This window comes from Miscanthus floridulus, chromosome 2 (assembly GCF_019320115.1).
Source record: "Miscanthus floridulus cultivar M001 chromosome 2, ASM1932011v1, whole genome shotgun sequence".
Taxonomy (NCBI): domain Eukaryota; kingdom Viridiplantae; phylum Streptophyta; class Magnoliopsida; order Poales; family Poaceae; genus Miscanthus; species Miscanthus floridulus.
In genome coordinates, this window is record NC_089581.1 from 121,646,072 (window position 1) to 121,709,023 (window position 62,952).

The 62,952-nt window shown below is 43.9% G+C and overlaps 1 protein-coding gene and 2 long non-coding RNA genes across 6 annotated transcripts; all 3 read right to left on the reverse strand.

Annotated features, from left to right (window-relative positions):
- Positions 1–37,371: 37,371 nt before the first annotated feature.
- Positions 37,372–42,057, reverse strand: LOC136528842 (membrane-anchored ubiquitin-fold protein 1). 3 transcript variants are annotated; one of them, XM_066521859.1, is made up of 5 exons: positions 41,666–42,057; positions 41,370–41,550; positions 38,460–38,627; positions 38,285–38,376; positions 37,372–37,714 (listed from the first exon to the last, which is right to left on the reverse strand). In XM_066521859.1, the coding sequence occupies exons 2-4, from the start codon at positions 41,500–41,502 to the stop codon at positions 38,321–38,323; spliced, it is 357 nt and encodes a 118-aa protein (XP_066377956.1). In that variant the 5' UTR covers positions 41,503–41,550; positions 41,666–42,057; the 3' UTR covers positions 37,372–37,714; positions 38,285–38,320. The 3 variants fall into 3 exon arrangements, with proteins under 3 accessions (XP_066377956.1, XP_066377947.1, XP_066377938.1); XM_066521850.1 differs by lacking the exon at positions 37,372–37,714 and having other exon boundaries at positions 38,069–38,376; positions 41,370–41,546; XM_066521841.1 differs by lacking the exon at positions 37,372–37,714 and having other exon boundaries at positions 38,069–38,376; positions 41,666–42,056.
- A 6,395-nt stretch (positions 42,058–48,452) lies between these two features.
- On the reverse strand, positions 48,453–49,509 carry LOC136539522 (uncharacterized). The gene is made up of 4 exons (XR_010779703.1): positions 49,260–49,509; positions 49,117–49,160; positions 48,801–48,867; positions 48,453–48,720 (listed from the first exon to the last, which is right to left on the reverse strand). It is a non-coding gene; the product is annotated as an uncharacterized lncRNA (long non-coding RNA).
- Positions 49,510–51,216: 1,707 nt separating this feature from the next.
- LOC136539523 (uncharacterized) lies at positions 51,217–52,279 on the reverse strand. Of its 2 annotated transcripts, XR_010779705.1 has the most exons (4): positions 52,187–52,279; positions 51,989–52,089; positions 51,754–51,851; positions 51,217–51,321 (listed from the first exon to the last, which is right to left on the reverse strand). It is a non-coding gene; the product is annotated as an uncharacterized lncRNA (long non-coding RNA). The 2 variants fall into 2 exon arrangements; XR_010779704.1 differs by lacking the exon at positions 51,217–51,321 and having other exon boundaries at positions 51,349–51,851.
- Between the last annotated feature and the right edge of the window lie 10,673 nt (positions 52,280–62,952).

Here is a 62,952-nt window from a genome sequence, read left to right on the forward strand (position 1 = left end):
TATTGGGGAAGATCAATGCACATGAGATGTACATGCACATCACTCCACAAGATGGCTCTCCTTCCACCGAGACAAAAGATTTGGCATTTAAGGCTAGCCAAGAGAAGAGGGGCAAAGCAAGAGTTGGTCATGATAGCTCAAGTGATGATGAGATTGATGATGCAAGTCTTGCTCTCATGGTGAGAATAACCGCCAAGATGCTCAAAACGCTAAACAAGAATGGTGTCAAGTTTGATGGCAAGAAGAAGAAATTCTTCACTAGCAATAGAAGGAAGCCCACCTCTAAAATGGATTGCTATAATTATGGAGAACTTGATCATCTAGCTCATCAATGCTCCAAACCCAAGAAAGACAAGTACAAGAAGAAGTACAAGGGCAAGAAAGATGACTCAAGTGATGAAGATGATGATGAGAAGAAGAAGAACAAGCCATACAAGAAGAAGGATGTCAAGAAGAAAGAATTTCACAAGAAGAAGAATGGCAAGGCATACATTGTTGGTGATTGGCTCACAGACATTGAATTATCAAGTGGCTTATCCGATGATGAAAGTGAGAATGAGAAGGAGAAGGTGGCCGCTCTTGTGATTGATTCTTCACTATTTTCACCAACACTGCTGCCATCATCCTCTACACACCTATGCCTTATGGCCAAGGGTGAACGAAAGGTACAAAATGATGATGATAGTAGTGGTGATGATAATGCTAGCAATGATGAGAGTGGTAGTGATAGTGATGAAGAATTTGAATCACCTTCTTATGATGATCTTGTCAAGTTGCTAAACCAATACACTAAAATCATTAAAAAGACAAGAGCAAAAAAATGAAAAGCTTGAACTTGAGAAGGACTCACTCTTAGCAAAGTATGACATAGTCGAAAAAGCTAGTATTGAGCTTAGAGAAGAAAATAAAATTGTGTCATCCAAACTCAAGGAGCTCAAAACCTCTAAAAAGGAGCTTTGAGAAAAACATGATAAACTTGAGGAGATACATAATGAGCTAACCACTAGTTACAATTTGCTAAAAGAAGAGTACACTAATCTCAAGATTAATCATGACAATCTTGTTCTTTCTCATGAGTCATTATCCAATGAGCCACATGATGCTACTAACAATGTTGTTAAGATTGATATAGCTACATCATATGATGACTTGATTGTTGAGAGCATTGTGCAAGGTTCTAGTAGCAAAGGCAAGAAAGTGGTTGAGTCCGACAACTATGATGATTATGTCAAGCTCAAGAATGAGAATGAAGAGCTCAAGAAGGATCTTGAAAAGCTATCAACCACCAACACAATTGTGATAGAGAATCTTGACAATGATTATGATATAGCTCTTGAGAATGAGATGCTTAAAGAAGATAACAAGAGACTCAAGATGGAGAAAAATCATGATGAACTTAGAGAAGAAAACAAGAAGCTCAAGTTAGAGAAAGAACATCTCAAGACCAATTTGAGAAAGTTCACAAGAGACCAATATCTTCAAAGTGAGCTACTCATGAACACCATGATGAAGATGGATAGAAGTGGTATTAGGTACTTGTCAAATCAAGAGAAGAAAGCTCAAGCTCAACATCAACATCAACAACAATACAAGTCAAAGCCTAAGCCAAAAAGATGTTTTGAATATGGACAAGAAGGTCACTTTGCTTATGAGTGTCAAACTCCACCACCACAACCCTTGCCCAAGCATGCTAGACCATTTGCCTTCAATGCTCATTATATACTTAGAAAGGATTCTAGTGGAAAGATGAAAGTCATGTTCTTAGGTCCACCCATCAAGAATAGGCCTAAGCAAATTTGGGTTGCAAAGTCACTAGTTGAGAAAGTCAAGGGTCCCCATCAAGTTTGGGTCCCTAAACAACAAGCTTGATCTCTTGTGTGTAGGTGAACTACAAGACCGGTGAAAGTCATTGGGTTATTGATAGTGGTTGCACTCAACATATGACCGGTGATCCTCGTATGTTCACCTCACTAGATGAAGAAGTAGATGGTCAAGAAAGGATTATATTTGGTGATAATTTGAAGGGCAAAGTTCAAGGATTGGGCAAAGTTGCAATATCAAATGATCATTCAATATCTAATGTGCTATATGTTGCTTCATTGAGTTTTAACTTGCTATCCGTTGGTCAATTGTGTGATCTTGGATATCAATGTTTGTTCACCGAGATGGAAGTGGTTGTGTCAAAGAAAGATGATGATCAAGTTATATTCAAGGGTTTTAGATATCAATGTTTGCTCACTCAAGAAGCTAATGAAGAATGAATTGGTGAGAGGTTTGAAGGATGTGAAATTTGAGAAGGACAAGCTTTGTAGTGCATGTCAAGCCGGCAAGCAAGTTGCAAACACTCATCCAACCAAAGCTTACATGTCAACAACAAGAGTACTAGAGCTTCTCCACATGGATCTATTTGGACCTACAACTTACAAGAGTTTGGAAGGCAATCTCTATTGTCTTGTGATAGTTGATAACTACTCTAGATACACTTGGGTGTTCTTCCTTTATGACAAGACCGAAGTGGCCACATGTTTCAAGAAGTTTGCCAAGAGAGCATAAAATGAATTTGAAGTGAAGCTCAAGAAGATAAGAAGTGACAATGGAAAAGAATTTGACAACACAAACATTGAAGCATATTGTGATGAAGTTCGGATCAAGCATGAAGTATCCGCAACATACACTCCTCAACAAAATGGTGTAGTAGAGAGAAAGAACCGAGCACTTATCACCCTTGTAGGAACAATGCTTGATGAGTATAATACACCCGAAGGTCTATGGCGGAAGCTATCAACACTGCATGTTATGTATCCAACCTCCTATTTTCTTCAAAAGTTTCTTTGCAAGACCCCTTATGAGTTACTAAATGAGAAGAAGCCAGACATCTTATTTTTCCAGGTGTTTGGCTACAAATGCTACATCTACAAGAAGCAGCAACACCTAGAGAAGTTCCAAAGATATTGTGATACTGGTTTTCTTGTTGGTTACTCATCAAAGTCTAAAACATATCAAGTATTTAATCATGCCACTAGCTTAGTTGAAGAAACATATGATGTGGAATTTGATGAATCTAACGGCTCCCAAGGAGCACATGAGAATCTTGATGATTTAGGTGATGAACCATTGAGGGAGGCCATAAAGAACATTCTGGTTGGAGACATCAAGCCCAAAGATGATGGAGATGATGTATAAGTGATTGATCCACCCTCTTCATCAAATATGTCACAAGATAATGATAAAGATGGGAGAGTGGAAAATGAAGATACTCATGTCTCCCATGATCAAATGGGGGCACAAGCTCAAGATGTTGATGCTCCACAACCTCCCCTCAAGTGATTGATAGAAGAAATTCACCCCTACTATAAGCACATCCACAAGATCTTATCATAGGGAGTCCTTCAAAGGGAGTAATGATTCGCTCTCAAAAACTTGCTTCATTTATTGAACATCACTTGTTTGTTTCTTGCATTGAGCCTAAAAATGTAGAAGAAGCTCTTCAAGATCCAGAATGGATAAATGCCATGCATGAAGAGTTGAATAACTTCACCCGAAATGAGGTTTGGACACTTGAAGAGAAACCACAAGATGCAAGAGTCATTGGAACAAAATGGGTGTTCCACAACAAACAAGATGATCAAGGCATCGTTGTGAGGAACAAGGCAAGGCTAGTTACAAAGGGGTTCTCCCAAGTTGAAGGATTGGATTTTGGAGAGACCTTTGCACTGGTTGCAAGACTTGAAGCCATTTGTATCCTCCTTGCATATGCATCCCATCATGAAATGAAATTATATCAAATGAATGTTAAAAATATATTTTTAAATGGTTTCATAAATGAACTAGTCTATTTTGATCAACCTCCTAGGTTTGAAGACCCTAGATATCCTAATCATGTCTATAGGTTGTCTAAGGCACTATATGGGCTTAAGCAAGCCCCAAGAGCTTGGTATGAGCGCCCTCAAGATTTCCTCATTGAGAAGGGCTTCACCATTGGGAAGGTCGATACCACACTATTCATCAAGAAGCTTAATGGATCTTTATTTGTCAAGTATATGTTGATGATATCATATTTGGCTCATCAAATGAAGACTATTGCAAAGAGTTTGGTGAATTGATGTCAAAGAAGTTTGAGATGTCTTTGATTAGAGAGCTTATATTCTTTCTTGGTTTTCAAGTCAAACAAATGAGAGAGGGGATCTTCATCTCTCAAGAAAAATATACCAAGGACCTTCTCAAGAGGTTCAAAATGGATGAATATAACCCAATCAAGACACCAATGCCATCTAATGGACATCTCAACCTAGATGAGGAAGGTAAATCGGTTGATCAAACTCTCTACCATTCTATGATTAGGAGTTTATTATATTTGACTGCATCTAGGCTCGACATCATGTTTAGTGTGTGTATGTGCGCTAGATTTCTGCTAATCCTAAGGAGGCTCACATAATTGCCGTTAAAAGAATCCTTAGGTACCTTAAGCACACACCAAGCATTAGTCTTTGGTATCCTAAAGAAGCTAATTCCAACTAGTTGGCTATTCTGATTCGGATTATGCCGGTTGCAAAATTGATAGAAAAAGCACATCCGGAGGGTGCCATTTGCTTGGTAGATCACTAGTGTCTTGAACCTCTAAGAAGCAAAATAGTGTGGCATTGTCCACCGCTGAGGTGGAGTACATTGCCGCGGGTGCTCGTTGTGGACAAATTCTTTACATGAAGCAAACTCTTCTAGACTATGGTGTAGTTCTAGAAAAGGTACCTCTCTTGTGTGACAATGAGAGCGCGGTAAAGCTTGCTAATAACCCAATTCAACACTCTCGCACCAAGCACATAGATATCCGCCATCATTTTCTTAGAGATCATGTTGCTAAAATGATATATCACTTGAAGGTGTAAGCACCAAGGATCAATTGGTAGATATCTTCATTAAACCGCTAGATGATGCTACTTTTTGTTGGTTGAGAAATGAGCTAAATGTGCTTAACTTTAGTAACTTCACTAAAAATGAGCTTGTGTTGTCCCTTGCATTACTTTGTAATATAAACATGTTTAATTTTTAGTAATGCACTTAGGGCTTGTCTAACATGGTTCAGATAACTACCAAAAAGCGTGTGAAGAAGCTTAACCTTGGATCAAACTTGACAAGCAACTAGACTTACTTTTAAGTATTGCATTGCATGTGCATGTGTGTTGCTTTGTCATTTCTTTTTGGTAATCTTTTGAGCACTCGCTGTGTTTGTCCACAAATAGGAAGAGCATTTGAAGCTTCTATTAATTCTAAACCCTATTGTGTGGCCACATGTTGCTCCTCGCCCCTTTTATTGCATATTTTCTTAAAAAGAATTATAGCCTAAGGCAAAATACTTTGAAAATTTTGAGGGCTTGAGAGAGGTCTCTCACATCAATCACAATTGGTGTTTATTTGTGTCTTATTGAAGTTGGGACTTGAATGGGAAAAGGCAGCGCGAAGTAACTTTGAAGATTTACTGAAAAATGGTGACCGGACGCTAAACAGTGTTCCTCCAACATCCGGTGTGAAGATAGCCCTACGTCCGGTCAAACAAAGAAGAAGATGTCAGGATCGACTGGACTCTATTGTGCGTCCAATCATGAGGCACCAGACGCGTCTGGTCATGACTTGAGGGGTTTTGGACCTCTCTGTTGTCAACCGGACTCCGGGTGGCAGCGTCCGGTCGTTGCCACTGGTGCGTACGGTCAGTTGAATCCGAGTGGATCTAAAATTCCTTTTCTTTCCTTGTCTGTCATGGGGGGCCACCATATATACCGTTCTTCCTCCATACACCGCACCGTTGCCCTAACCACCGCCTGCATCGCGCCGCCGTGGTCCCGTCGTCGAGCAACCTGCGCACCCGTGCAGCTTGCATCTCTACCGCTGCGCCCGCGCCTAGGCCTCCACCACCGCATCCGCGCCGCCCTCGCATCACCACCATGCCGTCATGTCTCCTCAGCCATCGCATCACTTCACGATGCCAAACCCTAGCCCTAAGGGTAAGCCATCTCCATTGCCTATCATGTGCTCAACGAATCGTCTCAACCGGCCTGATTGGCATCACTCGCCAAACCCTCAATAGGGTGCCGCACAACCAACACAAGATGAGGATCACACAAGCCACAAGCAATTTACTAGAGTACCTTTTGGCGCTCCGCCGAGGAAAGGTCAAGAACCCTTCACAATCACCATGATCAGAGTCGGAGACAATTACCTCCTCCACTCAACGATCCTTGCTGCTCCAAGCCATCTAGGTGGCGGCAACCACCAAGAGTAACAAGAGAAATCCGCAGCGAAACACAATCACCAAGTGCCTCTAGATGCAATCACTTAAGCAATGCACTTGGATTCACTCCCAATCTCACTATGATGATGAATCAATGATCTAGATGAGTGGGAGGGCTTTGGTTAAGCTCACAAGTATGCTATGTCAATAGAAATGGCCAAGAGTGTAAGCTTGAGCCAGCCATGGGGCTATAAATAGAGCCCCAACCAAATAGAGCCGTTATACCTCTTCACTGGGCAAAACACGTTCTGACCGGACGCTCCGGTCAGACTGATCGGACGCTGGCCCTCAGCGTCCGGTCGCTCGATGTTAGCCACGTGTCCAGACTCAATGGTCATCAGCCTCGACCAGACGCTGCTCCTTCGAACTGACCGAACGCTGAAGCCCCTGTGTCCGGTCGTTTACAGTAAGCTCCCGAGCATGACTGGACGTGTCCGATAAAACTGACCGGACGCAGAAGCCCCAGCGTCTGGTCGTTTCCAGTAAGCTCCCCGAGGCATGTTTTTTCGACCGAATGCGTCCGGTCCACCTTGACCGGACGCAGACCAGCGTCCGGTGCTCAACCCTACCCGCTGTGCCGTCTGACAGCTCGACCGGACGCAGCCTTTCAGCGTCCGGTCGCTGAGTGATCCAGTGTCCGGTCAGTAGACCGACGCCAGCATCATTTCGATCAACTCCATTTCAACTCTAACTTCTTCACCCTTGCTCAAGTGTGCCAACCACCAAGAATTTTGCATCCAGCGCAATAGAAAATAGACATTTCATTTTCCCGAAAGCGCCGAATCCCGCCTCGCAAGCTCGGGTTAAAACTGACCGGACGCTGGAACCTCAGCGTCCGGTCGAGTATAGTAAGGGTCAAAACCTGGTTTTCCTCGACCGGACGCGTCCGGTTAAAACTGACCAGATGCTAGAACCTCAGCGTCCGGTCGAGTATAGTAAGGGTTAAAACCTAGTTTTCCTCGACCGGACGTGTCCGGTCCACCTCGACCGGACACAGCCCAGCGTCCGGTGGTAAACCCTAGCCACTGTACCGACAGTCAACGTGACCGGACGCAGGCAGTCAGCGTCCGGTGCTTCTGGATTCAGCGTCCGGTCACTGGACCGACGCTGGCATCAGCTCTGTTCTCACTTCTATCTTCTCCACCCTTGCTCCAATGTGCCAACCACCAAGAATTTGCATCCGGCGCAATAGAAAATAGGCATTTCATTTTCCCGAAAGCGCCAAATCCCACCGAGCAAGCTCGGTGGGAGGGAGAGAGGGACCCAAACCCATCTCAACCCTGCACACACCTTGTGCACATGTGTTAGCATATTTTCACAAATATTATCAAGGGTGTTAGCACTCCACTAGATCCTAAATGCATATGCAATGAGTTAGAGCATCTAGTGGCACTTTGATAACCGCATTCCGATACGAGTTTCTCCCCTCTTAATAGTACGGCTATCAAACCTAAATGTGATCACACTCTCTAAGTGTCTTGATCACCAAAACAAAATAGCTCCTACAAGTTATACCTTTGCCTTGAGCTTTTTGTTTTTCTCTTTCTTCTCTTTAAGTGTAAGCCCTTGATCATCTCCATGCTATCACCATTGTCATGTTATGATCTTCATTTGCTTCTCTACTTGAAGTGTGCTACCTATCTCATGATCACTTGATGAACTAGGTTAGCACTTAGGGTTTCATCAATTCACCAAAACCAAACTAGAGCTTTTAGCGTGCCTTAGAGCACTTCTACACTGTGTTGCAGGAGGACTTCTATAGTGCATATCTCAACAGTGGAGTTGTCTTTAGATCTCAGTGGGTCTGCTCCATAGAGTCTCTAGTTGTAGCTGTAGGCAAGTAGATCCGTCCTCACCTTTCTTATCTCTCAGGCTTGACAGATCTTCTTGGACGAACTGGTCGCTATGTTCCATCATGGGTTCGTGAGTTCTACTCCTCTCTATGGATTGACCCAAGGCACAGGTTTATTCACTTTGCTTGCAGAGGCCGTGACTATAGAGTCAAAGAGATACTAAGGATTCCAGAGTCATCTATTTGCCTTCATGAGGTATGCTATGGACAAACAGAGCCTCTGAGACAGCCTCATGGTGGACTTGTGCCACCTACAGATCTTGTTAGACCATGCTTCATAGAGCCATTTGGCGAGGGGTCGAGCAGGACACCACGTGACTTTACACCTATAGCTCGGCTCCTTGATGCTATTATGAGGAGGACTCTGCTCCTAAGGATGGGCTACCATGAGGGCCTGACTCATATTCAGCTATGGCTAGTGTATTACCTGTTGTCTCATACTATCTTTGATATTAGGGATATGATACTTTTAGAGATGGAGGACACACTAGCAGAGGGCTTCAGAGGTCATCATTGGCTACCTTATGCTTAGTGGATCACTTTCCTACTTCAAAAGGTAGTTACACACAAGTCTCTAGAGACAATGGTAGAGTGGATAGATGCTACCACTGAGTTTCCATAGTATGACATGAGTCAGATGCTACATCGTAGTCGTGCGAGGACACCTCGCCAACCGAGTCATCGCCTAGAGATAATAGAGACAGCAGCTCAATAGGATGAGATCATTAGGGGCATTGCAGTGACAGAGGAGGAGTAGCTTGATGCACAGTAGGAGGATGAGGTTGAGAGTGACCCAAGTGACAGCTCAGATGATCACTATCAGTCGATTCCGTAGAGGGCTCCTCGACCACACGACAGAGAGGCTAGTGGTTCCAGCTCAGCTCCACCACAACCATCATAGACTGACCCAGCACTTCAAGTTGTACTTGAGTGGATGAGATAGGACCAGGCATGCTAGGCATAGGAGACTGCTACTGTACTTGCTTAGGTTCAGGCACGACAGGATGAGTTTCAGTGGTAGCAGCAGGCCATGCAGCAGCAACAACTTATAATTCAGCAGCAATTACTTGGCTTCATGTAGCATGTATTCACTGCTATTGGGGTTGCTCCTCAGCAGTCTACACCATAGTTAGGCCAGCCTACCACCACCACTCTAGTGACTCCAGCTGTATAGCCCAGTGGGCTTCCGAGTTAGAGACAACCAGCTCCTTAGTTTGCCTCACCTACAAAGCAAGTGTCTCAATGGTTTGCTTCACTAGGGATAGCTCAGGGTCCTCACTTTACTCCTACTGTTACGGGATTCACTCTAACTTAGAGTTCTTCAGTGTTAGTGATGGACACCTGAAAGCTCTAGTTTGGTTTTGGTGAATTGATGAAACCCTAAGTGCTAACCTAGTTTATCAAGTGATCATGACATAGGTAGCACACTTCAAGTAGAAGAAGCTAATGAAGATCATAGCATGACAATGGTGATGGCATGGCGATGATCAAGGGCTTAAACTTGAAATGAAGAAAGAGAAAAACAAAAAGCTCAAGGCAAAGGTATAAACCATAGGAGCTATTTTGTTTTGGTGATCAAGACACTTAGAGAGTGTGATCACATTTAGGTTTGATAGCTGTACTATTAAGAGGGGTGAAACTTATATCGGAATGCGGTTATCAAAGTGCCACTAGATGCTCTAACTCATTGCATATGCATTTAGGATCTAGTGGAGTGCTAATACCCTTGATAATATTTGTGAAAATATGCTAACACATGTGCACAAGGTGTGTGTAGGGTTGAGATGGGTTTGGGTCCCTCTCTCCCTCCCACCGAGCTTGCTCGGTGGGATTCGGCGCTTTCGGGAAAATGAAATGCCTATTTTCTATTACGTCGGATGCAAATTCTTGGTGGTTGGCACATTGGAGCAAGGGTGGAGAAGATAGAAGTGAGAACAGAGCTGATGCCAGCATCGGTCCAGTGACCGGACGCTGAATCCAGAAGCACCGGACGCTGACTGCCTGCGTCCGGTCACGTTGACTGTCGGTACAGTGGCTAGGGTTTACCACCGGACGCTGGGCTGTGTCCGGTCGAGGTGGACCGGACGCGTCCGGTTGAGGAAAACCAGGTTTTAACCCTTACTATACTTGACCGGACGCTGAGGTTCTAGCATCCGGTCAGTTTTAACCGGATGCGTCTGGTCGAGGAAAACCAGGTTTTGACCCTTACTATACTCGACCGGACGCTGAGGTTCCAGCGTCCGGTCAGTTTTAACCGGAGCGTCCGGTCAGCGTCATAGCCGTTGGAATCTAACGAACAACGTTTGAAGGTGATGACACATGGCGTCCATCTGTGGACCAGATGCTGAGCCCAGGGTCCGATCAAGTGGACCGGAGCGTCCGGTCTGAGCGCAGAGTACCCAGTGAAGGGGTACAACGGCTCTATTTCGTGGGGGCTTCTATTTAAACCCCATGGCCGGCTATGGCTCACATCTTTGGCCATTTTCATTGACATAGCAACCTTGTGAGCTAAGCCAAAGCCCTCCCACCCATCTACATCATAGATTCATCATCATAGTGAGATTGGGAGTGATCCAAGTGCATTGCTTGAGTGATTGCATCTAGAGGCACTTGGTGTTCGTGTTTCGCTACGGATTTTGCTTGTTACTCTTGGTGGTTGCCGCCACCTAGACGGCTTGGAGCAGTGAGGATCGTCGAGCAGAGGTGGTGATTGTCTCCGGCTCCGATCACAGTGATTGTGAGGGGTTCTTGACCTTTCCTCAGCGGAGCGCTAAAAGGTACTCTAGTGGATTGCTCGTGGCTTGTGTGATCCTCATCTTGTGTTGGTTGTGCGGCACCCTATTGAGGGTTTGGCATGTGAAGCCAATTAGCGTGTGAACCTCCAAGTGAGTGAATCGCCACAACGAGGACTAGCTTGCCGGCAAGCAAGTGAACCTCGATAAAAATCATTGTGTTCATCATTGATTCCGAGGTGATTGGTCTTCATTGTTATTCATCTTTGTGATTGATTGGTTCTTCATCTACATGGCGGTATAACTATCCTAACCACTCTCTTTACTTTACCACAAACTAGTTGACAAGCTCTTTAGTGTAGCTAGTTGTGAGAGCTTGCTTGCTTGGTTGGTGTGGCTCTTTAGTTAGTCTTTGAGAGCACACTAACATAGGATAGTGTCTTTGCTATTGTGTGAATAGACACTATCTAAACTAGAATTGTGGTAGGTGGCTTGCATTTTAAGTAGGCTAGCGCAACACTCGCTTCGCCTCATAATTGTCTAACCACTTTGTTAAGTGTTGTTGTAGAAATTTTATTAGGCTATTCACCCCCCCTCTAGCCATTAGGACCTTTCAACACCCTAGTCTCTAGGAGTCTTGGCACTACCTTTAGTGAGCTTATAGGGTAGCCTACACCTCTAGAGTTCTGAGTCCCTATCCCTACCACAGCTGCTCCAGTTACTAGGACTACCGAGATGATTCAGTCGTCTATTGCATCGTCCGAGCCACCTCAGACAGTCACTCCCATACTTGAGGCTTCAGCTCCAGCGCCAGTGGCTGATGTGGCTCCACTTCCTATAGTGCCTCTAGACTCATAGGCCATGCTAGTTACTAAGCAGACCTAGACCGCTTCACCTTCACTTCCAGCTATAGAGGGTTAGATCACTCAAAGTTTAGGGTTAGAGGATGATGCAGCTCAGTTTTGGGTCTCTCACCGCACCTCAGTGCCTGACTCGACTGCTCCTGTCCTACCGTCTGACCCTTAGGTTTTGGTGCTTGACGCCAAAGGGAGAGAGGGAGCGAGTATGTTAGATCTAGGGGGAGCGTGTGAGATGGTCTCGATTTGATTGTTTTGGTCTCTCGATTCGATTCTTTTGGTCTTTTGTGTGTGATACTTCGTGCATTCATGTTTACTTTCATGCATTGTATTATATACAAGTGATGGTGAGACTTATGTGACATGTGTGCTCTCTACATTGATATATATATATATATATATATATATATATATATATATATATATATATATATATATGACATGTCACTTGGTTATGCTCATTTGTTTTGTTTCCATGTTTTACTCTGATTCAAATGAGCTTTACTTCATGTACTCATGCTTAATTCGTATCTTTTGAGTACACCATGTTGGCTTGGGTCATATAAGCATGTCTAACCCCTTTGTTTTTATTGTCAAAAGCTTATGTGAACCAAGCATGTTGAAAACCTCACTCATCTCTTTTACATACTCGAGGTTGTGTTGTCATCAATCACCAAAAAGAGGAAGATTGAAAGCATCTAGGCCCCTAGTTGGGTTTCGGTGATTAATGATGATATGAGATTACTATGACTAATGTGTGTTTTGCAGAGGCAATTTAAAGTTAGGTCATGGTACTGGCAATTGATTGGGCAATTATGGTTTTCATGCCCCCGTCGATGGAATTCATTTTAGTTTTTAAAGGATGGACGACAAGGTTAAGGATGGCTAGTTCTAAGTGTCATTTGGAGTTGAAGAGACACTTAGAGTAGTTTAGGACTTTGTTTTCCCTTTGGCCATACTATTAAGGGGGTATGGACTAGTACCTTGACCTAGGTGAGTCTAGTGGGTTAGGTGTGGTGCACACTTATCAAACCTAGCACTAGGTAGCTCAGGAATAGCCCTAAGATCAATTGGAGTCAACTTCATTCACATAGGATTTCGAGCTAGAAGTGAATGAAGGATCAAATGACTGATCGGACGCTGGTCTGGTTGTGACTGGACACTAGAGGGTGAGTGCGTTCAGTTCATTTGATCAACTGTAGTCATCAGGTATTGACTGGACGCTGGTCTAGTTGTGATCAGACACTAAAGGGTGAGTCCGGTTAGTTCATTTGATCAACTACAGTCGTCTGGTACTGACCGGAAGCTGAGTGGAGGAGCATCGGATGCTAGGATGCCTACGTCCGGTCAACTCTAGAGAGGTTCTAGATAGGCTTTTTCTTGACCGAACGAGTTTGGTGGGTGCTGACCGGACACTGGTCAGAGTTCGGTCAGAGCTTAACGGCTCTCTCTAACACAGTGGTAGGCACAACTGACTGGAGCGTCGGTCACCCTGACCAGAGCGTCCGATCAGCCCGCAGAGTGATGACTCAGCCTCTAAATGTTTTGTTTTGATTGAGGGGGTATAAATACTTACTCCACTCGTCCATAGGAGGTCTCTTACCCATTTATTCAGCTAAGAAACACCTTTGGAGTGCAAGGGAGAGCAAGAGCCTAGTGGGGTGATTGATATTTGATAATCCAAGATTAAGGACATCATTAGGGCATAGAGAGTAGCAAGTGTGTATCCACCCTTCTCATTAGGCTTGCCTTGGTCAAATGTGAGTTTCTGCTTGTTACTCTTGGTGATCGCCATCACCTAGATGGCTCAGTGGTGATTAGGATCTTGGTGATCATCCGGCGGAGCTTGTGGATGACCCAAGTCAAGTTGTGAGGGGTTATAGGCAATTCACCATGATAGAGTGTCAAAGAATCAGCTCGTAGAGATCACTTGATCCTTGCACAGATCAAGGGGGAGCTACACCCTTACGCGGGTGCTCCAACAAGGACTGGTGGGGACTGGCGACTCTCTGATACCTCCGGAAAACATCATTGTGTTCCTTTCCCTCTCTTTACTTTGAGCAATTCATTTTATGTCTGTACATTCCTAGAATTGTCATGCTAGAGTAGGATTGGAACCTACTGTGCAAAACTTTTGTGTGGGAGAACAATAGAAACACATTCTAGTCACAAGGGGTGAAATGGGCTAAGTGTAGGACTTAATTATTGCAAAAATTTAGAATTAGCCCAATTCACCCCCCTCTTGGGCATCTGGATCCTTTCATCTACGATGATAGTGGAAATGTCTGCCGGGAACCCCATTTATTAGAATTGATGATGAACCAGTATCAAGAATCCTCTCAATCCAACCAATCCAAGTTTCAGAGAAACCTTGGCTCTTCATCATTAGCAAGATTGTACTATGCTCAACTATATCAAATGCTTTAGTAAAGTCCAACTTCAAAATGATGACTTCTCTTTTGGAATGCTGGCATTGATAGATGTATTCGTAGGCCCAAGCTATGCAATCCTAGATTGTTCTATTTTTTTAAAAATCCATATTGATTTGTGTGGATCATAGAGATGATTTTGGACTAAAGACGGTTGGCTAGAAGTTTTGTGATGATCTTGATGACACCATTTACAAGAGTATTGGGTCTAAAATCATTTACACCTATGGAATTTTAACTTTGGGAATCAATGTGATGAAGGAGCTGTTTATGGCTTCAAGATTTAGGGTTCCATTAAAGAAGTCAAAACATAGGGTGTAGATATCTTCATTTATAATATGCCAACATGTTTTCAAGAAGAGCACATTAAAACCATTGGGGCCAGGAGCTTTATCTAAACGCATATGCCTGATGACTTCATCAATATCAGTGGTGGTGAAAGGTGTAGAGAGGGGATCAAGGTCATCTCTGGTCTACACAATCTGATCAAGGGTGTATAGGATAATGTTGGCGGTCCTTAATGCCTAAAAATAACCGCCAACTCCCACATAAAATCCTCCCAAATAAACACCAAACTTAGTATTAGGGATTATAACTAACAAATTCCACGAGTTTTGGTGATTGTTCAATTGCAGGAGGATATATCAGGGAAACATGGAAAAAGACTCAAAAGTGCGCATTCAGACAAAAGCGTAAAAGCATATTAGCGCAAAGAATAAAGGAGAAGGCCCACCTACCTATCACATCTGGGCGCCAAACCCACATGAACGCAACCTAGGCCCAACATGCAACCGCCATGCAGAAGGCGGTCGCGACGAGGCTCCACCTAGGTGCGGCCACACCCTTGCATGCACCGACCACGTCCCCCTTCCACGTGGCAGTCTCCTGGTGGCTCCTCCAAGGCGGTTGCATGTAGATCCAAGGAATATTCCCTAGCAAACCGACCAAAGAGTGCTATACATAGATGGGGGAGGCCTCCTCATTCCCACACACCTACACTTGAGATCCATTCTTCATCTATATTTAGTAGTAGTGTCCCTCTAGGTGCATGAAACCTAGTTGTAATAGAAAATAGGGAGAGAGGAGAGGAAAGAGCCTGAGGAGGAGCCGGGTTTGTCAAAACCTCCTCTACCTTGTACCTCTACGGAGCCAACTCATCTTGAGCAGCCTCTTGGTTAACTTTTGGTAATTCCAAGGTTTCTATTTGATCAAGTTCATTGCTTACTTTACTTACTTGCAGAAACTCCGCTCGATCGAGTGCTCTAGTCTAAGATATCGGGATGGAGTAGTAATCATTAGTGTAGACGTGGTGTCTAGGCTAGTGTTTATCTAAGTTTGCGCCTAATCTCATGGATAGTTGTGGTAGGCCTAGAGGTGATAGCTCTGACTAGGCCTTTGTAATCCATCACATTCGGATTGGTGTTTTCATAGAGCTTTTGGCTGCCTTACCCTGATTATCCCTTCCTAGTCTTTTTGAGGCTTAGAAAGGAACCGCTGCTCCGAAGTAAGTGAGTTTAGTAAGTCTGATCCTTGGTTATCTAGTTTGTCTTGGGAAAACCTTAGAAAACCCCTCTCTTCCTATAAAAACACTTTATCCTTGGACAACCTTGATCTTTTATAGTACATTTCACATTCCCTGTGGAAATCGATACCCAGTAATACATCGGGTGAAAGCTACAGCGATATCCGTGCGCTTGCAGATTTATCTATTTGCGTTAGCTAATACCAACAAGCTTTCTAGCACCGTTGCCGAGGACGGTAGCTATTTTAGAATCGAACCAAGTTCGTTTGTGCATCCTTTTTCATTTTCCACCATCATATATACCTCACCACCACTACCACCATCCCTACCACATGGATTCCACTCCTATTTTTAAATACTCTACTCCAAAGGGGAATTGTTGGAGCCTCCACCATCATCATATCCCATTCTTGCAGACGGCTATGAGCTTCGCCCTGGTTTCATAGCCATGGTTCAGAAGCAATCCTTCTCTAGGCGAGAAGATGAAAATCCTGATACCCACCTGCGCGAATTTGAGCAATTGTGTTCTTGCCTAATTTTTTCTGGCATGACACAAGAGACCATTAAAAGGAAATTGTTTTCGTTCTCCCTTTTAGGAAGAGCAAAACATTGGTATGCTCATACTATAGGAGGCGTACATGGAAATTGGGATGATCTTCGAGACAAATTTTGTCTTGCTTTCTTCCCTCTTTCTTGAGTTGTCGCCCTTTGAATAGAACTTCTTACCTTTCAACAGAAGGAGAAGGAGACTCTAGGAGTAGCCTAGGCTAGGTTCACAAATCTTATCAATACCGGTCCAAACTTTTCCTTGCCTGACCATGTCCTTCTTTACCACTTCCATCTTGGTCTTAGCAAGGAAGCTGCTCTCCAACTTGACCTATCTTCTGGAGGCTCGTTCACACACAAAACCATTAGCGAGGGGAAAGCCATTCTTGAGAAAATCCTTGAAAACACCCCCTACACTAGCAATTATGATGAGTTTCTTGAAGAAGAAATTGAGTCAAGCCCCGACCAACAAAAGGAGGCGCACAGAACCCAATCTAAATTTTCTTCATATCCTTCCTATGATCTGGTTGCCAAAGAACCTCCCATTTAGGGAACATATCACACTTCTAGGGATGATGAACCCCATCCTTTTACATGTCCCTTTGAATTCGAGGATGACCTTTTCTTTGATACTGATCTTGGGAACACCTTAGAGCCTCCCAATTCAACATCATCTCATGCCTTGAATTCTTATATGAGACATCAAGGAAAATTCAAGGATAAAATATCAAGCGAACCCATAGAGGGAGAACCAAATCATATAGAAGCCATTTCTATCCTTTGCCCCTCTATGCCCGTAATCAATTTCTCATCAAAACATAATCATAGGGGTGAGCTTATGACAATTTCCACAACAACCATGACCTATCTAAATCTTGTGGAGGAGTTGAATTGTCATGAGAAAGAAAGTGCACCCCCTGAAACAAATGATTTTATCAACGAGCATGGAAGTTATTTCCTAACTATTCCATCAATACCATGCTCATATGAAAATTTTCCCAAAACAATCTATAACTCTGCCATCACTTACAAAATCTACAACCCCTTCTTGCTCTCTGTCCATAAAAACTTTAAAAGGGTTATTATAGATGCTTTTGTATATCATAAATTTTGCAAATCCTGTTGTGTTTTTGGCATGAGTTTTATAGATCAACTCATAAAGGTTGGTGTTGGAAGTGAAACCACTTCACCAACATAATGAAGCAATTTGAAGGTTTCCTAAGGACGTGCTACCATCCAAACTTTATTTTTCATATTGCAAAATTCAAGTGTGGGGGTGAACTTCTCTACAAACATCTCATGACATGCTTCACTTTGTTGGCACCGAAATTTGGTTCAAGATAAGGAGGCCATAAGGTCATAAACTTATCAAGGGAAAGTCGAGACATTCAACAAGATCAGCTAACTAAAATTGCCATCAACTGGATAAGATGACACCATCATTTCAAGGGAATGAGCCCCATTGGTAGGAACAACATATATGAAGTGAGAAGGCACATCGGACTTCATAGACAGGAAAGATTGAGGTCCAAGTTATCATAATTTAGGAAGCTTTGTTTCTTTTCCAAGTTTTTTTATTAGTCTTATTTGACCAAGACTCATACTCAAGCCTCGGGTATAAATATTGAACCCCGGCTATTGTAATAGATCTCAACGATCAATCAAAAACCAGTACCTTTACTTTTCGGCTTACGCCACCCCATAGGAGTAGGAGTAGAGTATATTTCGGTGAGTTCTTCGGCAAGGAGGGCTGCTATCGGTTAAGTCTGACCTCTAGTTTGTCTGTGAGTATCCATCACGACTTATATTTTGTTTGTAAGGCTGCATCGGTTAGGTCTGACCTCTTACAAGCTTGGTATAAGTTAGTCATCGTCAGTTAATTGTAAGGTTGTATCGGTTAGGCTCGTATCTCTTACAATTACTGATACAAGTTACCCTCGATTCTTATCAAAATTTGTATGGTTTCATCGGTCCGGCTCGTATCTCATATAAATTTTGATACGGATTAGTTACCGGGTAAATCTATTAAGATCGGTAGGGTTCCCTTGCTGTTTTTAATAGATTTGCTAGTTATCGATCTTGTTATATTTAGATTCTTACTATTTGTAACAAAATCACCCCTTATCCAATTAAGATTGAAATGGATTGTAACACCCTAGGTGTTAAGCATGCATTTAACCTTGACATTGCATGAGCATGAGCATGCATGAGCATGAGCATCTCAATTACTATCCCTTTGTTGGCTTATATTGCATGTGTTATTACTTAATTGCCTTACTTATGTTAAGGTTTACATGTAACCAATGTATGAAATGTGTGTGGAACCTTAGGAATACCTTAAACATGTTTAGAATATCTTAAGGATCAACTTTGGTATTCATGACTAAGGCTAGTTTGGTCTCTAAGTCTTAGTTATAGTGTAAGTCATCATTTTAAAGTGGTATGTTTGACCTAGGTTGAACTATGTCATAGATTATTTGCATAGCAAAGCACCCTTAAGCAAAGTTGTAGTATTTGAGTAGAGCAACAACTTTTATTTTTGGGTCATGAGCTAATTCAGTGCATAGCTTGGTCATTTTGAGCTCACAAAAATCAGTAAAACACAAGTTTTCAACACTTAGAAATTTTCTAAGTCATTTCTGGTTTTCAGTTTGAATTGCCTGACTTTGTGATGGTTTTACTCCTTATTTGTTGAGAATTAGGCATTGATCTTTTAAGAGAAGTTGGAGATGGTATATAGGGCTACAACTTTGGTTAAGGAAGATTTCGCTATTGTGTCATGGATTAGGAGTTTGAGCTTCATCAAATCGCGTTGTAAGGCTCAGGCGCGGGCTCTAATGGCCTGTTCGGCCTGGCCATCAGTGGCCGACCGGCGTAGGAGCTGGCCGCTGTGTGGAGGTCTTATGATGTCGACGGCCTGGCTAGTCAGGCCATGTCGGGCCACGACGTGCCTTTACCCGCCCAGAGCTTGCCTGTTATCTCCCGCGCACTCTCATTTCCTCTCCTGCCTCCTTCGCTCGTGCCTCCGCCCACAGCAGCGCTGAGCTTGCCGCCATCGCCATTGCTGGCCACCAAACTCACACCACTCGCTCGCCACAGGCATTGCTCCGTCGTGCTCCCACCGCCTCACCGCACCCGCCTTGACCTACGAGCAGCGCACGGAAAGGCCTCCTTGCAGCGCGCGGCCTTCGCTGTTGTTTCGTCACCGTGGACGGACCACCTCTGACCGCCATTAGTCATGCTTGTGTGTGTGCTAGAATCGTCGTAGGATGTATAAGCTTGGCAAAACTCTAGATGGTGCCATCTCAGCCAGCTTCGGTGGCTCGCCGTCGACCGCGTCCGCCGTGCCGCCATGAGCATCGCCGTCACCTTTAGTATTTGCAATCGATCCAACTAGCTAGCCCTGGGTGTGCGGGATGTCTTGGGGATCATCGTGGTGCCGGTGCTGTCGCAAACTCTGGCCGGTCAGCACCGCTGCCTTGTTTTTGGCTCATTGACGTGCGGGCCTGGCTGACTCGGGGATCCCAGCTGTCAGCGGCTTAGGTTTAGAAGCTAGTTCATTTATTTCATATTTGTATGTCAACTTTGAAAAATCATAAGTGGAGTTCTAGATGCCCAATTCTTATGAACCAAATTTTGTTGTAATCCTCAAGAAGTGTATTGTTTTATAAAAATAATAAATATACAGTTTCTGATATTTTTCTTAGTGATTAAAATATAGTTAAATAAGTGATTTTTGAATGTTTACAATCTTGTAAATTATATATCTTAAGCTCGAAAACTCATAAGATTGTGATTCCAATTTTGTTGGTCTTATGTTGACATGGACTAGCTGGTAAAAATAATAAACTTGGTGTAAACTTGATTAAAGTAGGGTCTTTCTATTTATCTAGTAATAAATGGTATTTTCTGAGGAAAATTGTAGGGATAAAAATATGTAACATATTGATATGAAAATTTTGTACAGTGGTATGGCACTAATATGAAGCTAAGAAAAATATATAATCTGTTGTTTGACATTTTTCAATAGGGTTAACTAATTTCACTAAAATAGGCATTGCTATCTTGTCATTTTTCTAAAGGATGTTATATATGTTCAAATGGTATGAAATTTTTACAGTAGTCTATTGGGAGCACTTGAAAGCTACTGTGATTTTCTGAGAATTTATTGTGCACATTTGTATATGTTTGTTGTTTTCTCTAATTATCCAATTAAATTAATAAAGGCATTTAAATGAATAGATTGGGCTTTACCATTTTTTTATTTAGTGTATTTGGTATTCTTGAACTATTGGTATAGTTGGTGATGTCAAATTTGGAATGCTTATTTGTAGTAAAAATATTGTTGCTCTATAATTCGTTTTAGAAGTGTTTCAGACCGATTCTGTTGTTTGGTATGTTGCATAGTCAAAATGATGTTTACTGTAGAAATTGTTAATAATAAAGTTGTAGGGAACTTCTTCATCTATCTTGTGTTAAAATTTTAGGGAAATAGGCCAAAGGGTTTAGGAGTTATAGCTGTTTAAATTCAGTCTCCCAAAATGCTTGTTCTCTGGAATTTCTAGACAACATTAGATAGATTGCCTATTTTGGTTAGGATAGAGTGTGAATTAGTTTTTGGGGATTAAATAAGAGTTGTAGGTAATTTTATAAGCTTTCCAGAAAGTCTAAGATCACAACATTTGGATAAGTAGAACTTCAGTTATGATGTAAACTTGTAACTGCCATTTGTAGCTTAGACATTGCCTTGTGTGAAATTTGTAAGTAGATAGAGAAGAGATATGCACCTACTCAGTCAGCATGGAGTTAGCATTGCTATCATGGTGTAACTTAACATCATTATCGCAGCATGTACCTTCCCATATCTTATCACCCATGATCCTTCTTGTGCATTCATGGAGCTTACTTGTGCATATGCATGCAATAGGTGCCACCGAGGAGATCACATTGGTGGAGCTCGACGTCGATCCACAGAAGGAGAACCAAGAGGTGCAGCACCAGGAGGTTCCTAGAGAAGGAGAGCCTGAAGCTGATCACCTTCCCGAGTGCTTGGATCACCAGCCTACAATGTTCGTGAAAAGCAAGCCCCGAAGCATTATAAGTCTCCCTACTTTATTAATGTCACCTAAAGTTATTCGTATTGATGCATTACGTGACAGGAGTTGTTTGGAAACACTTGTTGCATATTACCTTTCCTTGACAAGAAATACCTACCATGAATCCTAATTAAGTCCAGAATGTTTATCATGCTTAGCTATGCTTAGACCGGTAGAAGTCGAGTGATTTCCTGTCACCTACGAGCTATAGGTGATAACTTGATCACGGTTGGCTATATTATGCTATTGTGGAACATAACCTGGTACTATTGAATAAATGGAGACCGGGTAGAGTCTTATATTGTGGTACCATAGTGATTTCATCTGTGTCATTTAAGGACCAGACGTTGGAGGTCATCTTGTCATGTTGAACGCATGCCTCTCACATAGTTGGCCAGATAAGTCGTTTCGACTGCGAAGCCAAGTAGCTCAACTTAGGTCGGGGACACAAGCAGTTAAAGTACGCACCCTGGAGGCAGTAAGGATATGCTGAGAGCCAATGGTGTAAGCCCAAGGGTGGGTTAGAGTCCCGAGCCTCCTTGGCAGATTGGTTGTATCTTTGAGGGTGCGGCGCTGGTCCTACCCATGATTGTACTTGAGTTGTCCTAAAGGTGACCTGATGTGACCCCGACAGGGGAAGTATGGGTGTGTGTTAGGAATAATTCCCCAGCTAGGTAGGAATCGATTTGAATCATCATCTCTCCCGGATAGTGAGAACTTGACAGGATCACACTTCATCGTAGGAATTGATGGAAGTGTGGTTATGAGATTATGCAAGAACTCGACTAGATATGGTTATTATTGTGACGACTTGATGGTACCAACATGTTTGGCATAGGATAGTGCTAATGTAGTATGAGATAGGATTAATAACTAGTGATTCACAATTAAAGAGATATTGGATAACTTATGCTTTTTATGCCAATAATGTCTACTAGCTCTACTTATAAAGCCTTGCATACTCCTTGGTGTCTTAGTATATTAGTTGGACGGGTAAGTCTAGTTGAGTACCTTCTCGTACTTAGGGTTTTATTCCCATTGTTACAGATAATGTTATGTATCATGGCTACTGCAAGAACTGCTTTGCTCCTGCAGTGGATGAGGACTAGGACCACGGGCTTGGTCACTCTGTATATCATCTCACCCTTATGCTTTTGGTTGGAGATGACTATGAAACTAGCTTTGTATTAAACTACATGTGATGTTGATGTTAAACTACTTTGCTTCCGCTACTTTCAAACTTGTTTTGTAATAATTATTCGAACTTTGATGTATGAGAAATATTTGTGAACTGTGATGTAACATGTGACTGGTTATGTTGAATCTCTATGATCTTGGTTTGTATGTTGGTTGTTTGAGATCCTTCATGATTTCATCGGACTACTGGGTTTATATGGGCTCAAGTATGATGGTTTGATCGCTTCGGTGATTGCTATTGTACTTGTGCTCTTATAAATTTGATGGTTCTATGACATGGATCGGCTTTAAATCTCTTTAAATCATCATCTTGTTGCTTTTCTCTGTTTACATCTCGCTTGACGATGGTCTCGGTTAGCTTAGCCATTTTAATCCAATCTTGATTGAAGATAGCATGTGGTCAGGACATGTTTAACCCTAAGTAAAGCTTGCTAGTTGATGAAATCTGGTCTAGAACTGCTATTATGGCTGCCATCGATCCGGTCGACCATTATTAGCACTATAGATAAAAAATCATTAAATAGTAAGTCTTGCTTATGGTCAAACATAGCCTCTGGTTGCATGCTATGTTCGCATCGGTTATTTAGCCGATCGGCTGTGCTTCCACGATCGTAGCATGTTTTCACGATTCTGTTGAGTGTGTATAGATTCATATTCTTTGAAGGTTTAACATGTTATCTTTAGCATGGTTGCATCGGTCCAGCTCAAACCCCACTGTTAGAGATAGTAGATTAGATCTGATGAGCATATGAACTTATCCACATTTATGGTTGAGTGTTTGCATGTTACGAGTTTACTTTCATCGAAATCGGCTGTTTTAGCCGATAGCCCGCACATTAAGAATATATTGGCTATTTACTTGTTTTTACTTGTTTTTGTCTTGGTTAAAAGCTAGTATGTTTCTCATTTAATGCTTCCACGTCTACTTTTTACACCTTTTGCATGTTTTCATGATCATCGGCTGTTTAGATCTATACAATTGAATAACTGACAATTGCTGATATGCTCGTTTTTGCTTATCATGCATCATAAACATGCTGGATATCGACTCTCTAGTCGATAGTCTTATCTCATCGGCTACTTAGCCACACATTTGGAACTGTCTAGACAAACAACGGCATGTTCCACCTTAAATTACTGATCAATCTTGTCACCTTGTCAATTATAGGGTCAAATTCAGTGGCACGCCCTAGATCATGACCATCCGGTCCGGTGTTCTCTTAAGTCCAAGGAGAGCTCGGGATCTGCTCCACGTGGTTTCTCTCGGCTTGCTTCGCGTGTCGACGGCAAGAATCAACCCGTCACTTTTTGCCGTCGACACACTTATTGATTTTGTCTTGGTTGCCTCTACTTTTTTCCACCATTATGGCTTGCTCACTATGATAAAGTCACTCAAAAAAATTATATAATGATAAATTAAAAAAAAGAACCATGCTTCTTTGTTTCTTTTCAGTTACTAGAACTTTTCAATAATAAAAAAAATATATATAATAAATATATATTTGTTCTGCATAATAAACTTAGTTTAGTCTTGTCTTTTAAGAATAAAGCTATAACCTCCATTTCTCTCACAAAAAAAGAAAAACTAGGTGCTAGACAAGTTCCCTTCGGGTATTCTTTGTCATTAACAATTACAGAAATGAAGGATGAACGATGTCTAGGAACATGGGTGCTGCAATACACACTAAGGAGATGATCTAACATTCACACTTGGCTTTTAGTGTCGCATGACATAAAAGTCAAAGTGTGGGGGATCCGACCCTACCATTTTTTCTTGAGTACACTGGTTTGCACTCCTCACCCATGCTTAGTTCCTATTGTGTTTGAAAATGCCATACATGATAATCAAACTTAAAATATGAAACAAAAGCACTGAACCACATAACGAACTGGTGATGGGGCTAGCATGCAACTCTAATCCTATTTCACCTATTCATATGCAAACTCCCAGTTCTACACTCGTTTAAACATGCAAATTAAAAAGAACCAAGTTTCACACTGAGTCAAATTTGAAAGTGAACATGAATATAGCTCTTTGAGATTGGCCTGCATAATCTTTATTCCTTACATACACTTAATGCTTGTGGGAAAAATACAATATAGGAAAAACATATTGACTAAGTTATTGTGAAGTGAGATATGGCTTGACATGGAAATCCAACCTTTTCTTTTCAAAGTACTTGGAGAATTTTCTTTTTGATAAAAAATGTCAAAATCCATAGTTTCACACATACTCCTCAATGGTAAGAAAAATTCCTATCAAGGCCAAATATCATGATGAAAACCTTCTACATATGCTACTTGTTTTTGTGTTGAGCTTTGTCAAACTTTGTTGACCCATGTTGAGAAAGTTATCATGCTTTTAAAATCAAGATCATGCACATGCCACCAAATATATGCACTACTCCTACACTAGGAGTAGGCGCAAAAACATGCATTCCACTTAGATCCACCCAAAAATATTCTACTCCTACACTGGGAGTGAACAAAAATATATTTGTTAGGTTCCACCAAAATAAATACTCCTTGTTAAATATTTCACTCAAAAGTTTTGCTGCAAAAAGGGACATAGGGTTATCAAAAAAAGAGAGAGAAACAAAAAAAAGAAGAAAGAAAAGAAGAAGAAGAAGAAGAAGAAGAAGAAGATGATCAGAAAAAGAAAAGAAAAAAGAGATGAGAATAAAGATAGCTCATGATCTCACCAAAACTTTCCATGTTCCAATAAGAGAGAAATATGTTTCAAGGAGCATAATAAAATTTGTTTATTGATCTATCCACCATATAACCACACACATGCACATCTTGATTTGATTATATGACATCTTTCTCCATGGATCCTTTGTTTGACTTAGCAAAATATGCAATGCAAGTATGTCCTCATACTTTTCCCTACCTGAGCTCCACATAAGCTTCTTACAAGTAGGAAGAAAAATAAGGCAATGCTACGATATGCCTTGGTGAGGAACCAAACACTATTGAGTGATTCGAGAGTACCATTCGAGCAGTAGATGTGAACTATGCTTTATTTCAAAAGATTACAAAAACTCCAAGTTACTAAGATGTGAAAGTGGGAAGAGATGACTTTGTTTCAGAGCCATTCCATTTCTCAACCACTCAAGGAGATATGATAGACACTCCACATATCCCACAAAGTACATTGAAAGCTCTAGTTTGGTTTTGGTGAATTGATGAAACCATATATGCTAACCTTTGCTCTAAGTGAACATGAGATAGGTTAGTATACATTCCAAGTGGTGGAGCAAATGGATGAAGATCATGATGGTGGTGATGACCATGGTGATGATCAAGTGCTCGGACTTAGGAAAGAAGAAAGAGAAAAACAAAAAACTCAAGGCAAAGGTATATTTGATAGGAGCTCTTTGTTTTGGTGATCAAGACACCTAGTGGGTATGATCACATTTAGGATAGATAGCCATACTATTAAGAGGGGTGAAACTCATCATGAAATATGGTTATCAGAGTGTCACTAGATGTTCTAACTCATTGCATATGCATTTAGATTCTAGTGAGTGCTAACACCCTTGGAATTTGGCTTAGATTATTGCTAACTCACGTACACAAGTGTTGGAATACTTGGAGTTGGCACACATGCACGAGGGTGAAGTGATCGCACTTGTCTCGAGTGAAAACAGGGCGTCGGACCCTAGTTTTCCAGGGCGTTAGACCAGGCTCCCTGGGTCCGACGGCTAACCCTAGTGTGCGCAGAAGTAAAGCGAGCATTGGACCCAGGCGTTCGGTAGTGTCGGACAGAACAGACACACTGTTCCTCCATGAGAGAAAGAGCGCAGCGCGTGAAGGTACGACATGTGGCAGCGTTAGATTGTGTGCTGCATCCGATGGTGAGCGTCGGACTTGAGTCCGACGGTTTTTCATGTTTCTGGACCTCTCGGTGTAGTTTTCGTGGGCGTCAGACCCCAAGCGATGGCTGGTCCAATGGTAGCGCTTAGCTCGGTCCATCCGACGGTGGTATCAGCGCGTGGCGGGCGATCGTTGGTGCGTAACGGTCGATTCCTTTCAAATGGGATGCGTGGTAGCGCGAGAGTGAACGTGGCAAGGCGTCGGACTAAGCGTTGGATGGTCCAACACCCCATGTTTCAGAGTTCGACAGTCACTTATGTGACCCAACGGCTATGAGCTCTTGGGGATGTCTATTTAAGTGAAAGGGCCGGCCTTGGGTGCTCTCTCTTGGCACTTTGACATACTTTTCATCCCTTAGAGCTGAGCTACTCCTATGCATCCACACCTACTTGATTGATTCATCATTTGGTGAGATTGGAGAGCATCCAAGTGCATTGCTTTGAGTGATTGCATCTAGAGACACTTGGTGATTGTGTTTCACTGTGGATTTTGCTTGTTACTCTTGGTGGTTGTCGCCACATAAATGGCTTGGTGTAGTGAGGATCGTCGAGTGGAGGAAGGTGACTGTCTCTGGCTTTGATCATGGTGATTGTGAGGGGTTCTTAACTTTTCCCCAGTGGAGAGGCAAAAGGTACTCTAGTGGATTGCTCATAGCTTGTGGATCTCCATCTTGTGTTGGTTATGCAACACCCGATTACGAGTTAGGCGTGTGATGCCTATTAGCGCGTGAACCTCTAAGTGGGTGAATCGCTACAACGGGGACTAGCTTGCCAGCATGAAAATGAACCTCGGAGAAAAATCATTGTGTCATCATTGTCTCTGGGATTTCTTGTGATTGAATGATCATCTCTTGCCACGGCTGTATAACTCACTACCTCTCTTGTGTATTTACTTTCCTAGTGTAGCTAAGCTCTTTAGTGTAACTAGTTTGAGAGCTAGCTTGTGTCTTGTCTAGTTTGGTTAGTAAGGCTCTTTAGTTAGTCTTTGAGAGCTCACTAACTTAGTGATAGTGACCTAGCCTTGTGTGTGACATAGAGACTATAGAAACTAGTATTGTGGATAGGTGGCTTGCATTTTTAGTAGGCTAGTGCAAAAATTGCTTTGCCTCATATTTATCTAACCACTTGGCTTTAAGTGTTGTTTATAGAAATTTTTATAGGCTATTCACCCCACCTCCAGCCATTAGGACCTTTTAGAGGTATATTTTTGGAATAATTGTTATGGTAGTCTCATATCTCGAATTGCCATGTTTATGTTTACTTTATCCTAACATTTGCTCAGGACGAGCAAAGATCTAAGTGTGGGAGAGCTTGTTAGTGGTCCTTAATGCCTAAAAATAACCGCCAACTCCCGCTAAAATCCTCCCAAATAAACACCAAACTTAGTATTAGGGTTTATAACTAACAAATTCCATGAGTTTTGGTGATTGTTCAATTGCAGGAGGATATATCATGAAAACATGGAAAAAGACTCAAAAGTATGCATTTAGACAAAAGTGTAAAAGCATATTAGCGTAAAGAATAAAGGAGAAGGCCCACCTACCTATCACATCTGGGCACCAAACCCACATGAACGTAGCCTAGGCCCAACATGCAACCGCCATGCGGAAGGCGGTCGTGGGGAGGCTCCACCTAGGTGCTGCATGCATCGACCACCTCCCCCTTCCATGTGGCATCTCCTGGTGGCACCTCTAAGGCAGTTGCATGCAGATCTGAGGAATATTCCCTAGCAAACTGACCAAAGGGTGCTATAAATAGATGGAGGAGGCCTTCTCATTCCCACACACCTACACTTGAGGTCCATTCTTCATCTATATTTAGTAGTAGTGTCCCTCTAGGTGCATGACATCTAGTTGTAATAGAAAATAGGGAGAGACGATAGGAAAGAGCCGAGGAGGAGCTAGGTTTGTTAGAACCTCCTCTACCTTGTTCCTCTACAGAGCCGACTCATCTTAAGCAGCCTCCAGGTTTAACTTTTGGTAATTCCAAGGTTTCTATTTGATCAAGTTCATTTCTTACTTTACTTACTTACGGGAACTTCGTTCGACCGAGTGCTCTAGTCTAAGATATTGGGCTAGAGTAGTAATCGTTAGCGTAGATGTGGTGTCTAGGCTAGTGTTTACCTAAGTTTGAGCCCCAGAGGTGACAGCTCTGACTAGGCCTTTGTAATCCACCATGTTCAGATTGGTGTTTTCGTAGAGCTTTTGGTGGCCTGACCTCAATCACCCCTTCCTAGTCTTTTTGTTGATCGGAAAGGAACCGCTAGTCCGAAGTAAGTGAGCTTAGTAAGTCTGATCCTTGGTTATCTACTTTGTCTTGGGAAAACCTTAGAAACCCCCTCTCTTCCTATAAAAACACTTTATCCTTGGATGGCCTTGATCTTTTCTAGTACACTTCACGTTCCCCGTGGAAATCGATACCCAGTAATACTCCTGGTGAAAGTTACAGTGGTATCCGTGCACTTGCGGATTTATCTGTTTGTGTTAACTAATACCAACACATAATAGGATTGGAAGAGAAGCCCATTCTCTTTTTGAAATCATCCAGTGGCAGTCCAGCCTTTTCATTGTGCTCAGTTATAGTCCTACCATCTTTAGCAATCAGACTTATGATGGTATTAATTCTGTATCTTTTGGTGGCAGTAGCGTGAAAGAATTTTGTTCCTTCATCACCCAATATAGTCCACCTCATAGTATACCTCTTCTTCCAGTAATCCTTGTTTTAGCTAAGCAATTTGAGGATGTGAGCTTTAAGAATTCTTCTAAAATTGTACTCTTGAACTAAAAGAGGCCTTTGCTCTTCAAGAGTGTCTAGGACTTCTAAAGTGTTGTTGCACGTCTTGATCAATCTAGAGAGATTAGACAATTTTTACTCCATTTTTTGAGGGCAGCTCTGAGAAGCTTGAATTTTGAGCTTACTGTTGTGGCACTGTTTGAGGATCTAACATTTGTGGACCAAACCGAATTGACAATTTCCATGAACCCAGGGTGATCAATCCAAAAGTTTTTGAATCTAAAAGTTTGAGCTTTGGGGATGTTGGTGCCAATTTGAATTTTACATGGAAGATGATATGAGGTTGGCCTAGCCATCGGCAGGCAAAGAGTGTTGGGGTAATCAGAGATACAATTAGTTGAGGTGAATACCCAGTCAATTTGTTCCAGGAGTGGGTCATCTTGCATATTACTCTAGGTATATTTTCTTCCTTTAAGGGTTTCAAGAAGCCCAAGTGAAAGGTCCTTATTTGGTTTTGGTAATTGAGTGACAACCTTGGTGGACTAATATGTGGTTATGTGAGAATACACAGGAGATTAGTCCACAAGTGAATATATAATGAATGAGCTCATTGCATATGAGACATGACATGGAGTTATGTGACTAAGGTGGAGAAGATCAAGATGAGGCTTGGCTTGATGGACCGGTTGCAAGAGTGAAGGGCTAGTCGAAAGCTTTAAAGCACTAGATTGCGTGGCGGGATGCTTGAGCAAAGACCTGGCGTCGATGGACCGACGCAACGGTGAAGAGTAAGTGAGGTCAAGATCGATGAACCAATATGGTCTTTATTAATAAATCAATCATACAACTAGTATCAATTATACAAGAAAGTGGCTCCACAAGTGATCCTCAACTTTAAGTGATCATCAAGTGAAGAATGCCTTCCTCATCCACAAGAGCTCAATATTAGTGGATGACCCATGCTATGATATAGGGGGAGGTGCCCCACCAATTGGTATCAAGGTCAAAGATCCTACATGTGGTATCTCAAGGGCTACAAGTGGTGTCATTCCAACATATTTGGTAGTGTCCATAAAAATGCAAGATTCAAGTGTCAACCATCTACCCCAATGCAATCCTTTGTATCAATAGGATGCACACCTTTTATGGAAATTGATGACAAAGGAGGAGAAGTTGGAACAAAGATATGTAAATGCATCATGGGGAGAAGTAGAAGTTGATTTGGACATGGACAATGGACAAAGAGGGAGCAACATTGAGGAATGTGAGTAGATCAAAAATTCTTGGACAAGTAAAGCACACAAGTAGGGGGAGCAAGCTCATAAACTTTGATTGGTTGTATTTGATATGTGCATATTCATGTGCTTGCTTGCATTGCATAAGTTTTTAAATTTTGACATGCATGCTTGTGTGTTGTGTGCTAGTTATAGAACTTGAATGATGATATGATAACTAGCATGCATAGGATCATAACTAGACTTGTGTTTTTCAAGCAAAAACTAGAACCTTGCTTATAATGTTGATCTCACGGGGTTTCTAGAGTTTATGTTGTCTAGCTACTCATGGTGCTAAGGATGGTGGTAAAATGTGCACTCCAATTGGTATCACGCATCAAGGATTAATTCTTTACACCTTAGCATCATTTGGTAGTAATTACTCTCCCACAATTCCTATCTATGCATATGTGTGGGCTTCAAACCAAACACTAGCACATATATAGGGGGAGCTAATACTACCGATTCGGGTTTGTGATACTTGTTCAAAATCATTTACACATGGTAAAATTACTTGGGCAAGGAACATGAATCCAAAAGAGATTAATTTCTATATCTTTGTAAAGTTGTCATCAATTACCAAAATGGGGGAGATTGAAAGATCCTTGTTTGGTTTTGGTAATTGAGTGACAATCTTGGTGGACTAATATGTGGTTATGTGATAATACACAGGAGATTAGTCCATAGGTGAATATGTAATGAAGGAGCGCATTGCATATGAGACATGACATGGAGTCATGTGACTAACGTGAAGAAGATCAAGAAGAGGCTTGGCTTGATGGACCGGTTGCAAGAGTGAAGGGCAAGTCAGAGGCTTTGAAGCGCTGGACCACGTGGCGGGATGCTTGAGCAAAGACCTGGCGCCGATGGACGGACGCAACGATGAAGAGCAAGTAAGGTCAAGATTGATAAAACAATATGGTCACGTGATGATATGAAGTGAATCATATCATTATTGATCATGTTGGTGCATGTGTTGCATTAACATTGGAGGAGATGGAATGGAATGCATAAGGCAAAGGTATAACCTATAGGGCATTTTTATTTCACCGGTCATAGGTGTGTAGAGAAGTTGATGACCGAGTTTAGGATAGATGGCCGTACTATCAAGAGGGGCAAACTTATTTGCATATCGGTCACCTAGTGCCACTCGAGTGATCTAACTTTACATCGTTGCTAGGATCGAGTGTTGAAAGGTCTGTGACCGGACTTTGTGACCTGCGTGTCCGGTCAGTACCTGTGAGTCCGGTCAGAGAGTCCGGTCAGTGTTTCTTTCGCGTGCAGAAGCGACTAGATGCTAGGGGAGTCCAATCAATGATAACCTAATGCGTCCGGTCATTAAAAGAGCTCTCTGGAACCTCTTTGGAAGTGGCCGGACTCTAGGAGAGTCAAGTCTAGTCAGGGAGAAAGCAGAGTCCTGTCAGTTGTGTAGAGATGCGTTGGTACCCGGACTCGGCCTCGATGTGTTCGGTCATTGGACCTAGGCGTGTCTGGTCAGGAGTATGTGCGCGTGGGAGCTAGCCATTGGAGCCCAACGATCGGCTTCGAAAGGAGGGGACACGTGGCATCATCCTAGCGACCGGACTCTGTGACCTGCGCATCCAGTCGTTATGACCTGCGAGTCCGGTCAGTGCGTGTTTTGCCCAGTAAAGGGGCAATGGCTCTTTTATCCCTTGGGGCTATAAATACAAGTGGTGGCCGGCCTTGGGCTAGTTGCTAAGCACCCTCATGCCTATGTGGCTTGTGTAGGAGTGCTTGGATGCCCTCTAACTCACTTGTGCTTGCAAGAGTGCGAATCGATTGTGAGTAAGTGTGATTCTAGTGCGTTGCATTGTGAGATTGCATCGAGTGACACTAGGTGTTCGAGTTGCAAGCCGGTGATTGTTGTTACTCTTGGAGGTTGCCACCTCCTAGATGGCTTGGTGGTGATCTCCGTCGAAGCATGCAAAGAAGATTGTGCGGTGCTCCGGAGAAGTGATTGTGAGGGGTGTTGTGCTCGCCCCGAAGAGCAACTCTAGTTGAGCGTGTCATTGAGCTACCCTCACTTGTGGGTAGGTTCTTGATGTGCCCAACATGTGGGCTTGGTGGGTGATGCCAATTTGCCACCAAACCACCAAGTGAGTGATCGACACAACAGGAACAAGCTTGATGGCAACCAAGTGAACCTCGAGATAAAAATCACCGTGTCATCCTTGTCTTTCCGTTGGTTTTCATCCTCTTTACACAAGCTTGTATTTATATTCATATACATTGTGCTTGTGTAGTCGCTCTTGTAATTAGTTAGCTTGTGTAGCTTGCTAGTTACCTTTTTGTTTGTGTAGCATAGAAGTAGCTCTTGCGTGACTAATTTGGTTTGAGTAACCTTGTTAGTCACATTGCTTAGTTTGTGTAGCTAAGTAATTTGCGCTCTCTAATTTGACTTCTGTAGCCTTGTTATTGAGCAATGCTAGTGAGCTTAGGTGGCTTTATGCTTTTGCTTACTAGATTGTGTAGGTGCTCCTCGGTTTGTTTGAAGTACTAGTTGCATAGGTTTATGTGACCTTGCAAGCTAGAATTGGATAGGTAGCACTAGCTAGCCCGGCACCTTTGTTGCCTCTTTAGGATCTTTATAAGGTGCTTGTGAACTTAGATAGAGGGGTATAGTCTTGGCTAGACCGATAGTTTTAATTCCACATTTGTTTCGGTTAGCTGGCGCGATTAAGTTTTAGAAAGAACTATTCACCCCCCCTCCCCTTCTAGTCCGCCATCTCGACCCTACACCAAGGTTGCTTATTATTTCATTGAAGATCATTATATCATTGATGTTTCCACCATTCTTGTTTCTATCTTCAAGAGATCTAAAGAAATTAAAATCCCCCACAATCATCCAGTTAACAGGGTCATCAACTTGCAGGTTGTTAAGCCAGTGAACAAAAGCATCTCTATCAGCCCCTGACAAGGACCATAGACAGTGGTGAGAAACCAGATGTGACCATTATGCATTGAGGAAAACTTGGCAGTGATGGAGAATTTGTTGATCTCAATAACCTCCCCCGAAAAAACAAAGTTGTTCCAACCAAGAAGAATACCACCAGAAGTACCGGTAGAAGGAGAGAAAGCAAACTTGTTGAAGCGTTTGGGAGCAAGCTTTTTGATCAAAGAGTGGTCAAAGTGATCTCTCTTAGTTTCTTGTATACAATAAATAGAACAAGCACATTCCTCAATTTTCTCTTTAACAACACTGCATTTATCTTCTGAATTGATGCCTTTGATGTTCCAATTGAGAATGTTCCAGTTTCTATTTAGACTAGGTGTTGAGCTGTTCAAGTTTGTGTTACTATCCATGGAAAACAAATTTCAATAAAAAGGTAGCCCTTAGCCCACAGGGTGAAGGATGAAGGAAAGGAGTTCTGGTGATTTGATACTCAATATCAGAATTTTCTGAAAGATGAGACCAAACAGTTTGAATAGCAGCCAGAGTAAAAGAGACAACCCAGGAGATAATTAGCACAGCATGCAAGGAGATAACATAATTTGCCATCCAGCAAATTAAACCACCAAAGGTTTTGTGGTTGCAAAACAACCCACACGACATCCAGCATGACCAGTTCAGCAACAATTTATAACAACATAGAAGACCAGGGCATTCCCTGGGAGGTAACAAACTAAAGGCCCACCACTTTATTAGGACACAAAAGTTTCTGGCGCCAGAGCTACTTCAGCCTCCTTCTCAGTCCTGGGAGCTAGAAGTAGTTCTACTGTCACCTCCGAAGGAGAAATGCAGCAGTAGTCAATGGCCAGTTTCTGTATTTCAACAATGGGTATTAGGGGGAAAATGGACCCCATTTCAGCAAATTTAGCTACAAATGAAAGCCCAGGAAATTCGGTAGCTTGACAAGTGGGAGAGAGGAGAATGTCTCCCAAGAGTTGAGACTGTGGCTTGACCTTTTTACTCTTGCCCTTGCCTCTGGTGACAGTTTTCTTAGGGAGGACACTGGCAGGTTTATGTCCATCAAGCTTTTCAGCAAATCTTGGGCTCCTTCCAAGCTTCATGGTGGTGAAAGGAGTTGTAGTACTGCGCTTTCTCTTTATTGTTGCAGCAAGGTTTTCTTCTCCCAAGCCCTCAATCTGATTTCCAGCAGCAGAGGCATTCTGGTCATGCACAAAAATACTACCAATGATTTCTTGACTTGCTCCTTCAGTAGTTTGGTTACCAAGGATTCTTTTCCTGATCTTGAATCTTATTCTATAATAGACCTTGGTGATCTGTGAAGTTCTAGCAGGCACTTCAGTAGGATTATGGTGGGGCTGAGTATCATCAGAGCTTTGTAACAGCAGCTTGGATGGCTCAGAAGAGGATGACAAAGAGGGCTGCATTCTGATCAGAGATGTTTACAGCAATCTGTAGTGATGTGATCCCCAAGGCAGTAAGATCAACTTGAATCAAAGAGCCTAGTACAGTAAAACTACCCATGATTTTGGAAGACCCATTATTGTTTTGACTAGCAGTTAGATGCTTAAGTCCTCCAGCAAAGAATTTTAGGGTAGCCTCCCTTTGCTCAATGACTTTCTGACTTTCTGAATGATTGTTTGAATTGCTTCTAATGATGAACTTCAGAGCTGGGTGGTCAAGACTAGCATCTTGGTTCTGGGAATCTTGCAGTTTTGTTTGATTAGTTTTTAGCAGTATCAATCACCAGAGAGGTTTGAACCACTCTCTTGTTTTCGATAATGAGTTCTCTGTTTGCACCTTGTCCCTGCTGCAGAAAGGGAACAATGGAGGAGGAGTCAGCCCCTCCATGGATAGCAGAGCCATTATCTTCCACCATGGCTTCTTGGTCTGTATCTGATTTTCCTCAATCAACTGATTCATCATTTGATCAGCCATCTGCATGATGTTATTGACTTCTCTAGGAGCGACATGCCCCTCAAAAGGGTGAGGGTTGCCATTGTGCTCAGGTGGATCTTCATTGGTAGGTGCAGGTGGAGGTGGCGGCGGAGGTGGGGGTTCAGATTGAGCCAACAGCTCTGTGGTTTTTCCACTGGTGGAAGGGACGTGAAGGGTTTCCTTCTGCTGAAAGCAGGAGGGCAAAGAGTCACTCGAAACCTTGGGGACATTGGGGCCAGTCGACCAGTGAATTAGGGGAACAGAAACGTTTCCCTCATTAGTGCACACGGCGTTAAGGGGGGCGTGCAGGGTTTAGCAGCCCATTTAAGTTGAAGGTGAGCTTTTCTTTGATAACAGAATCGAGCCCGGTGCCCATAATTGAAACAATAAATGCACCTAATTTTTCCCCTGCATTCTCTAACTAAATACTTCGAGCTTAAACAACGATAGCAGAGTTTGGTAGAGGGGCTGGGGGAGAAGTTCAAAATATCACCTTGGGGGGAGGCTGACCATTAGTGTACTTCGATTGAAGAGAAATGGCAGCTGAGCCATTATTGCAATTAATATTCAGATCAGCTTTGAGTTTTTAAAAAACCCTTTGTACTGAAACAATTGAAGGAGCTGGAGCTCGAAAATGCCCACCGTGAAAATCCTTTGAACAATGCTCGGCTGAACTAGCATAGCTTGTCATAATAGTATTATCATCTGTATTCATCTCATCAGAAACAGGAGTAATATCATCACTATTATTCAATAAACTTTCATTGAACACGGCCTAATTGGGGGCGTACCCAGTGCAGAGAGCTCCCGTTCTATCCAGAGTCTGGGGAAGGGTGTCAGTGGCAAGCCTTACCCTCGCATGTGCAATGCACCGCGACTCGAACCCGGGACCTTCCGGTCACAGGCGGTAAGACTCTACCGCTTGCACCAGACCACGACTCGAACACGGCCTGATTGCAGCTTGAAAATTTAGATGGCTTCCCAAGATTCAGAATGGTTGACTTGGAACCAAAAACAAAAGATGAAAGCCGAGAAGTAGGACATAGAGCATCACCAACTCTAAAAACCGAAGTAAGTTCTCTGGGACGAGACTTTCTGACAGGAGAGTCCTGAATCAACTTCTCGTCAAAAGAGACCTTTGCAGATATCTTGCGCTTGCTTCTTTTCCTGGATTTAGTGATCCAACTATCTTTCTCTTCCTTTTCCCACTTTCTCCATTCACGCTTCCAATCAGCACCTCCATCACGCCACATGTGAAAGTATATGTCGAAATGGTCTGTCGTGATTCTACTGAGAGCACGAACAAGCAAACCCACATGCTTAGAGGCAACAGAGAAGCGAAAATGGCGCTCATTTTGAAGAGATACATGAAAACCAGCAGGAGAGCCGCCAAGACAGCAATGGAGAGCCATGGCTACTGAATCTTCTGTAAGCCAAAATAGAAATCTCCGGAAAACTACGAGCATAAAGAACGAACCATCCGGTGACGAAGTGTGATGAGCCGAGGACGAGAACTTGTGCAGCACTTCAACCTGAAACCTCTTACCAGGAGAGAAGTCTCGGTCGCTCACAAGTTCCGCAAGTGCAGGGTCCTGCTCCAGCTCGAGCAAAGGCCCAGGAGACTTGCGGGCCTGAGCCATGACAAGAGGAGCCAACGCGGGGGAGGAGGGCGACGGCAACGAGGGCGGTGGAAGCAGGAGAGGACGACGAGGAACGCGGAGGGAGAGGCGCCGAAGGAGAGCACGGGGGCGAGAGCGAGAGAGCCATATATGCTGGAGATGGAGAGAATCAATCATCAAATCTTAAGGCCAAGTCACTTGTGACTAGGGATGAAAACGGTACGGATATTTTCCGACCGTATTCGAAACCGAATCCGTTTAGAGGGGTTAAGATCTATCCGTATCCGAGTCTGGATATCCAACATCCGATACCGTATCCGTATCCGAATACTCAAATCGCATATTTATGATGTCGATATCCAATCGTATCCTATCCGACATAGTTGACACTATCCGTATTCGAATCCGAATCCGGACAGAAATATGAAAACAAATGTAATATCGGTGATATCCGTGCGTATCCGATCCGTTTTCATCCCTACTTGTGACCATTCTCAATGTGACTATCTCAATTGCATTACTCCCTGCAAAACACATGTTAGCTACACACATTTGTGTTTATATCAATCACCGAAACCCTATGATCTCCACAAAGGGGCCTAGATGCGTTAAACTAGGCCCAGCTGCCATTCATGGCCTAGTTGGCAAATGAAAAACCCAACATAGAAAAAAAAAACACTGCCTTGTCACTCCAAAACCACAAAATTTGAGCCCAAGGTAAAAAAACAAAACAGCATTGATAGTTGAGACGTCAGACTTCGGCAGCACTGGAGTTGAGTGTCAAAATCGGAGGCAAGCGTGAGACTTGTTCCATTCTTTTACTGGTCACCTGATACATTTTGATGCAACTTGGGTCAATACAACCTCATGGTAACTGATGCAAACTGAGATCAACAGGCAATGAAGGACTGCTAGTTTCATGTATGAACAACACTTACAAAACATATCACTGTGATTCAAAACCATATAGCCAGCAAACTAATATACGGCAGATCAGTTACCAGATTACAATTGGTTTGGAGGAATATAATAGAAATTGATCAGTTAGAATGCCGTTCCAAAAAGTTCATTTAGCATGGAAGGCATATATTAAACACGTCACCCGGAGTAGCATAAATATAGAAGAGAACGTGAAACCATGGAAGATTGGATAAGACGGACATCGTAGTTTAGACACTAATGATTGCCTTCAAAGTGTGTGCTTGGCATAACTCAAGATTAAGGGCAATTAGCAGCCAGCTGCCTTCAAAGTGTGTGCTTGATGCAAACTCATGATTAAAGGGCACTTAACAGCTCCTGAAGCTTGCCCGTGATACTTCAAAACGAAATAAAAGGAGAAAGGGCCTCGAACATAATACAACACTCTAGCAAGAGCAGAAAGAGTGGGGAGGAAACTGACATAGCCACATTCTCTTTGCTACTATTCACAATGCTGTCACATAATGGCACAACCGCACCTGAAATCTTTCGCTTTCTTTGCTGCTCTTTTATCTGTTATCAGCAGATCAAATACAAATTATATTCAAGGATGTGACAGGAAGATGCTATATTCCTTGCAAAGGTAAAACAATTACCAGACTGTTTGCTTGAAGTCGGTGCACGGACGACGACATGCATCGTTGTCATCCCAGAGAAGTCGCAAATTGGGCTTTTGCATTCTGATAGGGTTTTGTTGTTCTCCAGTATCTTCCCAGCATTAATAAGCTTAAGATCATTCACAGTCCTAGGACCTTTCTCCTTATCTGTTGAGAAGGAACAGTAAGAACACTAAAACAAGCTTAGAATAATAAGATAAAAAGAAATACTGAAGGAAACTGAGATGCAGTTTGGTGGTGTACAGAAACACAGCACTATATTTAGTATATTCAAGTTGAATCGGTTAAAGGAAATGAAGAAATCCAGCAAGACAAAGGGTGTACCCAGTGCAGAGAGCTCCCGCTCTGTGCGGGGTCTAGGGAAGGGTGTCAGTGGCAAGCCTTACCCTCGCCTGTGCAATGCGAGGAGACCGCGACTCGAACCCGGGACCTTCCGGTCACAGGCGGTAAGACTCTACCGCTTGCACCAGGCCAAATGATGCAATATAAGAAGGATAGGATGACATTGGGAAATTGTCCCCAAGATTCACCGCTGACTCGAGAGTTTTACCAGATTGGTAGTGTGATCCCTTTGTTCTATGCCATTATTCAACTAGAACCATGAAACCTCACAAGTTCTACTTTTGCCACTTCACTCTTGCTCACCATGTAACAAGATGCCACATTCCGTTACCCCTACCCTCTATAGGATAAGGAAACAGGTGTGAGATAATTCATTTAAATGGAGACGGGTTATGTCAGACATTTCAAAAGCAGAAACATGTATCTAATATCTAGTTCGCAGGCAAGAAGTGGAGGCCTCCAAGGATATGTACGTCAATAAAGATGAACTAACAACCGAGTTTATAGAACAAATGGATATGTTTATGCTGAACACAAACTGACAATATACCAGTTTTACAATTGCAAATTGCTACAGCAAGCAGGCACAATATTCAACACTAATAATAAGAAGAATCAAGATTTATATTCAAGACGAACCACTTCTTCTCAAAAAAACTAAGTCATGATAGTTTCCTGAGTATTGGCATCAAAGCAGTCTAGTCAAATTTCACTACAAAATAAGCTAGTTTACCACCAGTTCTAGCAGCATCAATCAAATATCACCTGTTAAAAGTTGGCCTACAAAACAGGCTTACATAGAACAGATCATGTGATATTAATCAAACCCGTTACATCTGAAATTATGATGTATACTCAGATGTTGAACATTATGTGATTAAGACAAGCACAGCATGCTCAATTTAAGCATATTTGCATTATGCACTACAAATTTTATCTAGTTGACTTGATATATTATGATCTTGTAACAAGCCATACCAGACATTTCGGTTGAATAGTTATGAAGAACATATTTGTTAACTCTAGAAATCAAATAGCAGAACTTGCATTTGTTGCTTTAGATACTGCAAGTGGAAGTATATATGTCGGACCACAAATAATAAGTAGTCTAAGCGCTTAAGCTTTTTTTTCACTCTGCTAATAGGGAACACAAAACTAACTTTGTTGCTAATGCATCCTGGCCTTCCAGTGTAAACAGAAGCCAAGCATTTGCAGGGAGTGATTTACATATATACAGTTCTTAAGTTGGTGTAGGATGTATACAAGTGGAGCATTACTGCAATACTCCGTGGTATGAGCATGAGATCTCTAGCACTTCTGACTAGCCTTTCTTATCATGATTATCTTTCTAACACTGGTGTAGCAGTTGGTCCTTACTCCTTAATCAGCTTGATCTCAAATCATCAGAAAATTTGTGCCCAGGTAGACTGAAGCACCTCTCGTCAAATCATCAAAAGATTTGTGCCCGGGTAGACAGAAGCACCTCTCATTACTGATCCAGAAAAGTTCTAATTGCCGAATCAGGCAACCACAAACCTGGCCCTATCCCTGAAGGGACACTGGCTGTTTATTTCTTCAAAACAAACAAGAGCACTTGGACAGAAGTTGCCATCAAACAAATTGGCCTAACATTATCCTTCTAATGTGGTCTGGTTCTGTGTTCAATGCTGAGGTTACAACCACCCTCATTCAAATGTGATATTTCATAAGAAAGAATGGTGCATACACGCTACAAAGCCAAAGGTAATAAAGTCCATGACATTCAGATGTTTATGCTCTTTTCCTTCACTGCAAGCAGTTTACCACACATGAAGTTCAATCCGTATCAGGTTATTACAAACTTATTTTATTTTAAGCATATTCAGTACGACAGATCTCATGTACAAACTATAGGCGCTAGAGTGACACAAAAGAGCATTACAGGCAACCATAACATGACTCTCACTTAAAGGGTGTGTACTTCCTCAGCTGCTCCAAGGAAAGATAGAACTGTTGTTTACTCAAAATGTAAAGTCTCCTCTACTTCCCTAGCTGCTCTGCAGCACTAACGTTCTCCATTTGTTAAATTCCTATTGCTGTCTCTCAATAGTCAATTTGGATCAACCACTCCACCTTACCACACATATACACATTTAGCAGAAAAGGTACAGAAGATTTATTATTTGGATATGAGCAACCCCAGTAAATTAATTGAACCTAAGCACCATAGGTTCCAGCAGTAATAGCCCCAGCCAAATATGATTGGCAGGAAGCTCAACAGATTAGGTTTCGTGGAGAGACAAGGCTCAATTATTTGTCCTTGAAACTGACGGATTGGCCATGACGGCGACGCCACAGTGCAGTACACCTCAAGATTCCAAACTAGATGGTGGGCGTTCCAGGGGCAGAATCCGACCCAAGAAAGCGACGGCCGCGCCAATACCAATCGCACAGCTCCAGCGCCACTCGCCGGTGCTAAGAACCAACCTTCTTTTTCTCTCGCGCCTACCGCTGCGCTGCAACCGCGACAGCGGGAAGGAAAGCGCGTGCGTGCGTGCGGGGGCTCACCTTTGGGCCACTGGGCGATGATGGTCTCCTTGAGCGTGGCGACGGTGGACGCCGGCGGGAAGCGCCTGGGCCCGATGTCGGTGCCGTCCGGCAGCCGGAACTTGATCTCGAACTGCTCCTGGACGCCGGACATCTCCAGGGACGGACCAGATGCTATGCCGCAGAGGGCCTAAACACCTGCCTGCCAAGAATAGGGCTTTCCTACCGTCAAGGCGTCAACGCTGTATAAATACTAACATGTATAGAAGGATAGAAGCGGCACGCCACGAGGAATGAGGAACCGATTGGTTTCTTACCGCGGACGGGGAGGACGGAATCGAAGGGAGCGGCGGCCGGGTGAATCTGTCAGGAGCGTTGGCCGGGGTCCGCTGCCTTGGGCCGGGGACGGATCAAAAAACCCGCAGCGGAGGGCGGATCATAGGAGGCCACGAGCATCAACAAGGGAGAAGAACAAGAAACAAGAAGCAAAGTAGTCGAGGGAGGAGAAGACGAGGAGCGGCGACAGTGGGGGAAGGGAAGAGCTGAAGAGGGGGGCGGTGGTGGGTCAAACTGAGGGAAGAGGAAGAAGAGGCAGTAGTCCAGGGCCAGAGGAGGGTCCGTCCGTCCGCTTGTCGCGGCCGCGCAACAGGATGGAAGGCGAGGGAGCAAAGGTGGGCAAAAGGCTCCTCGTCTCGGCTGCCGAGCCAAGACCGCGTTTTGTCCGCGTTTTGTCCTGGGACGGGAGAGGTAGCCGGTAGGGCTGAAGCTCCGGATTCACTGCGGGCATCACATCACCAGTTCACCACCCACTCGCGCTAATTCCACAATCACTCAGCATGTAATCACGATCCCAAACATGTTCGTACTGTCAATATTTTAGGCCTTGCTTTAGTATATGGTTTTTATCAGGTTTTCGCTCTGGCCTGTTCGTTTACTAAGCAAAAAAAAAAAAAAAATCTTACTTTTTATATTACTAGTAAATATGTCTATGTATTGTAAATGGTAAAGAAAAAACTATATAAATGCATAAAATTGGATTAGTTATTTTGAAGGGTTAAAAGAAAGAGTTAAGGTTTTTGAAGGTGGGGTAAGAAGGATAAGGGTTTGGTGCAGGTTTGACCTAATTATTACATGCAACACACAATTACACAAAAGCTCTTAATAGCTTGGGATTTTTTTCATTATATAAAAATAGTAAAAATATGGGGTGCCACATAAAATTAAGATTTCATAAGAAATTTGGTGTTTAAATACACCATTGTAAAGTTATTTTTTATTTTTAAAATGGGGTTGTTCTAGCTTCTTGCGTTTTAAAGTGAAAACCATTAAATGCCTCTTCTTCGATTTGGGTAAATTGAGAGTTGTTTATATTGTATTAGGTTTAAGAACTTCAATTGATGTATATGATCTTTTTAATGGTTGGTATGAGAAGGGGTAGTTCAAACAAGTCTTTATGTGGTTGATAATGACTTGTGATGCGGTCATTTGCTAGACTATATGACTTACGAGAAATGAAGTGGATTTCTAACAAATGTTGACCCAAAACTTTTATGTGGGTCATATTTAGGGGGAGGGGGCACACTACTTATGGTGCTAGGCGCAGCTGCAATAGTGTGAGGACAAGTGTTGGGCTATCCCTCCGCATGGAGGATGATTTGGAGCCCAGCAAAAACAGCTCACAAGCCCAGTGCTCATACACCGTTGATTTCGGTTGGAATCATGAGATCATTTCTTGAGAAGTGGTGAGAAACACACAAAAAACCTAGCCTCCTTTTCACTTCCCGCTGCACTTGGAGAGTGTGAGAGAGCATAACACATACACAACACAACATGAGAGAGAAGATAGGAAGAAAAAGGAGGAGCAAATCTGTTCAGATTTGGTGGCTATGAACCATTTGATCATCTTCAAGCTTGTGATGAGAGGCTCAAACGTGTTTGGATAGGCATCAAACTTGGTGAACTCATTCTGCACTTAGAGTACTTCGATCTGTTCAATTGGTTTGAGGATTGGTTGAGTAGGGCATCAAATTTGAGAGGGGTTTTATTACTTCTAGTTACAATAGTTTTAGGACAAAGCAAATTTGGTAGATGATTGATTTGGGTGGTGAAACAGTGTCCAATTGAGCTAAAACTTGGTCAGTGGTTAGGGGACTCATGGATTTACATGTCTACCAAATTTTGTGCCCAATGGAGTTGTATTTTGTGGTGAGATATGAACTGATTACCGAGGGAGTAAAAAATATGTGACTTCTCTGTTTGGTATATGAACTAATTACCAAAGGGACAAAATCTGTGACCTCTCAGTTTGGTGCTGTTATTTCTCTTGCTAGAAGGTTATGGTTGTAGTTGATGCCAAGTTTGCAACTTAATGAATGTTTTGTTGTTGCTGTAATCCTCTAGATGCCCTAGAGAAGACACATTGTACCCATCGTTGATTATAGTGGAAACTTGGAGTGGGCTCGTTGGTCCCATCATTTTTACTCCTGTAAGGTCCTAATGGCTAGAGGGGGGTGAATAACCTATTAAAAATTTCTACAACAACACTTAACAAACCGGTTAGACAATTATGAGGTGAAGCAAGTGTTGCGCTAGCCTACTAAAATTGTAAGCCACCTACCACGATTCTAGTTTATATAGTTTCTATCCACACAATAGCTATGTCACTACACTAAGTTAGTGTGCTCTCAAAGGCTAACTAAAGAGCCACACTAACCAAACTAACAAGCTCTCACAACTAGCTACACTAAAGAGCTTGACAACTAGTTTGCGGTAATGTAAAGAGAGTGAGCAATTTGTTTATACCGCCGTGTCGAGTGAAAGCATCTAGGCCCCTAGTTAGGTTTCGGTGATTAATGATAATACGTGATTACTATGACTACCGTGTGTTTTACAGAGGCAATTAAGTTAGGTCATGGTAATGGAGATCGATTGGGCTATCATGGTGGTCATGCCCTATGATGAAAATCGTTTTGGTTTTCAAAGGATGGACGACAAGGTTAAGGATGGACTAGTTCTAAGTGTCGATTGGAGTTAAAGAGACACTTAGAGTAGTTTAGGACTTTGTTTTTTCCTTCGACCGTACTATTAAGAGGGGTATGGACGGGTAGCTTGACCTAGGTGAGTCTAGTGAGTTAGGTGTGGTGCACACTTGCTAAATCTAGCACTATGTAGCTCCTAAAAAGCCCTTAGATCCATTGAAGCAAACTTCATTCACATATGATCGAGAGTTGGAAGTGAATGGAGGGTCAAATACTGACCGGACGCTGGCTCCGGGGTGACCGGGCGCTGGCGCAGAGTCCGGTCAGTTCATTTGATCAAGGTGAAATCGTCTGGTGCGACCAGACGCTGAGAGGTGAAGTGACCGGACCTGAGTCCCAGCGTCTGGTCGACTCCAGTAAGGTTCTAGAGAGGGAAAATCACGACCGGACGCGTTTGGTCACATCTTAAATACTGGAGTTCGGGGAGAACTGACCGGAGTGTCCGGTCAACATGACCGGAGCGTCCGGTCACCCTGCAGAGGCACATAACGGTTCGTTTTTTAGCCATGGTTATAAATACTTCCTCCATTTGTGTGTGGGGATACTTTTGCTCATTCCAACAGCTAAGAAACATCTTTGAGAGTGCCAAGAAGAGCAATGTCCTAGTAAGGTGATTGAGATTTGAGAATCCCAAAGAGAACCCTCATTAGTGAAAGCAAGAGTAGTAAAGTGTGCATCCACCCTTCTCATTAGGCTTGTCGTGGTCAAGTGAGAGTTCGTGCTTGTTACTCTTGGTGATCGCCATCACCTAGATGGCTTGGTGGTGATTGGGAGCTTGTGGATGACCCAACTTAAGTTGTGAGTGGTTGTGGGTGATTCACCATGACGGAGTGTCAAAGAATTAACCCATAGAGAGCACTTGATCCTTGCGCGGATCAAGGGGGAGCTACACCCTTGTGCGGGTGCTCCAACGAGGACTAGTGGGGAGTGGCGACTCTCCGATACCTCGGCAAAACATCGCTGTGTTCCTCCTTCTCACTTTACTTTGAGCAATTCATTTCTTGTCATTTACATTCATAGAATTGCCATGCTAGAGTAGGATTGGAACCTAAGTTGCTAAACTTTTATGTGATAGATCAATAGAAACACTTTCTAGGCACAAGGGGTTAATTGGGCTAAGCGTATGACTTAATTATTGCAAAGAAATTTAGAATTAGACCAATTCACCCCCCTTCTTGGGCATCTTGATCCTTTCATCGAGGAAGGAGCTAATCAATCACAAGAGTGAATACCAATGAAGACCAATCACCTTGGAATCAAATGATGAACACAATGATTTTTTATCGAGGTTCACTTACTTGCCGGCAAGCTACTCCTCGTTGTGGCGATTCACTCACTTAGAGGTTCACGCGCTAATTGGCACCACCCACCAAACCCTCAATAGGGTGCCGCACAACCAACACAAGATAAGGATCACACAAGCCACGAGCAATCCACTAGAGTACATTTTGGCTCTCCGCCGGGGAAAGGTCGAGAACCCCTCACAATCACCACGATTGGAGCCGGAGACAATCACCAACCTCCGCACGATGATCCTCGCTGCTCCAAGCCATCTAGGTGGCGGCAACCACCAAGAGTAACAAACGAATCCTGCAGCGAAACACGAACACCAAGTGCCTTTAGATGCAAACACTCAAGCAATGCACTTGGATTCTCTCCCAATCTCACAAAGATGATGAATCAATGATGGAGATGAGTGGGAGGGCTTTGGCTAAGCTCACAAGGTTTCTATGTCAATGCAAATGGCCAAGATAGTGAGCTAGAGCCGGCCATGGGGCTTAAATAGAAGCCCCCATGAAATAGAGCCATTGTACCCCTTCACTGGGCACAACTCGGGGTGACCGGACGCTTCGGTCAAATCGATCGGATGCAGGACCCTAGCATCTGGTCATGCGATGCACGCCACGTGTCCCCTCTCTTCAAATACTGAGCACCCGATCCCAATGGTCAAGTGATGACCGAACATGCTGCTGTGAAGTAACCGGACGCAGGACCTCAGCGTCCGGTCGTTTCCAGTAAGCATCCAAAAGTGAAAAATCATGACACTCGATCGGACTCACCCAGCGTTCGGTCACTCAACGTCTCCTCTGTGCTTGCCACATCAGTAGGACCAGACGCAACCTTCCAGCGTTCGGTCACTAAGTGACCCAACATTCAGTCAGAGACCGACGCCAGCATCTTCGCTGCTTCTACTGACCGGATGTGCCGATCCTTCTGAGACCAGCGTCTGGTCACTCACAGTGACCTCCATCTTTTCTGTATTGAGCGCCGGTGGCACCATCGGACTGTCCGCACTCTACAGGCGGACACTCCGCCGGTGAAGTTCCTAACCCTTGCTCAAATGTGCCAACCACCAAGTGTATCACCTTGTGCACATGTGTTAGCATATTTTCACAAACATTTTCAAGGGTGTTAGCACTCCACTAGATCCTAAATGTATATGCAATGAGTTAGAGCATCTAGTGGCACTTTGATAACCGCATTTCGATACGAGTTTCACCCCTCTTAATAGTATGGCTATCGATCCTAAATGCGATCACACTCACTAAGTGTCTCGATCACCAAAATAAAATGGCTCCTATCATTTATACCTTTGCCTTGAGCCTTTTGTTTTTCTCTTTCTTCTTTTCAAATCCAAGCACTTGATCATCACCATGGCATCACCATCATCATGTTATGATCTTCATTTGCTTCACCACTTGGAATGTGCTACCTATCTCATGATCACTTTGATAAACTAGGTTAGCACTTAGGGGTTCATTAATTCACCAAAACCAAACTGGAGCTTTCAATCTCCTCACTTAATTTGAGGATGTTTTCCACATAAATCATTATGTCAATTGTGCATGTGATTTGTTAAATTTATGATGTTGTTCTGATGGTAGATGTTCTCCTCATTGTTCATCATATGGTGAGGGATTAATTGTGAATTGTGAAAATTGCTAACCTTTTATCCCAACAAGAAGCGCATCTTGCAAGTTTGTCATGCATTGTTTCTTTATCTAGACTAGCAAATATGCACGTGCAACACCCACATGTTTATGAAAATTATTACAAATGCAATGGGAATATTAGTTGAATTCTTGATATGTCAATTCATGTATATCATCAATTTTTTCTTTGAATACAAAAATATGATAATGAATTATTTATTGAATCTACAAAATGTTAAACAATTTTACAAAATTATACGAATAAGTGGCACTATCCTAGTGGAACTGATGTCACTTATTCCTAGGGCAAAAAAATCTAAAGTGGGACTGTGGACCAGGCGATGCTCTACACAGTGATTTCATACATTTTTTAGACCTAAAAAGAATCCATGACCATGCAATAATGTAAACATGACAAAATACGACTTCAATAATATAAGATTGTTCACGTATAGACAACATGAGGGACTAGGATTTTATTAGTGATGTAAGATTGTACATGAATCGGCAGATATAAAATAATGTGACTTAAACAAACAAAAAGCGGTAGATGTAAAATAACGTGACTTAAACAAACAAAGGGTAAAATCGTAACTTCCCGAGTATCAAGATCTTAGAAATCTTACATCATCCGAAGGATGGAAGACTTAGATTACGTCTAGATCAAATGATTATTATAGAGGAGAGTTTTGCTAAAAAACATGTTTTTTTTTATAATGTGATGGTGTGATGTGAAAAGAAAAGAAAAAGATGATATAAGCTCTGTAAGATGTTTGGGCCTTCAAGTGGCGCTCGGTGGGAGATGTTTTGGGTTTCAAATTGTGAGACATGCATGAAAAAACGTCTGTGAATTAATTTCATGTGGCGACCATGATGTCTAGAGTGGGCTCATTGGGAAATCGGCCCGACAGTTGGCAAAGAAGCCCAGTTGGTCGTCCCGGGCCAGACACGGCACTCCATCCGTCGTTCCCATCCGTTAGCTAGTATGTTGCGCGCGCCATTGCGCGCGTCGGTTATCCAACCATAGATACAACGCAGGATTGAACAATCAACTAATCTTTAGCAACTGACATGACAACTCCTCATGGTCATAGCATGAGGATGGTATGTACATATATTTTACATAGATGTGATAAGCGCGGTAATGGTCCCTTAGATGCACAGGTCAGGTCTGTAGAGCTAACATAACAGTTGACGACACTTGCAAGCTTTATACATTAGGGTTCATGCTAGGTAGCAACGGCAGTGCTGATATGAGGACACATAGTTTATACACACGGTGACAGGTTCAGGTAATTAAACATTGTAGGTCAAGCACTCGGTGATGACCTTGTTAGCATCTCGCTTCTCGGTCTCAGAGGTCACTATCCGTGGAGACAGAAGCTTCCTAGGTGGATGAATCTGTATGCAGATTTGCTTTTGTTAGCTCTCTGTGGTCTGTGAGGCATAAGGAGATTCAGTTTGACACTTCAGAAATTTACCAGGTCCTGGAGGCATGATGTGTGCATTGAGAAGGCAAGTAAAAGCAGTCTAAAAATAGGCAGTAACCTGACATGGCTGAAGAGGTTAACTCGAGCAGAAATAAATGTCATAGATGCATGAATTGAAATGTAAAGTAAAATGTAAAAAAAAGGCTCTCATCAAAACAACAGATCGTTTCGGAATCCTAGGTGATGACTGAATCGGTAGGAAATTACTACTTCATCGCTACATGGCAAGGCCAAAGAAATTAGTCTTTACTAACTAGACATGCATAATTTGGACAGCGGACTAAACAGAAGGAACATGAGAGCTTACCAAGTTAGCCGGCTGCATTGGCGTTCACGTTGTACATGTGCAGGCTGAAAAGTAAACCCAACAAGAGGTTTAGTGCAATACAAAGCAAACACAGCTATAAGTAGGTCTATGAAGTAATGTGCAGTTGCAAGGAAATCGACAACTTCAAGCAGCAGGCGAACACCACTGATGCAGGCCAACATGTTAGTTTTATATATTACGTAGATAGATAACATGAGTAGCTGACTGATAAGGCCTCTGGTTTGTGGTCATTCTATTCATTGCGCTGCATTGTAGGCAGCAATTATGTGTTTTACATGAGCACGCGCAGGTCATACATATGGTGTTTGGTTGCTGCTGATCTTCTCAGTAGCTTGGCTTGCGGTCCGAAAGTTGTGTCCATGGAGGCTAGACTTGTGCTTGAAGAATCTGCTTGCAAACCTAGCCATAACAATAAAAAAGTCGACTCTGAAGTCCTGTTTTTTATGAACATTCAAAATACACTGAAGGAAACTGGAGAGGGGAAAAGTACGTAGGCGGTATCACAAAGGAGACCTAGGTTTAGAAGGGGTGCATTCATGGGACTGCTTGATTCATAGCTGCAGGAGCCCCCTTGCCAATCTGGTGCACTACAGAGGGATGTGAGCAACATCTGATGAAAAGTTTAGATATGGTAAGACAGACAAATTTTTTAGGCCCAAAAATTATAGAGGTGTTGTACACAGCCATGATCTAAAATGTAGTAGGTGTAGGCAAACTGAACACATAGTTGTCAATTGCAAGATACTATCATCAGTAAACTAAAGGTAACAACACGACATGGCTTTGTGAATGTCTTTTGCTGTGACTAAGCACACTCTAGTTAGTGTGAGGTTCCTAAACCCAAAAAATATGACATGATTTGTTCCAAATCAAGCCAAAGTGGAGTAGTTTCAAGATTTGGTCTATGAACTCCAAAAAATTGACACGATTATTGGCTCCAATCAATGTGAAGTGGGATAGCTTCAAGATTTTGCAATGGCACTGTTTCGAAGGTACCAGATGGTCAAACTGCAAGGAAAACTGATCAGGCCTATCATGTAACAATATAGTCACTAAGCTTAATAATGACATGAGATTGAAATTTCTGAACCTAGCTATCCATACAATATGCGTTGAAATGAAATATTTTGTTATGGCATCTGTAGGTAATGCTTTTTCTTCAGTTTATATTTTTTAGCAAAGATGAAATCACAACATAATAGAAGCACTAATGTGGTGCACCAGTGACTGTCACAAGGTTAGAAAAACAAAACCTTGAAGGTGAAAATCATAGAATCCAGGGGGGACTAAAACATAGAAAGAGAACACAACAAGATGCAAAAACTTTAAATCAGGACGATCTTTGGAGAAAAAATAACTGGTCAGACTTAACCTAAAGCTGTTAATATTTCGCTAGCGTGAGTAGCAACAGAGGGAAATTAGTTTAGCGAAGGGCATCATATCATACTTAGGCAGTGTGAATAAGCCGTAACAGGAGGTAAATGCCGGTAGTATATGTTGGATTGACTGATCAACCATAACTAAGAACTCAAGTAATCTAAGAACTCATGTTTTAAATATAGCCAAAGAAATTGCATGGTTGTATCTATTGTACCTACCTGAGGCAAGAACAGACACTATGCTACGAGAAACAAATTGCCATAAACAATCTGTAAATTAGAGGATGTTTTGGGGAGAAACTATAAGCTTAGCTTGGAATAATAGCATAACTACCAACACGTATATGTATAAGATATTTAAGCCAGACTTTATTGGGGGATAAGTGTGGGTGCAACGGCTCAACCGGGCCCCGTCGGTATTAGTCCTCCTAGAACACTTTTATCCATGAATATCTTTTGCTAGACTGAATAAACTTTTTAATCATTATTCAGTAAATAAGAAGTAAATAAGAAATAAAATAAAATGATAGTTGTACTATCTTTTACATGGGAATAGAGATGATTTACCGGTAGCAATCATAACTCCAACAAATGCTAAGATGACAGTAGCAGAAATGGCAAAGATAGCAACTAATACTGCTCCAACATACACTGCAACTGAGCAAGCAAAGAAGATAGCCAAGAATCCTCTAGCAGTGGCCAGGGACATCTGGACTGAGACGATGATGGCATTAGCAGTGGCAATTAGCAGGATGAACATAAAGATCAGAAGGCCAGTCAATGCTATAAGCGTGATTGTCCCAACCTGCCAGATCAGAAATAGGTACAGCGAGCAAATTTTATTTACTGAGAAATTTAAAGAATTCCTGAAATGGATGCCATACCAAAGGCAAGGTATCATGTAATAAGAGGTTATTGGATCAAAACATCACGGCAAATTTTTGAATGGAAATGGATCCACATTGAGAAAATAAATTTGATTCGCTGTTTGCTTCATGACCCCATTCGTGTGGGTTTCTTAGTGTATCTCGTTTCGATAATGGTCGGTTGTAGTATGAAACAAAACCAATCATCAACAAAATGGGTGGAGAAAAAAAAGAAATAAGCAATGAGTCATTCCCCCATTACTAGAATCGATGAACTAAACACATGCAAAGATTGATAAATGTGGAGCTGAGGAACGGCTGAACCATGTGTCATGATACTTATCTGATACTCAGAGAAGGAGAAAAATGACCACTTATCTCCTAATAGTTTCATTCCAAAAAAAACGCTCCTAATATTTTCTTTTAGTGTGCAACTACCACCAATCTTTATTTTAACGATATGCCAGTCCTGTAAGCAAAGCCAGAGAGCGTATTGTCATTATTGGCATTCTATAATAAGTAAAAAAAACTTGTTAATTTGTACCACACATCTGCTAGGTGGCTATGAATTAAAGAGAATGATGCAAAGATTTGTTTCCTTCATACCTCAACTCACAACAATGAATTTGTGGATGTACTATTCCCATTAGTGACCTCAAGGTGCGGGGAATCTATCAAAATTCAAACACCTTTGCATAACAAAGCATCTGAATCTCATCATTCGACAGGACATACATGGTGCATTATTAGTGGTACAGATCCAAATCAAAATGGATTTACATGATGTGAAGCAGCAGTACACACCTAGGGGCAGCAGCATCCTCAACGTCAAACCCAGCGCTCTACGAGAACAGCTTCATGGTCTCCTTCCTCCTCGTGGCCTCCTGGCCCTCCGCTCCGGGGAGCATGATAATTGTCAGTCACAGCATGTCTGTCACAAGGACTAAGAATAATTACAGAATGATTTAAAGAAGAAAATGCAGGATGAGAATAGAGCTATCATTGTGAGCTATCATCTATTGTACATACAACTATTTTAGACTCTAGTTCTATTAAGTACATACATACATGGAGCAAACAGTTGTGCAGCCAAACAGTTGAACAGAAGATATATTAATAGATCCTTACATGACCATTAGCATCTAGTAAGATGTTCTCAGGCTTCTACAACAAAATCAAGTGATTTATAATCCATAGTCAAGGTGCTTACTGCATATAGAATATCGCCAACTGACTTGTCGCATTCCTTTATACAGCCTGTCGACAGGCAAACAAGACCAGAAAAGGGTTAATGATCACCACCATATACGACACCTACAATGTTATTAGCTCTATGAAACATGATTACAGTATCTATAAGCACAGAATATGGCTTTAGTTAGAATGGAGGCCTGAAGACTGAAGTGCAACCTTGCTCCATTCAGACACGAACTCAAGTGCAGAACCATTTTGAAACAAACACAGATTTTGCATCAAAAGTCTAGCGAGCCCCCGTCCCACCCGTCCAAACTCCCAACCAACATAAGAAAGAGCTTTACCCTCAAGAAACGGACATGGAATGCAGGTCGCCTATCAGGATCCTTTGCTTCTGCTAAGACCTTCTGGTGGACCAAGACAATAGCTGCTTTGTCAACATTGATAGCCAGCTGAAGCTACAGCATGAGAAAACAAAAGAAGGAGCAATAGTAAATCCATTTATTAAACCAAATCACACGTCTTGGCTCCTGAACAGTAGTGCACGCTAATAAGAACTCGAACATTTGTACTAATCCATATAGAAACTTGAACATTTGTACTAACCCATACAGAAACTTGAACATTTCTTGTTCGATTGATAATGTGAAAACCATAGGAGCAAGGCACCTCCGGCGCCAGGCAGAGCCCCCCGGCATTCGTTTTTCATCGCCAGGCAGAATGAAATGGTAACATTCTAATGCCCTTTAGCCTTCTTCAGTATTGGTGCTCGCTAAGTAGCAGCCCAAGATGTAACCTGCACACGGAAAGCTCAATTTCAATCGTCTGTCTTATGCAATGACTAAGAAGGACATGGTTACACACCTGTAATAATTGGAAGAAGACTATAGAGTACTTTCGTAGTGTGTGGTTTACAAAGGTCATGAAAATTCGGTTGTTTATGTGAAAAAACAACCGAGGTAGTGACAAGGAAACGTCACACTATACATTTTTTCAGCGGGTAGTGGATAAAATATGTCTTTCAAATACAAATGTTATATAGGCTATAACAATAAATTATGTCATTGCCATTCGGAGGCATAAACACAAACCATCGAAAAAATAGGCTGAAGGCTAACCTTTTTCATGCTGCTAGAATGTAGCAGGTAGCTTCCAATTTCTTTATTATCTTGCTGATCCTATGACCTAGGAAACCAAACCTAAAAAGTTGTCACCAAATTAGGAAACAGAACATTCTACATGCATATATATTTGAATAATTATGATTTATAGAAGGGGACATGCTCCTTTCCAATGCTTTATTTATTCCATCTTTGCAAAATATAAGTATTCATATTCAAGTAGGATCTGAAATAGCTGAACTCACCATCCAAACAAGAATTTTATTCCGTTTTTGCAAAATATAAGTATTCATATTCAGGAACAATAAATAGGATCTAAAATAGTTGAACTCACCATTTTGAAATAACAATCCACCACATTACCCTGCATTGTAATGATTTCAGATAGGTTAATTTTGAGAGACAGACAGAGCCTAAATCGCTGTAGTACAGAAAAAGGCACCAAATAGATAGGTACCAGCAAAATACGTAGGCATTCCAATTGTCCTTCTTGTTGCTGTAGTGATAGAGCAGGCGGTAGACGATATCCATGAGAACAAAATCGATGTACAGATGCACAACTTCAACAGGAAAATTAATTCTAAACAAGGTGTGTGAATGGCAACGCAACTGGAGTGAACAGGTAGATGATCACTCTGTTGGTATTCTAAATCGACCCATCGACCGTAGGACCTAACCCTTGGACACGTGAAATCAGAAGAGACGTAGGCCTACCAGACGAGAATGAATGAGCGAGAGCTGACCTGAGCGGAACCAGCAGCTAGGGTTTCGTGTAGCAAAGGCAGGTAGGGTTTCCTGTAGCACTTGTAGCATATGAGCACACGCGGAGCAGATGGAGGAGGTAGCGGCGGGGGTAGGCAGGCCGACGGCCACCGGTGGGGCTGGCCTCGCCGCGCCATGGCCGGGGACAGGCACAGGCCACGGCCGGGGTCGACGCCGGCGCTGCCCGGTGGCGTCGTCGCCCAGCCAGCGCTTCACGCGGGGAAGCGGCGGCGGTGGGGCTGGACCGGCACACCTCGACGCCGGGAGAGAGAGAGAGGGAGGGAGGCAGAGGGAGAGAGAGGAAGGGAAGGCAGGGGCCGAGATGGTGGAGGCGGCGTTTCATGGGAGGAGAAGCGTCGGGCTCGGATTCCTCGGAAGGGAGGGCGCGTGCGGGAGAGGAGAAGTCTTGGAAAGTGAAGCAGAAGCTGTATATATATTTGACTTGCGCTAATTTTGAAGAGGAGCCGTTCTAGACAAAGGAACATGAGGAGGAGCCATAAGAAGCTATGAAGAAGAAGTAGAATCCGATTCAGTAAAATCTGACGGAACCAATCTCAGGCATCGGATGGGGAGATCGAACGGACGAGGAAATTCCGGTGACGTGGACGGTGGTTCCTTCGGGAAGCCACCTCCGGCTTGTATAGGTAAATTGCAACACAACAACACAGGAGGTGATTTGAAGACCGAGCATAGCGGTTTGTACGCTCGCAGTGGTACGAGCGGCCGGTCTTGGAAGTGGTCAAAACGAACGAAAATGGAAAAAAAACTACAACCGTTTTCTACTTCTACATTTGAATACAAAAATGAAAATAAAAATAGTAAAGCTGGACACGAAAATAAACACGAAGTTACGTAATATCGAGAATTTGGAAAATGAATTAATTAGAGCAGAATTATGTCGAACAGGTCAATTTACGAAAAAAAATAATACGGAATGCCGACCCATAGGACCAAGTGCATAACGATTAACAAGTGCATAACTAATTGTGTCGGTGTGAAAAGTGACCAATAAGTAAATATTTATCGTTTTACCGTACGTTGTGATCGGATGTGGCCTAGCACTCAACGATACAGGATTTATACTGGTTCAGGCAACGTGCCCTACGTCCAGTTTGAGTCGGTCGGTGACTTTATTCCTGATCCTAGGGGCTCGAAGTTTGCTGTGGGGTTATAAACGAGTGGGAATAAGATGGGGTGTTAGAGGTCCGGTCGGACTCTGGACCGAAGGGCCAAGAGTAACGGGAGCTCCTATGTGCGCTAAGTATTGGAACATATGCTCTATGTAGCTTTAGAGTTCTAGAGCCTTCAAGCTGTTCGAGTGCTCAGAATGTCTAAAGCTAGCAGAGAGAGAGTCGGAATGATCCGTTCGTCCCTTTTTCGTTTTTGGGAGAGAGCGCATCCTCTTTTATAGATGAAGGGGATGGCCTTACAAGTGAGAGAGAGAGTGAGCGTGTGTGTTTCCTATCTTGTTGCCCACGCCGTCGATTACAAGATAGTTTGTCGGCGTCCACAATACTGTTGACGTCCAGATGCATGTGGTAGACTCCATCGTGTTCTTCTGGTAGGGCAAATGTCGGTGCCTACCATACTGTAGGACAAATATCGATGCCCACAACACTGTTCTTGTTCTGACATGTCCGAACGGTTGGAAAGCACCCTTCTGGCATGGCCTAGCAGTACTGTCCTACAGGTGTGCTGGGTATGGTCCTCGGTATTGCGGTTGACTTGAGCGCCTCATCTTATTTGTTCTGCCTGATTTCTTGGGTCCTCACCGAGCAGGCGTCCCCGACCGGTCGTTCCCAGTTGGCTCCGACCGTGCTGGTCAGAGAAGAGTCGTAAGCAGTGGTTCGGTGTATTCTCAGTCGGAGAAGCGGGTCGGAGCCGGAAGCGAGCGTCGCTCCTCCTTGGCCAGGCCTTTCGGTCAGAGAAGCGGGTCGGAGTCGGAAGCGAGCGTCGTTCCCTCCTTGGCCAGGCCTTCTGGTCGGAGACACGGGTCGCTCTTCCAGTCTGTCGTTTAGGTATCTGGGCTGGCCTAGGAGTTGGGCGTCGTTCGTAACGTCGTCTGCTGGGCCGAGCTTTTGCTGGGAAGCAGGCCCATTAGGGACCCTAGGTTTATGAACCCGACAGGAGCCCCCGAGCCCCCGGGCGATTCGGGTAGAATCGTCTGGGTGATTTTTCATTTTGACAGCGGGTGCGAGCGAGCGCACCCATTGGGTGTAGCCCCCGAGCCCCCAGACGATTCAAGTAGAATTATCTAGGGGATTTTTTGATTTGCCAGCGGGTGCGCATGAGCGTACCCGGTGGGTGTAGCCCCTGAGCCTACGTCCGACTGGTGAGTCGGTTCAAAGCTGAGTATCTTGGTACTCTTTTCTGGGGCCGCAGACTCCTTTATTTCTGCCGTTCGGGTTGTTTGTCCGTGTTTGTCCTGCCCGTGACCTGCGCGGTCGGTTGATTTCCCAAGTCGGTGTCGGGCGACCTGAGCCGCTAAGCCCCGTTGGGTTTGGTAGGGGTTGGTCTAGTTCCATGCGTTACCCCATCCGTAGTTTCTGCAACCAGAGGGGCTGAGCTAACGTCGCTTGCCTCGATGGCTCGAGTGACGCGCTCGGTGAGCTCACTAACGGGCGCGTTCGAGCGGAATCCGGGTCTATCATTCATAACGGGGTCAGCATAGCCCTCATGTGGCATTCCACTGCTCCTTAACCCGCCTCCCGGTAGATGCTTGGGTCATTCTAGAGATCGACCCAGGTGGCCCGCTGGCCTCCCCTCAATGGAGATTCTATGGGCATGGCTCGAGGTTAGGATCGAACGAGAAGGTCGAGATGACCCTGTCTGCTTCTAAGCATACCGGGCAAGAGCCGCTGGGGCTCATCTATGTTTTCTCCCCTAGCTCTATTTGATGCGAGGTGGCTTCGAGCCCTTCGTGGGTCGGCTTTCGAACCCTGGTCGGTCGTCGCTCATGTTGAATGAGGCAACTACCGCTTCGTGACACAACATGAAGCGTTGTGATGCATTAATTGCATATGCGATGCTTTGGATGTATGGGATGAATGAATGATTGTATGAATGAATGTGTGAATGCGTGCATGAGAATGGATGAATGAATGATCATGCATCAGAAAATAAAGTAAGAGGGTTTGGTAAAGTTACCTTAATGACTCGAGTGACGGGTTTGAGGAGTTCTTATCGGATATGTCCGAATGGGATCCATGCTCGTCGTTTATGATGAAGACGGCATGGCCCACATAGGGCGTCCCACTGCTCCTTACCTATCTCTCAGTAGTTGCCTAAGAAGTCCGATCAACTCAGGAAGCTCGTTGGTCTCTCCTCGATGGAGATCCTATTGGTGGGCCCTTCCAAGCCCTGCCTAGGAAGGCGGAGGGCCATTTGTGTGTGATTGCGCCTTGTTTCCTACGCCCAGGTTGTAGTAGTGGTGGGCCATGCCCATGCCACATCCTATTTAACTAGGCGTTGTTTCGTTAGGCAGGGCGTGTCCCATCAGTCAGGACGCGTCCCACCACATGCCTATCCGCATTAAATAGGGGAAGGGAGAGGGTTTTTCGCCCCAATGCTTTGCCTTTCTCCAACTGCTGCCTCTCCACCTTAAATAGGGGAAGGGAGAGGGTTTTCGTCCCATTTCTTTGCCTATTCTCCAACTACTGCCTCTCCCCCTTCTTCCTTTTTGTCAAGCCTATTCGCGCGCCGTGGCGGTTCCTAGGAGAAAGAGGGTAAAGAGAGGGAGAAGAGAACTCATAGATCCATTCATGAATCCGGAATATCGAACTGGAGGCCATCCAACGTAGATGGGACGGTGCTGGCCACCTTCGCTGAGAAGGGGCTGCTTCCGCCGAAGGAGGTGGCGCACTGGAGGGCTCCTATGCCGAGGGAGGCTATTCCGCAACCTTGGGCCAATGAGGTTGTTTCCTTCCTCACCTTCAATGAGCGCAGGTTAGGATATCCCGTGCACTAGTTCTTGCGTGGGCTCCTCAATGAGTGGGGCCTAGAGCTGCAGCACCTTAATTCGATTGGGGTGCTGCACGTTGTCAGCTTCATTACCATTTGTGAGGCCTTCCTCGGGATGGAGCCACACGTGGACCTCTTCCAGGGATCTTCACCGAGCGAGCCTTGTCTAAGGGGAAGCCACCCAAGACCGCGTCGGTGGGGGTTTCGCCCTGCAGAAGAAGTTGAGGATGTCGGGCTCCTACCCCGCATACTCCCCCTACGAATCCAATTGAGGGTGGCATGGGGAGTGTTTCTACATCATGAAACCAGCGGAGGCGCCATTCCCGCCATTCACCAGAAGAAGGCCAGAGAGGTGGGAGAGCTGGTTGTGGGGGCCCTCCAGTCGGTAGAACAAGCTATAGGTTATCGAGGTGGAGCTCCAGAAGCTGGTGCAACACGGCCTCGATGGGATGCGAGTGTTCCACACCTTCTTCCGCCATCGGGTTGCCCCGCTGGCGGAGAGAAGGCAACCGATGTGGATGTACTCTGGCCCAACGGATCCTAACCATGCGTCGCCAGAGGAGTTGGTGAAGGACGAAGTCTGGAGTCGACTCGACTGAGTGCTGTAGCTGAGGGCCCAAGAGTCCCTCAAAGGAAAGCCCGAACCTCTCCATGCCAGAAAGCTATCCAATCTGGTACGCTCTCCTCCTCTCATTTCGTGACCTTTTTTCTCTTGCTCTTTTTTGTTCTAACTTCAAGTCTTCCGTTTCATAGGGACTTGCTGGTTACAAATCTTGGTCGCATCTTCCAAGGGGGTCGGAGGGCGTGGCTCGACAAGCTACCTAGAAGGAGGCGGTGGATGCCAAGAAGAAGAAGAGAGCTGAGAAGGCTTAGAGGAGGCATAAGAAGGAGAAGAAGATCGCCCAGCGGGTGTGGGCCGGCGAAAACCAGAGCAATGTGGAGGCAGAGCTCGAGTTAGAGGAGCCCACAGAGATGGGTGACAACGCAACCACCTCCGAGGACAATGGAGACTAGGGCGTCATTGCGACTTTGGTGGAGCATCGTGCACCTACGGTCACGTCCGCCGATGGTGGGCAGGATACGGAGAGGCGCGATGACGTTCCTGCATCAAGGAAGCATACCGCAAGCTCGACCATCGCCGTCGAGCGAGAGGCAAAGTGGGCGTGGTCACTGCGCCCTTTGGAGGCTTCATTGGCTTCGCCCACCACTGCTCCGAGCGTGGCAGGGTGGGCCAGCTGGTCGAAGGAGCATGCCAGTACCCCCGCATCTTTGGGGTCGGCGCGTGCACACAAGCCACAACATGGAGATGCACCGTCAGTTGCTCCGACGGGTGCGTCGTGAGCCGACAGTTGCGGCCATTCATGGGCCGATCGGGAACTGACTGGGTTGACTCCTCCCTCGGTTGATACAAAAGGGCACGGGTCATGACTCGTGAGTGGTCCTCATCCAGCGGGCTCATTGCCAGTGGGTCGAGGCTTCAGGGCCCTGCCCCTTTCATCTAGATATGCACCTATGTTACTTTTAATCTCATAGTTGAGTTTTTTGAGTGCGACTAACCTACACTATTTGACAGCGGCCGGGGACTGACGGGACTAAGCATCGCCCCGCCTCCCATGCGGGAGGAGTGGAGACCTAGCCTACAGTGAGTGACGACAAGTGGCGGGGAAAGCAGACTGGCGACGGTGCGGCCTTGCCTTCCGGGAGTTGCACCCTCCTGGACAGTTGTGAGTACGGCAACAACGGCAGCGACAGTGATGGTGGCGATCCCGGCGGTGATGGTGGAGGTTCGGTTGGAGGTGACCCTTGTGATCCCTCCCCCAATAGCCACAACAGAAAAGAGGAGGGAGACCGGGCTCCCTGCCTCGCCCGGTGGAGGAACACACGGCTCGCCCTCCTGGTCGGAGCTAGAGGGGTCAAAAGGAGATGTGGCCAGGCTAAAGGGAGAACATCTGCTAGTGGGCCACGGAGTCGAGATAGTGGAGATCCCCTAGTCTGGTGAGGCAGGTGCCAGGGTGGAGCCACCGGCCATCCCACCGTCGCAGGAGCCAGCAGTGGTCCGGTCGTCGCACGATGTTGCGGTGGCTAGATCTTTGAGCGGGTTGGGGGAGACCAGTGAGCTAGTGTGGCCCTGCCCAGGCGACTTGAGGAAGGCTCGGTTCGTCCTTTGTGATGATGAGGAGGTGGCACTCTGGCACTTCCTAGAGGAGAGAGGACTGTCGATGGAGTCTGATCTCGCCCAAACCATGACAAAGCATAGGGAGGCCTTGGAGCGGGTTGAGCTCGTCCATCCGGCGGTCTCAGATGACCTACCGTGTATTGCCGAGGTAAGCCTTCTGTGTTTTTAGTGTTTGTCCTCAACTCCTTGGTCTTTCGCTGGTTGTGTCAGCGTGCTTGCTTCTCGCTTTACAGGAGTTAGAGGCGAAGTCGATCCGCAAGTCCCGTTTTCTTCGGGAGGAACACGGTCAGATGGAGCGGGAAGCCACGATGTTGCGGCGGGTCGATGAGCTTGAGTGCTAGCTAGAATCCACCCACCGTGAGTCCCAAGACCGAGCGGCCGAGGCGATGGGAGCACGGGCGGCGGAACTGCTCACGGTAGAACGATGCGAGTGGGGACTCGATGCGGCGAAGGTCCACCTGGCGGAGACCGAAGCGGCGCTCCAAAAGTCCTTGGATGCTCTAGAGATAGAGTGGAAGGCCCGGTCAGAGGTTGATCAGGAAGTGCTCGTGCTCCAGGGGCAAGTGCTTTAGGCGGAGGAGTCGAACACTCAGCTGCTCGAGAAGGTGACCCGGTAGGAGGAAGGACTCTCCTGTCAATCTTTGACCACCGATAGCCTACCATGGGGGTCCCCGGGGTAGTATGTTTAGGCTTCAGCGTATGCGGAACTCAACGGTGAACGTAAGAGACAGTCGATTTATCCTAGTTCGGGCCCTCGACCGTGATTGAGTAATAGCCCTACATCTAGTCGGCGTTAGCCTTTGCGTTGGATTGATTGTAAAGTGTTGTGTCATCAAGTCCCATCTCTAGGAACCCTACCCTCCCTTATATAATCAGGAGGAAAGAATCCTAGTCGATTTATAATGAGAGTTCCTAGTAGGATTACAGAATAATACTACTACTAAGATTACATAAGAAGAATCCTAGTTGGACTAGATCTTCTCTCTTCCTTGTGGGGTATCCTATGGGTCCCGCATCGACAAGCCCCCGAGCACTTCATGGTTGAAATCTGGAAGCCTCATCTTGTTCCTCTTGTCGAGTAGGAACAAGGGTTGTCCGAGTGCTTTCTTGAGTAAAACCATGTAGCGCTTCTTTGGGTCTTCGAGTGGTGTGTGCTTTTTTAAAAAAAGTTCATCCATCTGGGTGTAGCCCCCAAGCCTCTTGATCTTTGGCACAAGGAGCTGGAGGATCTTGTCTTGATCTCTTTCTTCGTTGAAGGTCAAAAAGAACTCGGATATCGCTCGGTCCGGGTTCTTTTTGTCGTAAGGTCTTGAAGTGGTCTGCCCTGAAGAAGCCTTTTCTATGACGTGCGCTTTTAAGAAAAAGTGCACTCACTGAGTGTAGCCCCCAAGCCTCTTACTATTTGGAACAAAAAGTTGGAGGGTCTTGAATCTTTATGTTGTTTGAAAATTCCTATTCTAAAGAAGTCTTCTAAGTGATGTGCGCTCTTTTGAAGAAAAAGTGCACTCACTGAGTGTAGCCCCCGAGCCTCTTGCTCTTTGGCACAAGGAGCTGGAGGGTCTTGATTCTGGGTTGTTTGGAGAATTGAAAACCTTTCCTGTTGCAGCCCCCAAGCACATTTCTGAGTTCCTTTTTGCTACTTGCCTGTCGTAGTTCTGAGTTCGTTGGGTCTTGTAAGATGTGTAATCTTGTATCTTTTGAAGTCATTTGTAATAGAGAGAATCTTGTCTTCTGAGTTGTCATTCTTTATTCTGCTGATGTCCTAGTTGTCCATGAGATTTCCGAGTTCTTTATGTTAGGACCAGGTTGTTATGTTCCTTGTGAGGTAACCTTCCATTGCTCCATGGCTGATGAGTTTTTTTTACAGCAATATGGTAACTCTGCCGTTTTGCTAGATGGATAAGTCCGAAATCTGCCCGTTGAACTGTACCATTGTGTGGATTTGTGCCTTCCATCATTTTAGCTGTGTCAGTAAATGGACCGTTGCATTCTCACACCATGTTTTAATGGGCCTGGTGGGCTACGCTTTACTACTGTAAAATCTATTTAAAGGCATTTCGTCATCTTCTTCTTTACTGCTCCGCTTTTGCCTTGAAACCCTAGTTTTCAGAAATCCGCCGCCGCCATTGTCGCCATCATCTGAGCGCCACCGTCTTAGCCTCATCTTTCCCTAGTGCCTTTTTGCTTCCGCTAGTACATGGGTAGGAAGAAAGCCATGAGCAAGTCCTAGGTAGCCTTCGTGGATGAGGAGTCATCACTTTCTGTGATTGAGAACCAAGAGTTCGTGGCCATGAGGGTTGTGGCCGGCTTTGACAATGACTGAAGACCAGCTTTGCGAGCTTGTTAGCGATGGTCTG

Excerpts from the sequence above, each read along its gene's own strand:
- LOC136528842 (XM_066521859.1), bottom strand. The coding sequence starts at position 41,502 with ATGTCCGGCGTCCAGGAGCAGTTCGAGATCAAGTTCCGGCTGCCGGAC. Across the intron at positions 38,628-41,369 it reads CATCGCCCAGTGGCCCAAAG|ATAAGGAGAAAGGTCCTAGG; the intron begins GTGAGCCCCCGC and ends CCTTCTCAACAG. Across the intron at positions 38,377-38,459 it reads GACTTCAAGCAAACAGTCTG|ATAAAAGAGCAGCAAAGAAA; the intron begins GTAATTGTTTTA and ends TGCTGATAACAG.